At 44.4% G+C, this 67,362-nt stretch overlaps 1 protein-coding gene across 1 annotated transcript; it reads right to left on the bottom strand.

Annotated features, from left to right (window-relative positions):
• Positions 1-24,800: 24,800 nt before the first annotated feature.
• On the bottom strand, positions 24,801-67,105 carry LOC136625648 (leukocyte surface antigen CD53-like). Its single transcript, XM_066600022.1, has 8 exons — positions 66,979-67,105; positions 50,610-50,687; positions 45,264-45,452; positions 38,304-38,378; positions 35,210-35,305; positions 29,966-30,073; positions 28,794-28,877; positions 24,801-26,934 (listed from the first exon to the last, which is right to left on the bottom strand). The coding sequence occupies exons 2-8, from the start codon at positions 50,667-50,669 to the stop codon at positions 26,863-26,865; spliced, it is 684 nt and encodes a 227-aa protein (XP_066456119.1). The 5' UTR covers positions 50,670-50,687; positions 66,979-67,105; the 3' UTR covers positions 24,801-26,862.
• Between the last annotated feature and the right edge of the window lie 257 nt (positions 67,106-67,362).

The raw sequence follows: 67,362 nt of genomic DNA, 5'->3' as shown, positions 1-67,362 counted from the left end.
TGGGGTAATTTATTTGGGCCCTGCTCTAGTCTTAATCCGCCATGATGAGGAGTAGGGGTAAGGGACGCGGACACAGGCCGAGTTCCTGGGCAGGGTGAATCACAGATGGCTGCTGAGGGATTAGAAGAGAGGCAAGTTTCTGGGCTCCCCAGCTTCATGTCACAATTTGCGGGTCCGCATGGTAGACCTTTTATTACAAACAGAGCAGTGCGAGCAGGTCCTGTCGTGGATGGCAGAAAACGCGTCCAGCAATGTATTGACCACCCAGTCTTCTACGCAGTCCACTACTCCCAGCCTAGGGCCTGCAACTCTGAATCCTCTGGCTGCTCCTCCTTCCTTCCAGCCTCCTCACTCCACTCCATGAAAATTTGCGTCAGGGAGGCGCTAACTGTGCTGGCTTGGAGCTTTAAGCTGTCTGTATGCTAACTCTGAAAATGAGTTAGAATACGTGAGAAATAAATCAAAATAGAGCTCACCCGGTGTCTGGCGAGCACCCCTAGAAAGAGGTCTCACCAGCACCTCCACATCCTCGTTGGCTTATAAATCCTCTGGTGTGTCCGTTTGGCTGCTGGGCTTCTGTGTCCTGCTGGCAGGCAGGACCCACTCGAAGTGTATTCGTATATAACAAAAAAGAAATGCCCGCGCTCTTTTTGGACCCAAAAACCAGGGACGGGCTGCAGACACCACTTGCTTCAAACTTTTATTCTTAGTATCCTCTGTGCAACGCGTTTCGTCGTCCTTACACAACGACTTTCTCAAGCACAATAATGACAGCTTAACATATGCACTGTATATATAGTAAACTCACTTTTGGATGGCAGCGTCCCATTTGTTACACGTGTACCAGGTGTCGGCGTCCTCAGCGTCTGTCAGATGCGGGGTGCCATGTCAGGAAGTAGTAACGGCACGATACTTCCGGGTTAGATGACGTGTACCTGATAGAACTATGTGTCCGGAGCGTTCTATCCACGTGCTGATTGGTCCCTGAAGGTGTCAATCAACCTGTTAAGGGTGTATGCGTAATGTGCGTTAGCTACGTTGAAATAGTGTGTAAATGCCGCGTGTCTCTCGTGCCGCTGGCCGTATTATTGTATATAGGCGTATCCTAGGCGACCGGAGAGCATGTCTCCGGCCGTTTGTTTTAAAGCGGCTATTAGATTTGGAGCGTTAATACGCTCTGATTACACCTAGATGGCCCAAGTGGAGCAAAATAATCCGGAGGAAAGGGAATATGTGTATTTTGGAACGGGGTGCTGCCATTTACAAAAAGTGAATAAGTACATCATACATATAACAGGTGAAAATGATAAAATAAAAAAAAACACACTAGCCAGTGGGTAAATAGACAAAACACTAATCATGCATATAGAAAACAATCAAGACAATGGGACAAAAGACAAACAAACAACAGATATGAGAGTGACTCCCGACAACAGAATGTGAATAACTTTAGACAAAGACAAGAAAGAAGAGCAGAGAAATCAAGAGGAAGAAACTGGTGTGGAGACAGAAACGGAACAACGTGGCAAAAGGAGCAACATCAGGGAGAAATGGAAGAACAAAGACCACATCAGATGAGGAGAATAAACATTACAAATAAACCTGATAATATAATACTAACACACACCAGTGGATCTATAAATAAATACAGACATCTAAGGGGTCCACAAACGGAAAACTGGAGAACCCCCCCCCCCCCACAAATTTAGGGGGTGCGAAATATCTAGATGAGAATGCCCATGCTCTCATCACTGTGGATTCTACATTTTGTAGTACAACGGAACACACCCCTAAACGGGTCAGAACCTCTAGTGGGGGAAGGAACAATAACCAAAATCCACCCACTGAGTGTGTTCAGGAACTCATGTCATTCACACCAGAATTAATTTCACAAGAAGTGGAAAATGCATTATTAACATCGCCTATGGCAGATTCACCAACGGACATATTGGATCTCTGTATTTCTAATACAGAGAATAGAAGGAGATCTAACGTAGGAGGACAAACCTCCAAACCAACGGACGAGTACCGGGCTTTTTTAGACAAAGCAACAGACCATATGCCCCCTACGACAGTAAGAAATTCCCTAAAAATGACATCAAAGAACAACACGGTTCCCCACAGATACGGAGCAATTCAGAGATCCAGTGTGAACCCAACAGTAAAATCCAAAATAAACCAGTTTTACCTACCGATGAGACCAACAAACAGGACGGAAAAAGAAAGACTAGGAGGGGGAAAAGGGGAGGTAGAAGGAGGAATAAGAACAAAAGGAACCCCCCAAATGAAGAAATAGTGTCTTTTGAAGACGCCAGGAGCCAGGGTATATTTAATATATCGAGTTACATGTTAAGACGGAAAGAAGTGGATATTTTAGCTAAAGGGCTCTCTTTTAGCCCCACCACTAATTCTAACCTCTTTGACTTATTTGTGGATCTGAATAATTTTATACGTAAATTAACACTTAATAGATATTTCGTGATCCAAGAAATGAATGGGAAGGACAGGCAAACTAAGGGGGGACAAATTGAACAAACATTTAATATTGATGACCCCATAGCCACTGACCTCAAACCCAGGAGTAGATTTTACCCAGTGGAAGCAAAAGGGGAATATATACAGCTCTTTTATAATAAAGTAATGAAAGAGTTCAAACAGATGTGTCAGAGAGAGATGAAAATGCAACAAAGGACAAACAACCTCACGAAGACCCAGAGGGTCACCCTAAATAACTTGATGCAACAAGAAAATATAGTCATCAAAAACGCAGACAAAGGGGGGGGGGGGATAGTTATTCTTGATTATGCACAATATGATCATGAAGCAACTAGGATTCTCCAGGATATAAAATATTACGAAAAACTAAGTAAAGACCCTACAGAAACAACTAAATTGAAATTTCACCAATTACTCCAGGAAGGATATAGGGATAGATGCATCCTGAAACCTGAGTATAAATACTTGGTGGAAACACCTATGGGCATGCCTTATTTTTATTATGTGCCTAAAATACACAAAGATGTGTTTAACCCCCCGGGGCGTCCTATTATTGCCGGCATGCAAGCTATAACGAACCGACTGTCCGAATACATTGATGTGCAATTACAAAAATACGTGAAGAACTTGCCATCATATCTCAAAGACACGGGTCATCTACTGGACATTATTAAACAGATCCCCTGGAAGAATTCCTACAAGTGGTGCACAATGGATGTGGAAGCCCTATATACAAATATTGATCACGAGGTAGGCATTTCAGCCATAAATGAAACACTGAAAGGTGATCCTCTAATGCCAGAAAACCAGAGAGAATTTCTATTACAAGCTATTTCATTTATACTAAATAATAATTTTTTTACGTATAACGGGAGTTTTTATAGGCAGATAAGGGGGACTGCAATGGGCACGATTTGTGCCCCAAGTTACGCAAATTGTGTCATGGGAGTCTTCGAAAAAAGTCGCTTCTTGGATAACAGGATCATTCTTTACAAAAGATACATAGATGACCTACTAATAATCTGGGACGGTGAAGAACAAGAGCTCAAAATATTTATCAAAAATTTAATGGAAAACGAGTTTGGTTTCAGCTTTACATACACTATAGATGCTGAAAAAATTGTATATTTAGATCTGGAGTTATTAGCAAAAGAACAGGATATTGTCACCCGCACTCACTTCAAGGCTGTGGATACCAATAGCTATCTGGATTTCCATAGCTGTCACTACAAACAATGGAAAATTAACGTCCCATATGGACAATTGAAAAGGGTTAGAAGAAACTGTACCAACCAAGAGGATTTTGAAGACCAAGCAAAACTAATTAAAAATAGATTCCGTGATAAAGGATACTCGGTCACCGTAATTGATTCGGCTTATAAGAAAGTGACTGAAGAACATAAGAACAACCACGAACAGAACATGGAAAAATCAAAGAGGAGTACAAAAAGAGAAGACGAATCCAGGAATAGATTTGGAATAACTTTCACAACAAAATACAGTAATCAATTTGGTAATATAAAGAAAATCATGAGAAACAACTGGTCATTATTACAAGAAGATCCGTTCTTACATAAAATAATACCAGAAAGGCCACTATGTACTTTCAGGAGGAATAAAACCCTCAAAAACATACTAGCACCCTCATGTCCAAAAAAGGAAAGGAAAAAGAGACAGAAGCAGGAGAAAATACAGAGGGGACCGAAAGGAGTCCATAAGTGCGGTGACAAAAAATGTAAATGCTGTGATAATATTTCTGATGGAAGAACAGAGGTTGAAGTTAGAGAAGGAGGATCCATAGAGATTAATCAACGACTAACGTGTAAAACCGAAGCAGTAGTGTACATGCTGGAATGTCCCTGTCATCTTAGATACATAGGGAGAACGATTAATATACTAAGAGACCGTATGAGCAAACATCGAAGCAACATCAAAAACGGTTTCCTGAAACACAGCGTCTCGAGACACTTTCTAAATGAACACAACAAAGATCATACCGCTTTGAGAATTACTCCACTAGAACATATAAATTCCAAATCAGTACAAGAACTCAGGCAAAAAGAAATGTACTGGATTTTTAGACTCAATACACTCACACCAAATGGCTTAAACGAGGTACTTGAAAAAATTTGAAACAAATCCGAGACACCACATTGTATTCAATACTTTTATTATTATTTTTGTATCCAATACTTTTATTATTGTTGTTGTCAAAATATCAACAAATTCAAAAAATTAAAAAAATGTAAAAATAATTTAAAAAATTTTAAAAAAATTCAAAAAATTTTTTTTATACATATTCTTATATATATATATATATATCTATATTATATTATATATAACAAATATCTTTTTTATATATCTTTCATATAAGTCATATACATATATACACTAGTAAATCAAATATTTCAAATTAGCATATTTTATATTTTAAGCGTATAAAGTTTCTATAATTGTTCTTATTAGTAATTACGTCTAGACATGTCCATACATGATGTCTTTTGTATATACATATTCATATATATATATATATACACATGGGTGTTATAAATTGAGGATAATACTGTTTAATATTATTAGTTATTTATTTATTTATTGCTTATGGTTATTGTTTTTACCATATATATATTATATATTATCCAAGAGTACAATCTAGTTAGTTATTCTAGTTCTATAATTTTATGTAAGATGTGACATATATATTTTTTTAAAACTGCATTTTTTTTTTTTTATTTTATCATTTTCACCTGTTATATGTATGATGTACTTATTCACTTTTTGTAAATGGCAGCACCCCGTTCCAAAATACACATATTCCCTTTCCTCCGGATTATTTTGCTCCACTTGGGCCATCTAGGTGTAATCAGACCGTATTAACGCTCCAAATCTAATAGCCACTTTAAAACAAACGGCCGGAGACATGCTCTCCGGTCGCCTAGGATACGCCTATATACAATAATACGGCCAGCGGCACGAGAGACACGCGGCATTTACACACTATTTCAACGTAGCTAACGCACATTACGCATACACCCTTAACAGGTTGATTGACACCTTCAGGGACCAATCAGCACGTGGATAGAACGCTCCGGACACATAGTTCTATCAGGTACACGTCATCTAACCCGGAAGTATCGTGCCGTTACTACTTCCTGACATGGCACCCCGCATCTGACAGACGCTGAGGACGCCGACACCTGGTACACGTGTAACAAATGGGACGCTGCCATCCAAAAGTGAGTTTACTATATATACAGTGCATATGTTAAGCTGTCATTATTGTGCTTGAGAAAGTCGTTGTGTAAGGACGACGAAACGCGTTGCACAGAGGATACTAAGAATAAAAGTTTGAAGCAAGTGGTGTCTGCAGCCCGTCCCTGGTTTTTAGGTCCAAAAAGAGCGCGGGCATTTCTTTTCTTTTTTGTTATATACGAATACACTCCATGAAAATGACTGACATATTCTGAGCAGGCAGACTCCCAGGAACTCTTCTTGGGTCCCTGCCCTGAGTGGGAAAAAACGGTTCCTCTCTCACCTGAGGAGTTTGTCGTGACCGATGCCCAACCTTTGGAAAGTTCCCGGAGTCCGGGTGATGAGACTGGGGACTTCCGGCAACTGTCTCAAGAGCTTTTTGTGGATAAGGATGATGAGACACAGTTGTCTGTCAGTGAGGTCGTAGTAGTAAGGGCAGTAAGTCTGAGGGAGTAGCGCACAGAGGATTCGGAGGAAGAGCTGCTGGACGTGCAGGTGACTAACCCGACCTGATTTGCTAAGCCTACTGAGGACACGGCTTCAGAGCGGGAGGCAAGTGCAGCAGCAGGACAGGTTGGAAGAGGCAGTGGAGTGGCCAGGGGTAGAGCAAAGAATCCCCCAACTGTTTCCCAAAGCGCCGCCTTGCGGCAAGCCTCCGTGCAGAGGGCTAGGCGTTCAAAGGTGTGGATGTTTTTTAGTGAGAGCGCAGACGACCTACGAACTGTGGTGTGTAACCTGTGTCGCACCATTTTAGCTGGGGAGCCACCACTACCAGCCTCACCAGCATGCATAGGCATATGATGGCCAAGCACCCCACAAGGTGGGACGAAGGCCATTCACCGCCTCCGAGTCACACCACTTCCTCTTCCCCTGTGCCTCCCGGCTTGCACCCACACCCTCACCTCCACGGTCCTCCACTCCATCCAGCAATGTCTCTCAGCGCAGCGTTCAGCTGTCACTAACACAAGTGTTGGAGCAATAGTGGAAAAGGCCGCCACCCACCCGCATGCACAAGCTTTAGACGTGCACATTGCCAAATTAATCAGCCTGGAGATGCTGCTGTACAGGCTTTTGGAAACTGAGGCTTTCCAAAACATGATGGCTGAGGCGGTCCCACGCTACTCTGTCCCCAGTCGCCACTATTTTTCCGGGTGTACCGTCCCCGCCCTACACCAGCACGTCTCCCGCAACATAAATTGTGCCCTCACCAACGCGGTTACTGGGAAAGTCCACTTAACCACGGACACCTGGACAAGTACTGGCGGGCAGGGCCACTATATCTCCCTGACGGCACATTGGGTGAACTTGGTGGAGGCTGGGACTGAGTCAGAGCCTAGGACCGCTCATGTCCTACCCACACCCAGAATAGCGGGTCCTACCTCGGGGCTGGTATTTGCGGCGTTTTATGCCACCTCCTCCAAACCCTCCCCCTCCACAGCTACCTCTACCTCTCAAGAAGTGTGAGCATGTCGCCAGCAGTCGGTAGCGTGGCGGAGCAGCACAGCGGTGGGCAAGTGTCAGCAAGCTTAGGTGACGAGGCACACTGTCCTCGAACTGTTGCAGGGTCTGACAGAGTAGACCGACCACCGGTTTTCGCTGCTGAGCCTTTAACCGGGCAGGGTCGGGTGTGACAACGGCCATAACCTGGTGGCGGCTCTGCAGCTCGGCAGCCGCACACACATGCCATGCCTGGCCCACGTTTTCAATCTGGTGGTTCAGCAGTTTCTGAAAAACTACCCCCACTTGTCTGACCTGCTCGGCAAGGTGCGCTGTGTCTACGCACATTTCCACAAGTCCACCAAGGATGCTGCCAGCCTGAGGACCCTGCAACATCGGTTTCAGCTGTCAGAGCACCGACTGCTGTGCGACGTGCCCACACGCTGGGCACATGTTGGCCAGGCTGTACAAGCAGCGTAGAGCAATAGTTCAATACCAGCTGCATTCTTTACTGAGGAGTGGGCATGGATGGCAGACCTCTGTCAGGTCCTCGGAAACTTTGAGGAGTCTACCCAAATGGTGAGCGGCGATGCAGCCATCATTAGCGTTACCATCCAGCTGCTTTGCCTGCTGAGAAGTTTGCTGCTAAGCATAAAGGCCGACACCTTGCGGATGGAACAGGAGATGGGGGATGAGAGTATGTCGCTTGATAGCCAGACCACCCTCATGTCTATATCTCAGCGCGTTTTGGAGGAAGGGGAGGGGGAGAAGGGGGAAGAGACTGCTGGCCACACTGCAGAGGGTACCCATGCTGCTTGCCTCTCATCTGTTCAGTGTGTATGGGCTGTGGACGAGGAGGAAGATCCTGAAGGTCATCCTCCTAGTGAGGACAGCGATGTGTTGCATACTGGGACCCTGGCACGCGTGGCTGACTTCATGTTAGGCTGCCTTTCTCGTGACCTTCACGTTAGACGCATTCTGGCCAACACGGAGTACCTTTCCACTCTCATTCCTGAAGAGGAAAGGGGTACGAGAGTGATGCAATACCACAGGGCCCTGGTGGAAAAAGTGATGCCAAAGTTCCCATCTGACAGCGCTAGTGGCAGAAGATGCAATTCGGGGGCCGAGTAGTAGGGGAAGCAGCCTGTCCAGCGCAGGCAGGGGAACACTCTCCAAGGCCTTTTCCAGTTTTATTGCTCCCCAGCAAGACTGTGTCACCAATCCCCAGTCAAGGCTAAGTCAGATATAGAACTGTAAAAAGATGGTGAGGGAGTACGTAGCCGATCGTACCACCGTCCTCCCTGATGCCTCTGCTCCATACAACTATTGGGTGTCAAAGCTGCACGCGTGGAACGAACTTGCGCTGTACGCCCTGGAGGTTCTGGCCTGCTCTGCCGCTAGCGTCTTGTCAGAGATGGTGTTTAGTGCAGCTGGGGGAATCATCACGGTTAAGCGTACCGCCCTGTCAACTGCCAGCGCCGACATACTTACCCTCATAAAGATGAACAAAGGCTGGATTTCCCCAGACTTCTCTTCTCCACCGGTGGAAAGCAGCGGAAACTAATGATTCTTTTTTTTCACTGCAACAGGAGAAAAATGCATCCTCTATCACCACAAAAAAGGGGGGAATTAGCTTCATCAATCACTCTCGGATATTATTACTCGTCCTCCTAAACCAGCATGTCATCACGCTGAACTGCCAAATTTTCTGCGGCCCAAAAGGCTTTGTTTAAAAATTTTTTACAATTTTTTAAAGTTTCAAAAGTATTTATTAGAGATGAGCGAACGTACTCGAATATTAGGGTGTTCGGGATGCTCGTTACTCTTAACGAGCACCATGCGGTGTTCGGGTTACTTTCACTTTCATCTCTGAGACGTTAGCGCGCTTTTCTGGCCAATTGAAAGACAGGGAAGGCATTACAACTTCCCCCTGTGACGTTCAAGCCCTATACCACCCCCCTGCTGTGAGTGGCTGGCGAGATCAGATGTCACCCGAGTATAAAAATCGGCCCCTCCCGCGGCTCGCCTCAGATGCGTTGTGAGTTAACTGAGGGAAAGTGCTGTTGTGTTGGAGCTGCTGTAGGGAGAGTGTTAGGAGTGAGTGTAGGCTTCAAGAACCCCAACGGTCCTTCTTAGGGCCACATCTATCCGTGTGCAGTACTGTGGAGGCTGCTGTTAGCAGTGTTGCACAATTTTTTTTTTTCAAAATCGGCTGTGCAGAGCATTGCGCCCTGCAGTAATACTACAGGGACAGAAGTGGTGGTTAGGCAGGGAGAGTGTTAGGAGTGAGTGTAGGCTTCAAGAACCCCAACGGTCCTTCTTAGGGCCACATTTAACCGTGTGCAGTACTGTGCAGGCTGCTGTTAGCAGTGTTGCATATTTTTTTTTCAAAATCGGCTGTGCAGAGCATTGCGCCCTGCAGTAATACTACAGGGACAGAATTGTGTAGGCAGGGCCAGAAGACATATATTATTGATGGAATATAGTCAGTGGGCCTTTTCTTTAAAAAAAAAAGGGAAACATTCTATTTGGCCTGCCTCTGACAGTCCTCAGCGTTCTGGGTACGTGTGTGGTGGGTGGAGAACGTAAAGAAATCATACGCAGCCAGCTACGTTTAACAGCAGGCTTGCGCCAATTTATTTCCTGGCTGGGAAAAATCACCGCTCTGCTGCACTTCATATAACACTGCAGGTCTGTGGAACACATTTCTTATCTGATTGAATATAGTCAGTGGGCCTTCCCTTTAAAAAAAAAAAGGGAAACATTCTATTTGGCCTGCCTCTGACAGTCCTCAGCGTTCTGGGTACGTGTGTGGTGGGTGGAGAACGTAAAGAAATCATACGCAGCCAGCTACGTTTAACAGCAGGCTTGCGCCAATTTATTTCCTGGCTGGGAAAAATCACCGCTCTGCTGCACTTCATATAACACTGCAGTTCTGTGGAACACATTTCTTATCTGATTGAATATAGTCAGTGGGCCTTCCCTTTAAAAAAAAAAAGGGAAACATTCTATTTGGCCTGCAGGCTTGCGACAATTTATTTCCTGGCTGGGAAATCACTGGTAATACAGCATGCTGAGGGGTAGGGGTAGGCCTAGAGGACGTGGACGTGGCCGAGGACACGTAGGCCCAAGTGAGGGTGTGGGCACAGGCCGAGCTCCTGATCAAGGTGTATCGCAGCCGACTGCTGCGCGATTAGGAGAGAGGCACGTTTCTGGCGTCCCCACATTCATCGCCCAATTAATGGGTCCACGCGGGAGACCTTTATTAGAAAATGAGCAGTGTGAGTAGGTCCTGTCGTGGATGGCAGAAAGTGCTTCGAGCAAGCTATCATCCACCCACAGTTCTGCGCCGTCCAGTGCTGCAAATCCGAATCCTCTGTCTGCTGCTCCTCCTTCCTCCCAGCCTCCTCACTCCACTACAATGACACATGCTCAGGAGCGGGAAGACTCCCAGGAACTGTTCTCGGGCCCCTGCTCATTTTGGGCAGCAGTGGTTCCTCTCCCACCAGAGGAGTTTATCGTCAGTGATGACCAACCATTGGAAAGTTCCCGGGGTCCGGGGGATGAGGCTGGGGACTTCCGGCAACTGTCTCAAGACCTTTCAGTGGGTGAGGAGGACGATGACGATGAGACACAGTTGTCTTGCAGTGAGGTAGTAGTAAGGGCAGTAAGTGCGAGGGAGGAGCGCACAGAGGATTCGGAGGAAGAGCAGCAGGACGATGAGGTGACTGACCCCACCTGGTGTGCAACGCCTACTCAGGACAGGTCTTCAGAGGGGGAGGCAAGGGCAGCAGCAGGGCAGGTTGCAAGAGGCAGTGCGGTGTCCAGGGGTAGAGGCAGGGCCAGACCGAATAATCCATCAACTGTTTCCCAAAGCGCACCCTCGCGCCATGCCACCCTGCAGAGGCCGAGGTGCTCTAAGGTCTGGCAGTTTTTCACAGAGACGCCTAATGACCGACGAACAGTGGTGTGCAACCGTTGTCGCGCCAAGATCAGCCGGGGAGCCACCACCAACAGCCTCACCACCACCAGCATGCGCAGACATATGATGGCCAAGCACCCCACAAGGTGGGACGAAGGCCGTTCACCGCCTCCGGTTTGCACCGCTGCCTCTCCCCCTGTGCCCCAACCTGCCACTGAGATCCAACCCCCCTCTCAGGACACAGGCACTACCGTCTCCTGGCCTGCACCCACACCCTCACCTCCGCTGTCCTCGGCCCCATCCACCAATGTCTCGCACCGCACCGTCCAGCCGTCGCTAGCGCAAGTGTTTGAGCGCAAGCGCAAGTACGCCGCCACGCACCCGCACGCTCAAGCGTTAACCGTCCACATAGCCAAATTTATCAGCCTGGAGATGCTGCCGTATAGGGTTGTGGAAACGGAGTCCTTCAAAAGTATGATGGCGGCGGCGGCCCCGCGCTACTCAGTTCCCAGTCGCCACTACTTTTCCCGATGTGCCATCCCAGCCCTGCACGACCACGTCTCCCGTAACATTGTACGCGCCCTCACCAATGCGGTTAGTGCCAAGGTCCACTTAACAACGGACACGTGGACAAGCACAGGCGGGCAGGGCCACTACATCTCCCTGACGGCACATTGGGTGAATTTAGTGGAGGCTGGGACAGAGTCAGAGCCTGGGACCGCTCACGTCCTACCCACCCCCAGAATTGCGCGCCCCAGCTCGGTGGTGGTATCTGCGGCGGTGTATGCTTCCTCCACTAAAGCACCCCCCTCCTCCTCCTCCTCCTCCTCAACCTCTGCCTCGCAATCAAGATGTGTCAGCAGCAGCAGGACGTCGCCAGCAGTCGGTGTCGCGCGGTGTAGCAGCACAGCGGTGGGCAAGCGTCAGCAGGCCGTGCTGAAACTACTCAGCTTAGGAGATAAGAGGCACACGGCCCATGAACTGCTGCGGGGTCTAACAGAGCAGACCGACCGTTGCCTTGCGCCGCTGAGCCTCCAACCGGGCATGGTCGTGTGTGACAACGGCCGTAACCTGGTGGCGGCTCTGCAGCTCGGCAGCCTCACGCACGTGCCATGCCTGGCCCACGTCTTTAATTTGGTGGTTCAGCGCTTTCTGAAAAGCTACCCACGCTTGTCAGACCTGCTCGTAAAGGTGTGCCGGCTCTGCGCACATTTCCGCAAGTCCCACACGGACGCTGCCACCCTGCGCACCCTGCAACATCGGTTTAATCTGCCAGTGCACCGACTGCTGTGCGACGTGCCCACACGGTGGAACTCTACGCTCCACATGTTGGCCAGGCTCTATGAGCAGCGTAGAGCTATAGTGGAATACCAACTCCAACATGGGTGGCGCAGTGGGAGTCAGCCTCCTCAATTATTTTCAGAAGAGTGGGCCTGGTTGGCAGACATCTGCCAGGTCCTTGGAAAGTTTGAGGAGTCTACCCAGGTGGTGAGCGGCGATGCTGCAATCATTAGCGTCACCATTCCTCTGCTATACCTCTTGAGAAGTTCCTTGCAAAGCATAAAGGCAAATGCTTTGCGCTCGGAAACGGAGGCGGGGGAAGACAGTATGTCGCTGGATAGTCCGAGCACCCTCCTGTCTATATCTCAGCACGTTGAGGAGGAGGATGAGGAGGAGGGGGAAGAGACAGCTTGGCCCACTGCTGACGGTACCCATGCTGCTTGCCTGTCATCCTTTCAGCGTGTATGGCCTGAGGAGGAGGAGGTGGAGTAGGAGGATCCTTAATGTGATCTTCCTAGTGAAGACAGCCATGTGTTGCGTACAGGTACCCTGGCACACATGGCTGACTTCATGTTAGGATGCCTTTCTCGTGACCCTCGCGTTGCACGCATTCTGGCCACTACGGATTACTGGGTGTACACACTGCTCGACCCACGGTATAAGGAGAACCTTTCAACTCTCATTCCCGAAGAGGAAAGGGGTTCGAGAGTGTTGCTATACCACAGGACCCTGGCGGACAAGCTGATGGTCAAATTCCCATCCGACAGCGCTAGTGGCAGAAGGCGCAGTTCCGAGGGCCAGGTAGCAGGGGAGGTGCGGAGATCGAGCAGCATGTTCAGCACAGGCAGTGCAACACTCTTTAAGGCCCTGGACAGCTTTATGGCTCCCCACCAAGACTGTGTCACCGCTCCCCAGTCAAGGCTGAGTCGGCGGGAGCACTGTAAAAGGATGGTGAGGGAGTACGTAGCCGATTGCACGACCGTCCTCCGTGACGCCTCTGCCCCCTACAACTACTGGGTGTCGAAGCTGGACACGTGCCCTGAACTCGCGCTGTATGCCCTGGAGGTGCTTGCTTGTCCTGCAGCTAGCATCTTGTCAGAGAGGGTGTTTAGTGCGGCTGGGGGAATCATCACAGATAAGCGTACACGCCTGTCAACCGACAGTGCCGACAGGCTTACGCTCATCAAGATGAACAAAGCCTGGATTTCCCCAGACTTCTCTTCTCCACCAGCGGACAGCAGCGATACCTAAGCAATACGTAGGCTGCACCCGCGGATGGAAGCATCGTTCTCTCTCACCATCCAAAACGGGGACATTTCTGCTTCATCAATCTGTGTATAATATTCCTCCTCCTCCTCCTGCTCCTCCTCCTGAAACCTCACGTGATCACGCCGAACGGGCAATTTTTCTTAGGGCCACAAGGCTCACTCATATAATTTTTCTAAACAATTTTTATACGTTTCAATGCTCTTAAAAGCGTTGAAACTTTAACTTGAACCAATTTTTCGTTAAACTGGGCTGCCTCCAGGCCTAGTTACCACTTAAGCCACATTAACCAAAGCGATTAATGGGTTTCACCTGCCATCTTGGTTGGGCATGGCCAATTTTTTCTGAGGTACATTAGTACTGTTGCTACACCAATTTTTTTGGGCCCTCACCTACAGTGTAATCATTGTAATTTCTATGTTCTTCGCCTGCACTCATGGTACAGAAAGGTGTGTGGGGTTGGCCTACACTTTTGCTACATAAATGTAACTGGGGCCTTGTCTATACTGCAGCTACTGAAATGTGAAAGAGACTGTTATCTCCCTAAACTGCTGCAATGGGAATTGTTACTGGGGCTTGTCTTGAGTACTACTATTACTGAAATGGAACTAAGACTGCGCTCCTCCTATACTGCTGCTTCAGAATTGTTACTGGGGCCTGTCTTGAGTGCTACTATTACTGAAATGGAACTAAGACTGCGCTCCCCCTATACTGCTGCTAGTGATATGTTAGTGGGGCCTGTCCCTAATACTACCGCTGAAATGTTAATAATTCTGGGCTCTGCCTATACCGCAGCTAATGGTATGTCACTGGGGTGTGGAAACAGAGGCTTCACAAAGACATGATGGCGGCGAGGCCATTTCCCACCAACGCTGTTACTGTTAAGGTGCATATAACCACGGACACGTGGAGAGGACACATAGTGCCTCCAAAACATCCCCCTCCTCCTCCAACAATGAAAACATTCTTGGCAAATACCTTTGCATTGGTCCATCTGGTGGCAGTCCAAGAATTTCACCTTTAACGACACAACAAGAGAGCACCACCACCATCCCCCCGCCACGGACCACTTAATCATGGCCACATTCCGAAAACTACATAAAACCGCGCTACTAGGTCCGCAGTCACCACCACATTACCACCAACGAGGTTACTGTTAAGGTACATATTACCAGTCTGACTGGGGCATGAAGTGTGGGCCAAAGCCCACCTGTATTGTATCTGACGTTAGCTCTGCTGAGTAGGGCACTGCAATGGGATATATTTATGTACCACCGGTGGGTTCCAGGGAGCCACCCATGCTGTAGGTGCACACGGAGTTTAACCTACATCTGTCCACTTCTAAAGAACCCCAGTCAGACTGGGGCATGCAGTGTGGGCCGAAGCCCACCTGCATTAAGCACGACATTACCTCAGCTGTGTTGGACAATGCAATGGGATATATTTATGTACCGCCGGTGGCTTCCTGGCACCCACCCATGCTGTAGGTGCACACGGAGTTTAACCTACATCTGTCCACTTGTAAAGAACCCCAGTCTGACTGGGGAATGCAGTGTGGGCCGAAGCACACCTGCATTAAGCACGACATTACTACCTCAGCTGTGTTGGGCAATGCAATGGGATATATTTATGTACCGCCGGTGGCTTCCTGGCACCCACCCATGCTGTAGGTGCACACGGAGTTTAACCTACATCTGTCCACTTGTAAAGAACCCCAGTCTGACTGGGGCATGCAGTGTGGGCCGAAGCCCACCTGCATTAAGCACGACATTACCTCAGCTGTGTTGGGCAATGCAATGGGATATATTTATGTACCGCCGGTGGCTTCCTGGCACCCACCCATGCTGTAGGTGCACACGGAGTTTAACCTACATCTGTCCAATTGTAAAGAACCACAGTCTGACTGGGGCATGCAGTGTGGGCTGAAGCCCACCTGTATTGTATCTGACGTTAGCTCTGCTTAGTAGGGCACTGCAATGGGATATATTTATGTACTGCCGGTGGCTTCCTGGCACCCACCCATGCTGTAGGTGCACACGGAGTTTAACCTACATCTGTCCACTTGTAAAGAACCCCAGTCAGACTGGGGCATGCAGTGTGGGCCGAAGCCCACCTGCATTAAGCACGACATTACTACCTCAGCTGTGATGGGCAATGCAATGGGATACATTTATGTACAGCGGGTGGGTTCCAGGGAGCCACCCATGCTGTGGGTGCACACGGAATTCCCATTGCGGAGTTGTACCTGCCTGTGACTATTTATAAAAAACCGCGGTCTGACTGGGGCGTGCAGACACCTTGACAGAATGAATAGTGTGTGGCACATAGGTTCCCCATTGCTATGCCCACGTGTGCAGCTCCAGATGGAGGTGGCACAGGATTGGATTTCTCATTGCTTCTGTACAGCATTGTGGGTTATCGCCCCGCCCCTTTTAAAGAGGGTCGCTGCCTAGCCGTGCCAACCCTCTGCAGTGTGTGCCTGCTTTTCCTGTGGCAGACGCACTTATAAATACACATGAGGGTGGCGTGGCATAAGGGCAGCTGAAGGCTGGGCAGGGACAGTTTGGTGTGCGCTGTGGACACTGGGTCTTGGGGGATGGGGGGGTGAGCAGCATGTAACCCAGGAGAAGTGGCAGCGGGGTGTCATGCAGGCAGTTATTGTGCTTTGTTGGAGGTAGTGTGGTGCTTAGCTAAGGTATGCCATGCTAATGAGGGCTTTTCAGAAGTAAAAGTTGTTGGGGGGGGGGCCCCACTCTTGCCGGTATTGTGGCTTAATAGTGGGACCTGTGAACTTGAGATGCAGCCCAACATGTAGCCCCTCGCCTGCCCTATCCGTTGCTGTGTCGTTCCCATCACTTTCTTGAATTGCCCAGATTTTCACACATGAAAACCTTAGCGAGCATCGGCGAAATACAAAAATGCTCCGGTCGCCCATTGACTTCAATGGGGTTCGTTACTCGAAATGAACCCTCGAGCATCGCGAAAAGTTCGTCCCGAGTAACGAGCACCCGAGCATTTCGGTGCTCGCTCATCTCTAGTATTTATACTTTAACAGAAACCTACTTTTTCGGAGGGCTGCCTTCAGGCTCCGTTACAAATTAAGCAACAGTGAGCAATTTTTCAGGGGTCCACTTGTACTCTTGGTACACCAATTTTTCAGGCCCTTGCCTATACTGTTATCTAACTAATTTTTCTGGCTTTCTCCTACTCTCTTGGTAACCAAATTTTTTCAGGCGTTCGCCTATACTCTTCGTACACTAATGTTACAGGGGTTCGCCTATACTCTTGCTACAGAAATGGTACAGGGGTCCACCTATACTCTTGCTACAGAAATGATACAGGGGTCCGCCTATACACTTGGTACTAAATGGTTTGAGGGGTTCACCTATACTCTTGCTACAGAAATGTTTCAAGGGTCCGCCTATACTCTTGCTACAGAAACGTTACAGAGGTCCGCCTATACTCTTGCTACAGAAATGTTACAGAGGTCCGCCTATACTCTTGCTACAGAAATGTTACAGGGGTCCACCTATACACTTGGTACTGAAAGGTCTGAGGGGTTCACCTATACTTTTGCTACAGAAATGTTACTGGGGTCCGCCTATACTATGGGTGCACAAAGGTTTCCCATTGCGGTGTTCAGCTGCCTGTGGTGGCTCCTTTTGCAACACCTCCTGCTTCAAACCAATCTTTGGTGTTAGTATGTGCTGCTGCATTGTGGAGATGTGTAGAAGTGTTGACACGAGTTCCCTTTATGCCCACGTTTTCAGCTCCTGACAATTTTGTAACGGAGGTGGCACGGGATTGGAATGATGATTGTACGTTAATTTATTATCAATTGTCATCAGCATTGTGAGCTATTGCCCACACTTTCAAAGAGGATCGCTGCCTGGCCCTGCCAACCCTCTGCAGTGTGTTTCTCCGGCTCCTCCTCATCACAGACGCGCTTATAAATCGACATGAGGGTGGTGTGGCTATGAAGCGAGCGTGTGGCATGAGGGCAGCTGAACGCTGCGCAGATAAAATTTTGGGTGCACTGTGGACGCAGGGTCATGTGGGGCGGTTGGACAGCAATGCTAGCATGTAACCCGGGAGAAGAGGCAGCGGTGTCACCCGCAGGTGGTGATTGTCCTTGGTTGCAGGTAGTGTGGTGCTTGGATAAGATGTGCCAGCACATGTGTCTTGCTAATGAGGGTTTGTTCCAAGTAAATTGTTAGGGGGGTGACCACCAGGCTCTTGCCCCAATTTTGGCTTAACCCCTTGAGTGGCACGCCCGGAAATTTTCCGGGACGAGCTCCACTGCCGATAGTGATATAGCCCGGAAGATTTCCAGGCTATGTATCACTATGGGAGCTGCAGAGCCCAATGCCACAAGCTGTGACAGTGTGCTCTGCCTGCACAGACACACACAGAGCAGGTAAGCATTTTGAAATAAGAAGCTGAGAGATACTGCCGATCTGCCGGCAATCTCCCGCTTTTAATTTTAAACTCCTGCACTGCTTAGTTTACAGTTGCCATAGAGACCATTGGCTTGTCAGAAGCAAGCCGATGATCTCTGTGGCAGGGAGAGCTGGTGCTTGGCTGTTAGAGGACAGCGAGGCACCAGCTCTTACAGCAGAGATCAGAGAAAACCTCCGATCTCTGCTGTTAACCCTTTACATGCTGAAGTCTATGTGACTGCAGCATATAAAGGGCTGACAGAGGGAGGGAACTTTCTCTGTCAGAGGACAGCCAGGCGCTTATAGCAGAGATCAGAGAAAACCTCTGATCTCTGCTGTGTTAACTCTTTACATGCTGCAGTCTATGTGACTGCAGTGTGTAAAGAGCTGTCACCATCGAACCCCCTGAATGTGATCAGGGGGTCCTGATGTGTCTCTGTGGAAGTCCCCTAAAGGAACAAAAAAAAAAGTTAGTTTTTTTTAAAAGTTAAAAAATTATTTAAAAAATAAAAAACAAAAACACTTGTCTCAATTTGCTTTGTAAAAAATGAAAAATAAAATTACACATGTGATATCCCTGCGTCATAATGACAGAGAAGGAAGTTAGTACATTATTTAACCCCTTAATGACACTGCCCCTTTTTTTTCTTTTTTCCCAATTTCTTTTTTTCCTCCTCCTGTTTAAAAAATTATAACTCCTTTATTTATCAATCGACATCGCTGTATGATGGCTTGTTTTTTGCGGGACGAGTTGGATTTTTCAATGGTGCTATTTAAAGTACCATATAATGTACTGAAAAACGTTTACAAAATTTTAAGTGGAGTAAAATGAAAAAAAAAGTGACATTCCGCCATCTTTCAGTGCGTTTTGTTTCTACGGCACACAAACTGCAACATAAACGACATGATAACTTTATTCTATGGGTCAGTATGATTACTACGATACCAAACTTGTATAGTTTTTTTTTTTTTTTTTTTGCTGTAGTACTTGTATTTTTTTTCAAAGACATTTAATTTTTTTAAATTATTTTCTGCTGCATCTTCTGCGCGCAATAACTTTTTTATTTTTCCATCGACGTACTTGAGCGAGGGCTCATTTTTTGCAGGATGTCCTGTAGATTACGTTCGTACTAACTTAGAATACATGAGACTTTTGATCGCTTTTTATTGCATTTTTCTGGGAGTCAGCGTGATTTGAAAAAGTGCATTTGTGGAGTTCTTTATTATTATTTTTTTGAACTACGTTCACTATACGGGGTAAATAATGCACTACTTTGATAGATCGGACATTTATGGACACAGTGATACCAAATATGTATTTTTCTTTTATGATTTAGATTTTTTTATTATAGATATGGCAAAAGGAGGGTGATTTTAACTTTCATTAGTTTTGTTGTTTTTTTTAAGTGTGAAAAAGTCGTGAAAAAGAAAAAAAAAATACTATTTGGTATTGGCATAATCGTACTGGCCTGTAGAATCACTTCAATACATTATTTATACTGCTCAGAGAATGCAGTGGAAAATAAAAGTAAAAAACATGCCAGAATTACAGATTTTGTTAATCTTGCCACTAGAAAAAAATGGAATAAAAAGCGAACACAATTTTACATGTTCCAAAAAATTAGATAAATGAAGACGAGTTTATCCTGCAAAAAACAAGGCCTTCTAGAGCTCTAGTAATGGGAAAATAACATTAATACGGCTCTTGGAATGTGGTGACACAAAAGCAAACCTTTTAAGAAAAAAAAATGTTTTAAAATGTACAAAAATAGCAAAACCTAAAAAAACTATAAACTTGGTATCGCCGGAATCGTGTTGACTCAGAGAATAATGTTATCATGTTATTTATTCTGCACACTGATTGCCGTAAAAATGAAATCAAAAAACCAAATGGCAGAATTAATTTTTTTTACAAAAGTTATGCAATACATTATATATACCAAAAATGATGGCATCAAAAAGTACAACTTGTCCTGCAAAAAACAAGCCCTCATATGGCTGTTTCAATGGAAAAATGAAGAAGTTATGGCTCTTGGAACGCGACTGGAAAATGAGTTGGAATTAAACGATTAGACCATTTAAAAAAACTGCCCTGGTGGGTCTGACAGGGTGGTAAGAAACCCGCCACTCAAGGGGTTAATAGAGGGACCTGGGAGCCTGAGATGCAGCCATGCATGCTGCCCCTGCCCTTCCCTATCCGTTTCTGTGGTGTTTATATAACTTTCTGATGTTTTCTGGTGTTTCACAAGTCATCACCTATGTGGAGCATCAGTCCCATACAAAAATGCTCGAGTCCCCCATTGACTTCAATGGGGTTCCTTACTCGAAATGAGTTCTCAAGCATTACGAAAAGTTCGACTCGAACAACAAGCACCCGAGCATTTTAGTGCTCGCTCATCTCTATACAATACCAAATTACATAGTGGGTTTTTTTCCATACTATTAAAATATCTTTGAAAAAAATACTATTATTTTCTGCTGCCGTGACTTTTATTTTTCTATTGACATACTTATGCGAGGGCTAATTTTTTGCAGGATGTCCTGTATTTTCTATTGGTACTATTTTGGAGTACATATGACTTTTTGATTTTTATTACACTTTTCCTTGGAGATGGGGGGACCAAAAAAAGCACAATTCTGGCATCCATGTTTTTTTAATGACAACATTCACCATGCGGGATAAACAATGCATTACTTTGATAGGTCGGACTTTTAGGAACGCTGTGATATCAAATATGCTTTTTTTTCTTTTGTTAGAACTATGGGAAAAGGTTTTGTTTTTTTATTTTTAACAAAACTTCATTGTATGGAGCAGGAACAATCCCTGATCTCCCTCCATGTAAACCCTGAACCTCCATGACTTAAATGTACATCCTAGATCATTAAGGGGTTAATAAACACCCATACAACTCTGAATTCTGATTATATAGAAGAACAAGGCTTGTAGGCCATAATGGCTGTTGATTTTTATATGTGTATTTTATTTATGGTACGTTTTTCTGTTTTAGGAACTCTTTTTCTACCTATTATTTAACCCCTTGAGTGGCACGCCCGGAAATTTTCCGGGACCAGCTCCACTGCTCATAGCAACATAGCCCGGAAGATTTCCGGGCTCTGTATCACTATGGGAGCTGCAGAGCACAATGCCACAAGCTGTGACAGTGTGCTCTGCCTGCACAGACCCACAGAGAACAAAGCAAGGGCTTTGAAAAACCAGCAGAAGATATTGCCGACATGCCGGCAATCTACTGCACTGGTTTGTTTACAGGTTGCCATAGAGACCATCGGCTTGTCAGAAGCAAGCCGATGGTCTCTGTGGCAGGGAGAGCTGGTTGTTAGCTGTCAGAGGACAGCTAGGTACTAGCTCTTACAGCAGAGATCAGATAAAACCTCCGATCTCTGCTGTGTTAACCCTTTACATGCTGCAGTCTATGTGACTGCAGCATGTAAAGGGCTGTCACCATCGGACCCCCGGAATGTGATCAGGGGTCCTGATGGGTCCCTGTGGAAGTCCCCTAAAGGGACAAAAAAATAAATAAAAAGCAAAAAAAAAAGTAAAAAAATAATAAAAAAAATAATAAAAACACTTGTCTCCCTTTACTTTGTAAAAAATCAAAAATATAATCACACATGTGGTATCCATGCGTCGTAATGACCCAGAGAAGGAAGTTAATACATTATTTAACCCCTTAATGACATGGCCCCTTTTTTTCTTTTTTCCCCATTTCTTTTTTTCCTCCCCCCTGTTTAAAAAATCACAACTTGTCCCGCAAAAAACAAGCCCTTATATGGCCATGTCAATAGAAAAATGAAAAAGTTATGGCTCTTGAGACGCAACTGCAAAATTAGTTGAAATTCAATGGTTAGACCATTTTAAAAAAACTGCCCTGGTGGGCACGACAGGGTGGTAGGAAACCTGCCACTCAAAGGGTTAAAGGGGTTGTACACTATTAGTGGCCCATCCATACGATAATCCATCAATAGCATATAGGCAGGTGTCTATACCCCAGGACCCCTGCTGATCATTTATTTAACAGATAACTGTGCTCGTGCACTGAGCTGATTTCTGCAGGAAGTACAGCTTTGTTTCCACTGCAGCCGCCAGACTTGGTATTACAGGCAAAGTTCCCTTTACGTCAATGGTAACTTTGCGTGTAATGCCAAGCCTGGCCTCTGTAGTGGGAACGAAGCTGTCTACTTCTTTCAGGAATTAGGTAAGTGCATAAACGTATTGGTCCAGAGAACAGCTGAGTGGCGGAAGTCCTGTGCATAGACCATCATTAGTGCACAACCCCCTTTAACACAAAACCTATAAGAAATCTAGAGCTCTCCACAATACCATAAGACATGTCTATATAAAGCAAAATTATTTATACTGGTGTTGGTTTGTTTCTAGGGGCTCCCACACACTTGCGTTTTTTTAACGCGATTGTCAATAGGACTTTTTAATGTTAAAAACACAATGCAACTTGCGTTTGTGGTGCGTTGCGTTTTTAACATTAGAAAGTCCCATTGACAATCTCGTTAAAAAAACGCATGTGTGTGGGAGCCCTAACTCTGCTGAAGCCCTAGCGAAACAAGCGTCAGGGTGTGATCATAACATGGTTTGTATGCCATTTCCTTATCTGTTCATTTGTTTGCGAGTTGTGACAATGGGGGATCAGTCATGTCTCAGGACCGCCATCTTTCCTCCAAAAGATAGATGGCGACACATCTGATATCACATCCAGGCTGTGGCTTTGGTATGTAGAATAAAAGGGTATATCAGCCTCTTATTGCATGAATTCAGCAGTATTCACATTGTTGTAACAGGTATCACAGTGCACATGCCAAAACAATACCTAGCCGTCTGCCAATTAATTAATGACCCTCCTACATGGGCTTCTAGTTTGCCCATGTGATGCCACCAGCTCGCTCCCACTCCAGCAGCATGTTTAGATTGCATGATTCTTGCTGAAAATCGTGAAGTTCTCGCTCACTTGTAGCGTGCATTTATTTTGGTTCCACAGTGTAATAAATAGGAATGTTTGCACCCTCCCAGATTCATGTTCAGAGATTGTGCACACAATGGAAGAGATCACACAGACAGACTGTCAGTGTAGAAAGTCTTCCTGGACTCTGTTTATTAGTAGGCGTAAAGGCATCTTATATAGCATGATGAGTTAATAGCCCTTTATGGTCCGTCAGGTAGCAATACGTGGTTGGAAATCAAAGCATGGGATTGGGTGGTCCAAATATGGTCCTTCTACATCCGATCCTGCGTGAGTTGCTGTCGACATGGACGTCCGACATCACGTGGTTTCAGGTGCAAAATCAGCGCCATCTTTCTGTGTTCGATGGAGGGGACGGGAATGAGTAATGTGTCGTCAAATGACGCCTGAGGGTTATGTGCGGGTAAAAAGTGTGCCCTGAGGTTATGAGCGTGTGTTTTTTTCTATCAAGCTGCATATTCTGACATTGCATTATGGTCGTGGGATCCACATCATTGCCTAGCAACGGTGCAGGAAAATCTGTACTGCCCATGTCCGACAGCTCGCCGACCAGACCATCCGCAGTACAGAAGAAAATGACAGGTACACGGGGTCACTTAGACCCATAGCTCAGGAGCTTTTTCTGTGCTGGAGACATGCCCAGTCAGGTGTGTCCTGATAAATGGGCAGAAAACACCCTTTTCCTGCCAAACCTTACTTTAGGTTACCCGCCATTGAGCCCCGTATACGAATTGTTCACGTCTTTTATGGATTATGATGCACATACACTTTATTCCTTGATTATTTCTATGTAATTATGAATTACGTTGAGTTTCCTCATATGTAGTTGATATTGGTATGATCTATTTTTACTGTACGGTGTCTTAGTTTTATATTTTATTGAATTAATAAAATCTTTGATCTATATATATTCATCTGTTCAGTCGGGGTCCACTCTCAAGCACTTTATATTTCCATTCTCCGTACACGGTTCTGCTTTGTACAGCTTTGATGGTATCAACCAGCACGTTCTTTGGCAGCTGGGTCTTCCTTTGCCGCTGACCACTCTAACCATTATCGATGTTTCTAAGGAATTGGCTCGCATAAAGTGGCCGAAGCATGTGAGTCTCTGTTTTATAATTTTGCCCTCCAATGAAAACTTTGGTTTGATGCGGTCTAGGACTCTTTTGTTTGTGACCTTGATGGTCCAAGGAATTTGATGGAGTGTTTCCTCCAGCATCAAAGTTCGAAAGCATCAGTCTTCCTCCAGTCTATTTTCTTCAGTGTCCAACTTTCGCAGCCGTAACTTATGATTGGGAAGATGATTGTGTTGACTATCCGGCATTTTGTTACATTGTTTATGTCTCTGTGCCTATTATTTATTAATCCTATGGATAGATTTAAAGATGTGGTCCGACTTTGCAGCCTTTTTTTTTATTGCTCCAATGTATCTAAAATAAGACCCAACTTACCAAATGCATTGATTTAAGAATATGCTATAGTTATATCTATAGCGCCTATGCAGACCTATGTGTCTCCATGGTATGCTACAAATCCTGAGAATTTAATTTAACACTGTTTCCAAAGTTGTTTCATTTTATGTAAACTGAGCCAATAAAAAAATTGGTTGCAAAGGTGTGCATAGCCTTTATCTATTTACACACACACACTTCATGCATATAGCGGCACAACAGTTCTCCTTGTGGTTGCCTGGGAGTGAATAGACTCGCTATGACATGAGTGAATTAACACTTTTATTAATACAGTGTTATCTCCCCAGGAATGAAACTCTTCAAAATATTTGACAAATTTTGTTAAAAAATTAAGCGCAGTTCAATAAATATTATGCAAGTAAAACAGTAAATTATAGAGAAAGGCAGAATCCTACAGTAGTTGCTATGTTAGCTTACTCTACCTACAAGACACACGGGTCCTGTTCACACTACCAGTTTACGCTCCCTCGAGTTTTTTGCTGCTTTTTGAAGGCAATACCAGTGTAGTTTGCACCATCGTTGTTGCTGTGGAATTAATATAAAAACGGAAACCCGATGCGAGGGCCGTGCCTGTATTGTAGGATCATCGGGATTCTTAAGCATCCCTTTCAGCTGATCCATTAAAGCTAGTGTGAACAGACCATGAAATGAGTTACCAGATAAAACACAGAGTAGCAAAGGCTTAGTCCGGTGACAGCATATTTGTGCAGCTAAGCGCTGTGTATTTGTGGAATGAACAATGCGTTTTTGTGTGCATATCAGCATATTTTACTGTACTTTTTGCGCCTGCAAAGCACACTTAATCGCACCGGTTGAAATGGCTAATTAGTTCCAGATGTGTTCTTTTTCCAGCGGAATTATACAGTGTATCACACATCTCCTTACATTTTGCATGCACATTTGTGCACCCCCTACAGTTGGGCGTAAAATCGCTACTTCTGTGAAGTGATGCTAGATGCTAGCGCGATATCTGGCGCAATATCACACTCGCTTGTGTAAAATTAGCCTTACTATGGCAGCAGAGTCCTGCAAATTCTGCTAAAATTGCAATAAGCGTTATATCTTAAATTTCTTTTTTGGAGTTTACAAAATACTCTGCAGTGACAGCCGGCATTGTGTTGACTTACGATTCATGCAGTAGAAAAAAAACATACTGAAATACTTTCAGCCATTGAGATGGAGAATTATTTTAATGAGTTTCAGATGTGTTCTTTTCCTGTGCATTTGCATTAGAAAATAGTGCCTGCTGTGTTTTGTTTTCCTGCGTGACGCAAGCGCACAGGCAAAATATGCGCTTGTGAAGGCATCCTTTGAAATCAATGGGTTCTATTTTCTGCGTATAGCATGTGCAAAATTTCCGTTTGCAAATACGCCTATGTGAAACAGGCTTTAGCGTGCATTCAGACGACCGTATATTGCCTGGGTTTTCACGCCCAGCCGATATACGGCTTCTCTCTCTGCAGGGGCAGGAGGCTGGAAGATCCGGGAGCAGTGCTCTGAGCTCCCGCCCCTCTCTGCCACCTCTCCGCCCCTCTGCACTATTTGCAATTAGAGGAGGCGGAACAGGGGTGGGGCTAAATTCCAGGAATTAGCTCCGCCCCATCCCCCCTCTCCTCATTGAAAATAGTGCAGGGGGGCGGAGAGGAGGCAGAGAGGGGGCGGGAGCTCAGAGCCCTGCTCCCGGCTCTTCCAGCGTCCTCCCCCTGCAGAGAGAGGAGCCGTATATCAACCGGGCGTGAAAACCCAGCCGATATACGGTCGTCTGAATGCACCCTTAGTGTAATCTGAGAGTGGTTTCACATGCAGGGTTTACTTTCTTTTTTTACTCTTTGAGGACCAAGGGACATTTTTGTCCCATAGTTTTAAAAACTGTTAAGAATAGGGTCAAAATTGCAGCAACCAGAGGGTAGCTGAATGTCAATAGGGAGTTATGATATGCACTACAGTGTTGTTGTTTTTTTCTTTCTTTTTCTGGCATTTTACCCCTTACGCATACATTTATTTAGTTTGTTGTGTGTGTGGCTTTTCATATCGTAAAATGCTTTTTTCCCCAGGTGTTGTCCGTAGACTTTTCTATAAAAGCAAAACAAAAAAGCCTGCAAAAATGCGTGACATTCATGGTGTTTTTAGAAGCATTAAAAAAAAGCTGCAAAAAACGGCATGAATGAAGCCTAATAACGTGAATGTCAACACTATGCAAGAAGAGCATTAAAGTAAGGAATATTTTCACATACGTTATGGTTTAGCCAGAATACAACCAGACAGTGTTAATGTGACAATCAAATACAGCTTGGTCTTCCTTCTCTCTACTTCATAAACGCCCCGCTGCTTCGGGAAATGTGGCAGTATAATGTCAATGCAAAAGACATTCCCAGAACCTGCAAAGAAAGCAGACATCAATAGTTCACTTTAATAGATATTCAATAAAGTTCTGTTCACACTGGTGTCATGGCTGCATTTCAGCAAGAAAAGTACTGTCAAAAGTGATAGACCAACTCCTTCCCCTCCCCCCACTACCACCAGCCGCTCCCCTGATGGAGGTTTACTACAACTGTGATCAGAGTAAGCTGACATGTTAACGATGACAAGATTGTTACCATAATCCTAATGATTCAGGTGTCGCATATGTGACTGATGCTGTAGATGTGGAAACCATCAGCAGGATGACAATGACACACCTGTCGATTTTGGCTGTATATGCTGTAACCCTGAGTGTATTGAACCTGTCTGGTAAAATACAGGTCGCTTGGCCTCCGAAATGATACCTGGAACCCAGTGCTTCCATTTGCCTGGCAGGAGTCAAATGCACTTTTCAGCTAATGCAGCAATGAGGAGGCTATTTTTGTCAAATATCCAATTAGCTGGGACTCTGAATTCTAGTTTTTTGGAATGTAAGTGTTATAATTTATTCCATTCCCCTTTGGTTTAAACCACATGCCATACTGATGAGGGTGCTGCACCGCACTTCCCGACAAATACACTCATTGTCCAAAAAATCCTAACTTTGCTGTGGAGTGGCACACTGCCCCCTGCTGGTGTGATGGTCTGGGGGACCATTGCATACAACAGTCAGTCAACCCTAGTAGTGGTACGAGGGACATTGACCGCTCAGTGATATGTTCAGGACATCCTGCAGCCACATGTGTTTCTGTAATGGCGTCCTCCAAGAGGCAGTAGGATAATGCTTGGCTGCACGCACAAGGGGGTCACAGGAATGTCTCCACAACATTGTCACACTTCCATGGCTGCCTGATCACGAGCTTTATCGCCAATAGGCCATGTATGGGACCATCTTGGGCACCAACTACGAGAGTCTACGAGTTTGCATGATCTAGTGGTTCAGTTACAGCAAATGTCGAGCGACATACCGCAGGCTATCATACGGAACCTGTATGCCACTATGTCCGCCCGTATCACATCTTACATCCAAGCTAGAGGTGGTACAACTGGATATTAGAGCCTCCATGCCCACCCGTATCACATCTTTTATCCAAGCTAGAGGTGATACGGGCAGACATGGGGACTAGAGCCTCCATGTCTGCCCGTATCACATCTTGCATCCAAGCTAGAGACGATACATTAGGGTACTAGAGCCTCCGTGCCTGCTTGTATCACATCTTGTATCCAAGCTAGAGGCAGTACAACAGGGTACTAGAGCCTCCATGCCCACCATATCACATTTTACATCCATGCTAGAGGCGGTACAGCAGGGTGCTAGAGCCTCCATGCTCACCTGTATCACATCTTACATCCACGCTAGAGGCGGTACAACAGGGTACTGGAGCCACCCTTTAAGGGGTCAGTTTTCAGCAATGAATTATCCTCTTCCTCTAATATTGTAATCACTGTTGTATATCAATGTTACAATCACACAGAGAACGTTTCATTCGATTCCGACAACTTCTAGGGGAGGGATGTTATTTGACCATGAGTGTATGTCGGTGAGCAAGGCTTAAGATTTATGTGAAACACGACTCAATCTGGAGTTGTTTTAAGACAATGGGATATTTATTAACACATCCTCTTGATTAGTATTGCGTATATTGCAATGGGGGGTGAGACTGGTGCACCATATGTACACTACTCTATTGAGAATGCCCCACAGTTTGTTTGAGGCTACATTTTCTGGATATGGTTTTCTGTTCACCCAAACTGACTAAAGAGACATATAAAAAAAAGCAAGCAGCACTATGTGAACTCGCCCCAACACACACTGCTGATATTGACGATGACTTACCTCTATAATAGAAGTACAGATGGTAGCTATTCCGATATAAAGAAAATTGTTTTCAAACCATGATTTGAAGTACGTATAGCAACCCTGTTGAAAAAAAGGAAGTTTCTCATTGTTGGAGGAATGATATCATCCTGTCCTCAGCTTGACCACTGACGGCTTTGCTTGGCTTCTTTCCGAAGGCCATATAGTTGTTTGTTGACTACAACATTTAAGCAGTTAACGGCTGCAATTAGAGGGAAATTCTATTGTGGCTGTTGGCAGTGGTTAAAAACTGCCAGCTTTGGGACTCGGGCCCACTGCATGACTATACATACGTTAAGTGGTGAGGAAGGGGTAAACAGATCAGATATTGGTGGCATATTTTCATGTTATACTATCAATATTTTAAGTGAGAAAGCCGCTTTAAATCAGAACCTGTACTGTACATAGTTTAAACAATTACATTTACTAAATAAGTTAAAGGGGTTTTCAGACTATTTTTATGGATGACGAATAGAAGTCTATGGGAGCTTCCAGCGTATTTCTGCCAAAGATAGGGAAAGACCTATCTTTTGACGCGGCATATAAAATCGGAGACCGAAAAAGATCGCCAATGTGTTATTTTTCTCGGAGCGTTCATCTGAATGAATACATTGGAATCCAAAGCTTCGGGTGGTCGCTATTTTCAGACAATTTTTTGATGTGGCTAAATAGCTGCTTATATATGGTCGTGTGAATAAGGCCTAAGGGTGGTTTCACATCTGTGCTCAGGGTTCCTCTTTTCTGCTCCGTTCGTCTCTGGACTGAACTGAACTGCGCTGGATGGAGCCCCTCAACTATAATGGGGTCCGTCTGCTTTCCGCCCAGCTGCCTGGCTTTTGGACAGAAGAAAAAGCGCTACTTTTTCCTTCCGGTATTTTGAACCAGATCTGTGACGGAACCTCCAACCAGTGGTTCCAACGCAGATGAGAAACTGGCCCATTAATTGACTCTAAAATATAGAACTCAGGATGCAAATTTTAATCTGAGTAGGTCCATAGCATGTTCACTCTAGCACTACTCTTCACTGCCCATTTTGGATTCCCTTTTCCCTCTGTGTTTACTGGTATAGCCTTATTACAGATATATTGTCTTTTAGACTCTTGTTCTTGTAAGCCAAATATTTGAACCTCCTTTTTGCGCATATTTCTTACATCTTTAAATGCAGTTTCTTTTTTGCAATTCACTTTTTCTTCCTTGCAACATGATGGAGGAATGTTCTCATCCCAGTCTGATGATCCATTGATTCCACAGCATTGGAACTAGGAAAAGTATTGCATAGAGTTATACAAGTTCTTGTAGGTTTTAGTCACATTAATATGTCAGCACAAACTATAAGGCCGCCTGTACACGGGCGGGGCAGATTCTTGCGAGGAGATTTCTACCGCGGGAGATCATTTAAAGTCACCACGATAGGTTCATCGTGAAAAATCACAGCATGCCGCCATTTTTAGACGCGTGGATTTTCCACTTGTCTACGTCAGGCTGCGCTTTCCATAATTATCCTATGAAAAGCGTTTCAAGCTTGATCCTCGTGTGCTTTATCACCGTGGATCACGCTATAAACGATCGCCCGTGGACAGCCAGCCTAAATATAGTTGAAGTTATACTAAAATTCTATACAGTCTAAATGCAATGGAAGAATATTATCAGAAAGGACCTGTAGATGGCAGTATTGTAAAATGTTTATCTTAATATCTTAAATCCACTTCCTTTATTCCTATACGTCAGATATACACAGTACTGGCAAAAGTAAGTAGACGTACTCCAATACTACTGTCACGAATATGGAATGCATCCTCCATGAGTTGGATCCCAGCTGAATCGGACATTTATGTCATATGTACTAGAGATGTCTGTAGTCAGAATAGGGTACTCAATAGGAGAATATTGAAAAAAGTGTCTTCCGCAAACTGTGCCAATCTTGTCCATGGACTATGTCTGTAGTATAAGGGACCTTTCACACAGGATGGAATTGTCCACAGGACACAGCGCAGATGCAGATTTTGTCAGTTAAACCAGCTTCACATAGGCGCAGTTGCGAGCATATTTGCACACACAAAATTTGTGCACGCAATACGCAGTGAATAGAACCTATTGATTTAAATGGCTTTGTTCACATGCGTGTATTATTCCTGCGCATTTCAATTACACAAAAACATACAGCATCCTTTCTTTTCCTGCGCATTTGTGTATCAAAGTCCCCATAGATGTCAATGGTAACGCTGACATGAATGCGCACGCGCAACTGTGTAGTTGTGCAGGAGAAGAACACATCTTGGACTCAGACTAATTAGCCATTTCAATGGCTTTTGCGCACACAAATACACATGCCTTCCATGTGCAAAAAACATATGCCTATGTTCACACAAAAAAAAAAAAACGATGTTCGTTGCAAATGCAATGCTGCAATGTTCGTTACAAATACATAGTGTGATATTGCTGCTGGACCCATTGAGAACAATAGGCAATGCGAGGGCACGCGTAAAGATAGGATGTGCCATGATTTGCTTCTCGCATTGCAATGCGATGTGGGGGAAAAGTTGCTCATGTGTATGACCCCATTCATATTCGTGCGAAATTTGTGCATCTCACAATGCACGAATCTCATGCAATTTTCTCAACCATGTAAAAATGGCCTGAGGGCTCCTTCACACAAGGGAATTTGTGCAGCTAAGTTATAAAGACAAAAAAACATGACTATTAGAACCAATGGCTTCCAATGGAAACATTTAGACAAAGGAATATTAGCCGTGCAAAATTGCACATAAAAAGATACATCAGCTACTGAAATTCCCTGGTGTGTGAAAATATAGGTCCTGACCTATCTTTGGTACGCAAAGCGCAGCAGCCTTCATAGACTCCTATGTGAGACTATACGAGCCAACTGGCAAAGGGAGATGAAGGAATTCCCCAGCAGTGCAGCTGAAGAGGTTCCCCTGCAGTGCAGCTATTTTCCCCGCTGCAGGGGAATCCCTCCATCTCCTCTGCAGAGGAACCTCTCCAGCGACACTGTGGGGGAATCTCTCCAGCTGCGCTGAAATCAAGGGAGTCTCCGATGATGGAGAGAGAGAGATGATGGGAAGCCCTGGGGGAACCCCTTCATCTCCCTAGGGGTTCCCTTCATCACAGGGATGAGGAAACCCCCGGGAAAATAAAGAGAATCACCGGCAGGGATGAAGGGAGTCCCCAGAAGGGGTTCCCTTCATCACTGCCGGGGACTAACAAGAGCTTACAGCGGGACATTTAAAAAGTAAAAACTTGCCGTTCCAAGGGACTTCAGTGCTCATCAGCATTGTTTTAACACTGATACAGATTGGGACTTCATCGCAGAAAAATCGTCCATTCATGCATTCTTTTGCGCAGTTAGCCACAATTTGTTTGCGTGCAGAATTTTTGCGCAATTAGGTCCCTCATGTGAACAAGCTCTTAGTGTGAATTATATTGCATTTTTAACTTTGGAATGTGTTCGGCAGAACGTCTTATGAATTTCTTATGTTTTTTCTGCAGAATAAAATTGTAAAATTGCATAAAGAAAGAAGTGTTAGAAATTCGCACCAACAATTCTGCAAGATCTCCTTAATTCCACAGAGGAAAGCTTTTCTGCAGCGGAGTTTAATCTTGTGGTTTTGAAGTAAAGGCGCACAGATTTACAGGTGCAGAATTCAAGCACTATAGGGATAACATTGTGATGCTGAAAGGTCCATGCAGACTAATTCTTTCCTGTGTGAATGGTCTCCTCAAGTGAAATGTGCTGCGCTCCAATACCAAACAGCTAGAGATGAGCGAGCATACTCGTCCGAGCTTGATACTCGTTCGAGTATTAGGGTGTTCGAGATGCTCGTTACTCAAGACGAGCACCACGCGATGTTCGAGTCACTTTCATTTTCTTCCCTGAGAAATTTGTGCGCTTTTCTGGCCAATAGAAAGACAGGGAAGGCATTACAACTTCCCCCTGCGACGTTTAAGCCCTATACCACCCCCCTGCAGTGAGTGGCTGGCGAGATTAGGTGTCACCCGAGTATTAAAATCTGCCCGCCCGCGGCTCGCCACAGATGCATTCTGACATAGTTCAGGGAAAGTGCTGTTGGTGCCGGAGCTGCTATAGGGAGAACGTTAGGAGTTATTTTAGGCTTCAAGAACCCCAACGGTCCTTCTTAGGCCATAGAAATCGCAGATCGCACCTATGTGCGATCTGCGATTCCTGTTCTCTTCTCTATATGCGCTCAATGGGGCCGGCGGCAGCAGCGCCGACCCCATTGAGAACATATAGAAGACAAATCATTCTTCTCTGCCACAGCTGTAACAGCTGTGGCAGAGAAGAACGATGTTTGCCCATTGAATTCAATGGAGCCGGCAATACAGCAGGTTCCACTGAAAGCAATGGGCTGCCGGAGTGCGCGGGATGAATTGTCGGGAAGGGCTTAAATATATAAGCCCTTCCCTGCAATTCATCCAGAAATGTGTTAAAATAAAAATATATACCGTATATACCGGCGTATAAGGCGACGGGGCGTATAAGACGACCCCCCAACTGTCACCTTATACGCCGGGAATACAGCGGAGCAAAGAATAAAAATCATTACTCACTTCCCCTGGCGTTCTGCGGCGCTGCTGCAGGCTGTCGCTCCCTCCTGGTCCCCGGCAGAGCATTGCTTTCTGGACGCAGGGCTTTAAATCCCCGCCTCCAGAAAACACACGTGCCTTCAGCCAATCACAGCCAATGACAACACACGTGCCTTCAGCCAATCACAGCCAATGACAATGATGTCATTGAATGGCTGTGATTGGCTGAAGGCAGGTGTGTTTTCTGGAGGCGGGGATTTAAAGCCCTGCGTCCAGAAAGCAATGCTCTGCTGGGGACCAGGAGGGAGCGACAGCCTGCAGCAGCACCGCAGAACGCCGGGGGAAGTGAGTAATGATTTTTATTCTTTGCTCCGCTGTATTCCCGGCGTATAAGGTGACAGTTGGGGGGTCGTCTTATACGCCGGTATACACGGTATATATTTTTATTTTTACACATTTCTGGATGAATTGCAGGGAAGGGCTTCTATATTTAAGCCCTTCCCAACAATTCATCCCACGCACGCCGGCATCCCATTGCTTTCAGTGGAACCTGCTGTATTGCCGGCTCCATTGAATTCAGAGCAGTTAGACTATGGAACTCTCTACCGGAGGAAGTGGTGATGGCAAAATCGATAGAGGAGTTTAAAAGGGGACTTGATGTCTTTCTGGAGAAGAAGTATATTACAGGATATAAATATTAGGTTAAGTGTCAATCCTGGTATACAGGCAAGTAGGAACTATTAGGGGTTGATCCAGAGAACAGTCTGATTGCCATTAGGGAGTCGGGAAGGAATTTTTCCCCCAAAAGGGCTAATTGGCTTCTGGCCTTGGGGTTTTTTGCCTTCCTCTGGATCAACACAGTAGGATAGACAGGCTGGACTAGATGGACAATGTCTTCATTCGGCCTTACATACTATGTTACTATGTTACTATGTTAACATCGTTCTTCTCTGCCACAGCTGTTACAGCTGTGACAGAGGAGAATGATCTTTATGCTGACAGTGCGGGGGGGGCACTCTTGCTGCTATTGTGGCTTAATAGTGGGACCTGGGAACTTGAGATGCAGCCCAACATGTAGCCCCTCGCCTGCCCTATCCGTTTATGTGTCGTTCCCATCACTTTCTTGAATTGCCCCGATTTTCACAAATGAAAACCTTAGCGAGCATCGGCGATATACAAAAATGCTCGGGTCGCCCATTGACTTCAATGGGGTTCGTTACTCGAAACGAACCCTCGAGCACCGCGAAAATTTCGTCCCGAGTAACGAGCACCCGAGCATTTTGGTGCTCGCTCATCTCTACAAACAGCCCATGGACAAGTGTAGTTTGTGGGGGTAAAAAAAAAAAGATTTTTTTTCTAATCCCTGACAACCTATTTAAAGTAATTTCCTTTGAAATTGAGAGCAATAAAGCACATGAATGATTTTGAAATGTTCTTTCTGTGTGGATGAATGAGCGGACTACATGTTCATATATTTGGTTTTCTCATAGTGTTGCTACAAGGAAGGACAAGTGGGACCTGAGCATGATTAAGACATGACCCTAGTGAATGCTGTGGTTTTAATAAGCCGCAGTATGCGTTATAACAGAGGTCTCCAACTTGAGGCGCTTCAGCTATTGCACAACTTCAAACTCAGCTCAGCATGTTGAGAGTTCTAGTTTTGCAAGAGCTGGAACGACAGATTGAAGACAATGGCTTTAAAAATAGAGCAGTCATCTTACTTCAGCCATTGACTAGGCTTTTAACAAAAGTCACGGCCTATTATTTCCACCTCATACATGAATCAGACTGTAACTTTATATATATTTGTACATGTAATAATGCATACTCACTCTCCGCTGTAAATCATCCCACACGGTGGAATTATCTCTTTTTTGTTTATGATCTTCAAAACTGATTGTTAGCTGTTCTGTTATGTAAGGATCTATCTAGAATAGAAAAACATGGTTAGTAACATTTGAGGACCTAGATGGATGGCTGGTGGAAGAAAAGGGAATTCAAGAAAAATAGCATGTGCATAACAATAAGGGAGTAAATGTAGTAGTTGTGCCCAGACCTTGGTGTCTGTGGCTTTTCTGCTATATAGGAGGTTATTCATGTTGAGCTTCATGGCTGATACGTTGCATACACTTTTTTTCAGTGCAATAACATGCAGCCTTACACTATTGCCTCACCTGAAAAAAATGTATTCTTGACATATTCCAAATTGTAGCATATATTTTGTCATTAAAAAGAATAGAATATTTTAAAGATATGTTCCAATGTATTTTAGAGACCTGATTTTAATGCATAACTCAGTATAAGGCTATGTGCAGCCTACCTATTTAGCTCCTAAACAAACGACCATGATTTTGTCCCGTTTTTCTGGCATGAAAATCACGCTGTAAATCTGGATGAAACAAAACCATTGATTTCAATGGCTTCATTTTGACTAGTGGGATTCTTGCTCGTTAATACTACATATGAGAAAAGATAGAAACACTAGATAGGGCAACACCTATCCTTCTGCTTTCTTTTACCTGTGCACAATAGCGTGAAATTTTAACGGTTAAAAAAATAAAAGAATTTTACCTTGTTCATGTGCAAATAGCAGCGAGCGTATTTGCGCATGTGCTAATCTGTTTTAGCCCTTCTGCTGTGAATTTTTATTCCGTAATTGTTATCTGCAAAAGTGGAAGAGAAATCTACACCAAAATTCCCTTGTTAGGGTTCCTTCACATGGGCATATACTCAAATGCGCAATAAGGTCCAGATGTGTTCTTTTCCCCGAGGTTTTACGCTGCACAAAATAGAGTGTTCTATTTTTTTTTTCACACGCTCAAAATAAAGGAAATATAAATGAACCAATTGAAATCAATGGGTTATATTTTCTGCTTATTGCGCACACAATTTTTGCATGTACAAATACACTTATGTGAGATAGCCCTTACATGTGGATTTTGGTGCAGATTTCCTGCTGCTGAGACATATGAACAAAGTCTAAAGAGGTATATCTATTTTATAGACTGCAATAGAGCATAGTAAAAAGGGACCTAACTGAAGTTGCTCAACCTTACATACATAAGTGCGCACCCATGTACGTGCAAAAACACGCGTGAATGCAGGTCCGTGCATTGTTTTCAATAGAGCCACGGCTGCTGGTCTGCCGGCACCCCTGCATTCTTTTTCAGGGAAGGGCTGAATTCCCTGCTGCTACACCTGCCACATCTTTAATTACCTACCTCAGCTGTCACACATGACAGCTGCTGTAGAGGATCCTGCTGCTGGCATCCCCGTCATTATATTTCAGTGAAGGGCTTTAAATATAAGCCCTTCCCTGAAAAACTAGTAAAAGTTGTGTAAAAAAATGAATACTCACCTTCCTTCAGTTGCCGGGGCTCAGCCGCGTCCTTTCTGCGCTGTCCCCGACTCTGTGGTCTGGTCCTTTGAGCAGCCGGGGATTTAAAATCCCCACCTGCTGAAAGAGCTGATTGTGATTGGCTGAGGCATTCAGCCAATCACAGGCAGCTCTCTCCCGTCACTCATTTTTTTACACTAAAACTTTAGTTTTTCAGGAAAGGGCTTATATGTAAAGCCCTTCCCTGAAAAACAATGCAGGGGTGCCGGCAGACCATTATATTCAATGGTGCCACCGGCAGCAGCCGCAGCTTTATTGGAAACAATGCGTGCATTCACTATGTTGCACGCATATCCTATCTTTGCAGGCACACGCCTGTAAAGCACAGACATGTGCACACACCATAGGAAATGCATTGGGGCTAATAGACGAGTGTTTTGCACAAAATACACACTCGTCTGCAGCCACCCTTAACGTTTACCCTTTGGATGATATAAACTTGCCCTTGGCTCTAGCGCTGCAATATTAGAGGAAAAAGGGATAAGAGGATGAGAAGAAAGTTCACTAGTAATGAATTCAGTTCACTGTGTAGCGGTGAGTGTGTGAAAGAGCAGAGTCACCTCTGGTCATTCTCATGTACGGATGCAGAAAAGTTTAACATAAGTGTTAAGCTGGGTTCACATCTGCGTTATAACCTCTGTTTAGAGGTTCCGTCGCAGATCTGGAACAAAATATCGGAAGAAATAGTGCTACGTGCAGAGCTTTTCTTTCCAGTAAAATGCCAGGCAGCTGAGCGGAAACTGAACAGACCCCATTATAGTCAATGGGGTCCGTTCGGCGCTGTGCGGTTCTTTCATAAGATGGATCCATTCAGCCAGGGGATTCCCTTTCCTGGTCCCCGAAATCAGCAGGAAAACAGAGCCCCCACCGCAGATGTGAAGGCAGCATTTTCATTTACTTTATAAAGACTTTTGCTGTATTAGGATAAGAGAACATGATAGGTAAGCAATAGTTGGGGTCCACTGCTCGGGACCCCAGACAATCAGCTATTCTGGCATCCCCTGTCTGGAAGTAAATAGCTCCAACCTCTGTGTAGTGTTCATTGCTGGTAATTGCTGGTGCAGTTCTCATTACCAATGGGAGCTATGCGTGCAATTACCAAAACTGGCCACTACACTGGGGTTTCCACTCTGAACGCTGTGTTGTGGTACTAACAGTGGGCGCATGAACAGCTATTTGGTCGGGATTCCAAATAATGGACTTCAGATGATTTACTATCCGGAGGATAGATAATCAATAGAAAATGCCTGGAAGTTTCCTTTAAACTCTGCTACATCTATATAATGGCACTTCACTTTATCATGGAGTGAGCTTGGTGTATAGTGGCAAGTACGCACAAAGTTGTTAGGAGACCATTACATTCAGAGAGCATTCTTGTTCAATCCTTCATTCTCATTTTCGGAGGAGGGTAAACCTATTACCAATAGAAGAATTCACCTGTATGACATTTAGAAGACACCACAGATAATGATATAACTCTACAAGTTGGTAGTTGTATGTAACATGATCTTCTAAATCCTATAGCTTACCTCCTTTTCATAGACAAAGAGAACGATTGCCAGTATAACTTCTATCAATAGAATCAGCAGGAGCAAAATAAAGAACTGAGATACAAAGAAACAAAAAGTTATTCTTCAACAGAAAAATTAGTAGATTAAAAAGAATCTGTCACAGGTTCATGCTGCCCAAACCACGTGAACCCCGGAGAGGTGTGCCGGTGCCCCCATGTAAGTGTTATTTTGAAAGAGTGCAGCATTTCAGAATAAACACACTTGGATGTTTGAATCAGAACGGAGCTCTTGAGTCAAAGAGGCGGGCCACAGTAACCGCTCCCTGCCCCAGTCATGTAGTCTGACTGCTCTCTCCCTATACACTAAAGGGGACAGACCTGTCAATCTATATGACCAGGGCGGGGCGAGGCCATTGCGGCCCACCTCTTTGATTCAAGAGCTCTGTTCTAATTCAAACATCCAAGTGCGTTTATTCTGAAATGTCGCAGTGTATCAGAATCAGGGACCTCTCACACAGGACGGAATATTTAGCAACAGCACTTCTGTAGAATTTTCAGCCACAAAATTGAAAATAGTAAAATCCTGCTGGCAATTCTGCATCTACGGGCTCTTTCACACAGGTTTGGTTTTAGCGCAGAATAGGCGCGTTAAAAAATTGCAGCTAAACTGCATTAAAAATCATGTGAACGGGCGATTTTTAAATTTCTTTATATTTTTCCCTGCTCTGAAGACCCGAGCTTCATGTGCGCGAAAAACATGCATTCACTGGAGCAGCATGTTGCTTATAAAAAGTGCAGCTGCTCCGGCAGGAGGGAAAGATGAAGCCCTGTGAGGTTTCAGGATTTTCCCATAGCAGGGAGAGAGAGAACGGGGCTATGAGGATCCCTGAAGGATATCCCCATAGCGCAGAGACAGAGGGGACGTGGCTACAGGGGATCCCCAAGGGATATCCCCATAGTGCAGAGAGAGGGCGGGGCTAGAGAGAGGGGGTGAGGCTTGAGGGCATCTCCCAGGGATTCCCCCATAGCAAGTAGGGTGGGGCAATGCTAAAGTGGTGGGGCTAGACGGTGGGTTTCCTCTAGCTCCATTCTCTCCCACCCGCGCTCTTGGGGGAAGCCCTCTGACCCCACCCCCCTCTTACAGGTAAGTCCAGTGCATATCTTCTCCGAGGTCCATGCTGCCTGTGGTTTTCTTTACAATTAAACAGAATCATCTTGGGGCCCATGTACGAGCATGCATCCTGTGCATACAGCACATTACTATCAGATTTACTTCTAGATTAACTTTTATTTCATTATTCACATGTAAGAGGAGCAGTCCCCGCTGTCACTGAACAGCATAAGGCCTCATTCACACGAGCGATGCGTTTTCATGATGAACGCATCGCAGATGAAAATCGCATGAATGAAGAATAGCCAAGATCAAGTTGCAGTCAAAATTCACGTTTTCTCAACCATTCACATGAGCAGCTGCACATCAGAAAACCCTCGGTTGGCATAAACCTGCGGAATTACTTCTAATTGTTAAATAGTGACAGTTGTCATGTTTTTGCAGCGTTGGATGCTAGACTCCCTCCCTCTCACTTTTTCGGCAGCTCCAATAGAAGTCTATGGGAAGCCCAAGCATATATTGGCCAAAAGATAGGGCAAGACGTATCTTTTCCAGCTGCGTCTAAAATTGTCTGCCGTATTCAGTCGCTGATGTTCTATTTTTCCCGGTGCAACGTTTTTACGTAGCTAAAAATAGGTTATCTGGATGAATGCATTGGAAACCAATGCTTAAGATGGTCGCAATTTTTTTATCGAGGCTAAAGTAGCCGCTTAAAAACGCTTGTGCACATTAAGCTTAAAGGGGTTGTCCCACGAAAGCAAGTGGGGTTCAGCACTTCTGTATGGCCATATTAATGCACTTTGTAATGTACATTGTGCATTAATTATGAGCCATACAGAAGTTATTCACTTACCTGTTCCGTTGCTAGCGTCCCCGTCGCCATGGTGCCGTCTAATTTCAGCGTCTAATCGCCCGATTAGACGCGCTTGCGCATTCCGGTCTTTTCCCTGGTGAATGGGGCCGCTCGTGCTGGAGAGCTGGTCCTCGTAGCTCCGCCCCGTCACGTGTGCCGATTCCAGCCAATCAGGAGGCTGGAATCGGCAATGGACCGCCCAGAGCCCACGGTGCACCATGGGAGAAGACCCGCTGTGCATCGTGGGTGAAGATCCCGGCGGCCATCTTAGTAAGGTAAGGAAGAAGTCGCCGCAGCGCGGGGATTTGGGTAAGTACTAAACGTTGTTTTTTTTAACACATGCATTGGGTTTGTCTCGCGCCGAACGGGGGGCCTATTGAAAAAAAAAAAACCCGTTTCGGCGCGGGACAACCCCTTTAAGGCTCAAATACAATCTGAACAGATGGCAACCCTTAGATTTCACTGGCCAGAATAAAATAATTTATACCGCAAGAAAGCCAAACAGTTTTTGGAAGGACCAACGCGCGAAAAAAAAACAGCTATTAAAACCAATGGTTTCCTATGGAAACGTTCAGATGAAGGAATTTTAGATGCCCAAAAAACATCTGAACGTTCCCGTAGGAAACCATTGCTTCTAATAGCTGCAAATTTTTTTATTCATGCGTGATTTTTGCGACCATAGGTCCCAGTGTGAACAGGCCTGGCAGCACAAAAAAGTACAGTAAGCTGCATTGAAACGCCCACAAAAACACGTGATAGTGCTCCAATCAGAATGCAATTACGTCATGGACCCACGAGCATAAATACGCCACGTTCATGTGCAGGAGCCCATAGGCTGCTTTCACATGGGACAAAATAGATGCGGATTTTGTCAATAAGTGCAGATTTTTTTTTTAAACAATCTTATTTTATTAAGTATATTACAGAATGAAAATGCAGGTTATGTTAACCCCTGAGTGCCGGCCCCATTGCCTTTTTATGTCCTAGCTAAGTGGGCTTTAATCCTTGGGGGCCGTAAAAACATGCTTTCCCTGAGGATTAAAACAACGTGGGCTGAGGACGCGACAGCTCCATGCTGACAGCTGACAGAGGTAGCCGACAACCTGGAGCTGTCATAGGGGGCTGGGAAATCCGACTACGGTCATGCGATTGGTGCTATCCACTAGATAGCGCTGATCGCATGAAAGTTAAAAAAAATGAAAAAAATTAGGGCTCCTGTCCACGGGCGTTGCAAAATCCCGCAATGAATCTCCGCCATGGGAGCCGCCGCCCGAGAGCAGGAGCCGGCAGGCGGATCTCCGCGGTCAGCCTGTCAGATTAGCTGCATGTTACGAATTGCCAGCTGCGAGCAGAGAATTGCAATGATTCTCCGCTCGTGCACGGGGGGAGTGGCACTTTCCATAGCAACACTAAGGAAAGCGTGCATTGCGTTCCCCGTGGCCGGATTATCACCGTGGGGAACACAATTCAATAATGCCAATGGACAGGCAGCCTTAGAGTTTTAGCTCCTCTCACAGATTAGAAGCATAAGTGTAGCTGAAACTACTCACCCACATCCTCTGCGATGTCCCGCGATGATCTGGTCCGAAAACGACCTTCGGACGTATTCTGCACATGTGCGCCTAAGTAAAAATGGCGACACGTGCACAGAAGACCAGATCGGCATGGGGATTTGAAATCTCCTGGCTCCCGGCTACTGAAGGGGAGGTGATAATACTCATCCCCGTCCTCTGCGATGTCCCGTGACGTTCTGGTATTCCATGACCTGAGTCATTCTCTGCGCATGTGCACCAGACGTCATACATATGTTGCCGGGAGCAGAGAGATATCACCGGGGTCTGCTGTATGCGGTTCCTGGTCCAATGGATAACAGTGATCATTTAACCCCTTAGGGACCAAGCTGTTTTGTACCTTAAGGACCAGACACTTTTTACGAATTTTACCCATGTGGTGGTTTTACTGTCCTATTTTATTTCCTTCAGCTACCAAAATTATTTTTACTTCATTTTTTTTTTCATGACATATAGGGCTATTTTTAAAATATCTATTTCACTGACTTTTTTCCCCGTTTTTTAGTTTTATTGGGGGTAAAATGCTAAAAAAATGATTTTTTTAACATTTATAGTTATTTTTTTTAATTTTGTATATTTATGCTAAAATAAAGTATGGGAATGGGTTCCTCTATTTATTTCAGACATTTTGATATATAGTATGTATGGTTTTGGTTTATAGGGCGCATATGGCGACGGTTTTGGTTGGCGTCGGCTTTGTGTTATTTTCCTTCTTTTGTATATATTGTTGTTTTCTTCTGTAATTTTTCTATTAACTGATGTATGTAATAATGTTTTTTTTTTACTATCTATGTCCTCCATGACGTCATATAAGACCTCTGGGGGACATTTGTTTTTTTTTAATTTGACACTTTTCCACTGTAGCTGGGGCATCCATACGAGCCCCAGTTACAGGGGAAAATGACCCCTGTAGTAATATTAGTCACTGGCAGAGCTGGCCAGGGTCTAGTATGACCCTCCAGCTCTGTTGTAGCAGGGAACCCCGGGGCTCCCGTAGTGAAAGTTACACCGTACTTTCACTTTCTAGTACACAGTGCTCATTGTGTACTCGTGGAAGGAAAAAGGCAGGAAGGGTTAAAAACCCCTCCTGCCTTCTCCTCCGAGTTATCAGCTGTCACTAACAGCTGATAACCCGTCCTGCCTCTAATTGATTGCAGAGCCAGGAGGCTTAAAGCGCCGCCGTAATTTTACTATCGGCAGTGCTTTCAGCCCAGGACCAGGCGCCATATATTTACCGCACCTGGTCCTTAATGGGTTAAGGTAAAAAAAAAAAAATTTAAAAGTTTAAGTTTCATCTCCCGTCACGGACCATATCTGTAATGGGAGATGAAATTCCGTACCTAAGGCCCCCAAACGTAGCCAAGAGCCTGGAGACTTCATGGGGGCCGGGGTCCGCCATGTCTGGTCATGTGATCACCGCTATCCAATGGATAACAGTGATTACGTAGAAGTAAAAAAATGTTAAAATCTCACCTCCCGTCATGGATCCGATCTGTGAGGGGAGGTGAAGTTACTTACCTAAGGCCTCCGGCGATGTCCCTTGATGGGATCTTTATCCACGTACCTTTCCCCAACTTCGGCGCATGTGTCCATCAGCAAAATGTGGAACGTAAGCGCAGAAGCTGGGGAGGGCCCGGAAAAATTTAAAATCTCCTTGCTTCTGACTACTAAAGGTAACAAGAGCCTGGAGCAATAATCAAGGGCCGCGGGGAGCGGTCCCCGGTTACGCGATCGCCATTATCGAATGGATAATGGCAATCATGAAAAAGTTAAAAACACAGTTGAAGTGTAATGCTCCTTTCGGTTTGGGCCCAGTTGTGCATAAGGACAAAGGATTAGGACCACAATTGGTATGTCTCTGAACACAGGACAAACAGGGATGTCCATTTTGGGGTGAAAGTCTTCATTCATATGTGTGTTGTACAAAATAACTGTTTTTAAAATGACACAATTGCCAAAAAATGAAAATTGTAATTTTTTCCTTCAGCTGTGCTTAGATGCATTCAAAAACTGTGGGGTCAAAATATGCAGTACACCCCTTGATAAATTCATTAAGGGGTCTAGTTTTCAAAATGAGGTCATTTGTGGGGGCTCTCAATTGTTTTGGCCGCTCGAGGGCTTTACAAGTGAGCAATGGGGTCTAAATCACCTTCAAGCAAAATAACTGTTCTGAAAGCCACCGGCTGCTCCTTTCGGTTTGGGCCCCGTTGTGCATACAGACATATGATTAGGGCCACAATGGGTATGTTTGTTAACACAGGACAAACAGGGATATACATTTTAGGGTGTAAAATCCTCATTTTAATGTGCACTATAGAAGAAAAATATGTCTTCAAAATGATATATTTGCAAAAATTTGAAATTTTATTTTTTCTCCTCTAAATTCCATTAACTCCTGAAAAAAACTGTGGGGTCAAAATACTCATGACCCCCTCAGTGAATATATCAAGGGGTGTAGTTTCTAAAATGGGGTCATTTGTGGGGGTATCTATCATTCTGACACCTATGAGCCTTTACAATATTGGCTCGGTGTAGGAAAACAAGGTGTTACTCAAAATGTTGATAAGTAATGGTACATTTGTACGTCTCCTAAATGGTTAAAAAAAGTTTTTTAAATGTGCGTCCAGAATAAAGTAAACAGATGGAAATATATATCTCATAAAAAAATTTGTACAGTATGTTAGAATATATTTGAGATATTACAGTTGAAAATGTGAAAAAAATAACAATTTTCCCAATTTTGGCGCTTTTAATAAATATACACAAATTCTATCAGCCTATTTTTACCACCTATATGAAGTACAACATGTGGCGAAAAAAAAAATGTCAGAATCACTGGAATATGCAAAACCTTTACAGAGTTATTCTATGTTAAAGTGACACATGTCAGATTTCCAAAATTTGGCTCCGTCACTAAGGCGCAAACAGGCTACGTCACTAAGGGGTTAATATTAATTCAGGGGTTTTGTTGTGTTTTTAATTGAGGAATGTGTTCTGTGGAATTTATTATAATTTCGCAATTAAAATCTACAGAATAAATACATCTCCTGTATGTTACAAATCTGCAACAACGATTCCGTAAGACGTCATAACTGAATCTTGCGGTTTTGAAGTCAAGCCTTGCGAATTATAAAAAGGTGGGGAATTCAAGCCCCATAGGGATAACATTGTAATGCAGAAATGTCAGCGCGAGCTAGTTCCGTTCCGTGTGAAAGCACCCTTAGTGGGCTCCTAGCACAAGACCGCAGGCACTGCTGATGATTATGAGTCTGGGTTTGCTTACATATTTTTTTTGCATATAGTGATTTATTTCTATGCTTTTTGCATTGCTAGCTGCATAAACGGACATAAATATGTAGTCAAAAGCAATTGTGTATGTAGAAACAGTGCAAAAATTGTTGGCATTTCCATATCATGAGTGTAATGAGTAGCGCCAGTACTTACGGTCAGAAGTAAGCATTTGTTCTCTTTAATGGCTCCCATACATCCAATAAATCCAAAAACCATTATAACACAGCCGAATAAAATCAGGACATTGCCGATTGTTAAAGAGGGGATATCGGGCAGCAGGGCCCCATAAACATTGTTAACCACCAAGTAGATCCCGATGGCTATGGTGGCACATCCAGCTGCCTGCAGAAATAATGGAACAGTATCAAGATGTGTTCAGACTACAGGAATGACTCCAGAGGTCAGAGAATAAGCTGTATTGTACCCTAGACTGTGGCTCCTCCCATCACATTATGGACTCATACAGACACTTTCCCTACAGGGTTCCCATGACTAGATCTAGTTTATCCCTGATGTCACCCAAACGTTAGCCAAATGTAGGTGGCCGCATTCCTATCTTATACGAAATGCTAAATCTGTTTGTTTGTGTCATATACAAATCCACAGTTCTGGTTCGATTTGAGTGAAATTTTGCATGAGCGTTCTTCAGCACCAGGCGACGAATATTGGCAAAATTAAAAACCGAAAACTCAGTGACTTCCCCTGTAATTTTTGTTGCCAATAGCAACCAATAATAGCTCAGCTTTCATTGCTTACACAGCTGAGGTAAAATAAAAGCTGCGCTGTGATTGGTTGCTATTTCTTATACTGTTGAGGTAAAATGAAAGCTGCGCTGTGATTGGTTAGTATTTCTTACACTTTTGAGGTAAAATGAAAGCTGCGTTGTGATTAGCTGCTATGGACAACACTGACTTTCTTTTGGGCAGCTTACTTTAACAGTTGTGGCCCACTTTGTATATTCCAGGACTGTTGGTCATAAAATTGCCGAATTGCCGTGCAACGCAGGGTATATCACCTTATAGCTATATATATTGTGAGAAAGTGACTGGCAAAGTGGTGGAGGGCAGATATGTTTCTCCTACGATGCTCTCGTATGTGGTGTTAGGGAGTACTTGGGCAGATACGTGCCACCGAGCAGCCTGGGCTCGGTGGAGGAAGCCAGCATTTGTGTGTCAGTAACACTAAGTTACTGACACGTTGTAGTTAATGTAGTGGCTCCAAGCCGCATAGTCCGGGACGGCTTTTCCTGGAGTGGTCAAAGTGAAGAGTGGGATGACCACTCCCACGTACCAGGTGTGGCTGGTATCAGGCCTTATAAAAAACTGGGCCTGCAGGTCTGGGGAGAAAGTCTGGTGAGACCTCTGCAGGTCTGAGGACCAGACTGGCTGTGCGCAACAAGCAGTGTTTTGACAGTGAGTAGTCAGGACCGATCTATGTATAGTGAGTGCTCAGACGAGCAGGTGTTAAGTTCTGTTGGCCTGAAGTTAAGGCCTGTTTGCTTTATTTTTGCTGAAATAAACCCAGGTGAAGCCTGGACTAAAGAGCTTTATTTACTTGTGTATCTGTCTCTGGCCGTGGACGCCCAGGCTGCTACCTTATCCTGACGATAATCCCTCACATATGGTGATTGGATGCGGGCAGAGGTCTTAAAGAGACATACACCAGTTAATGGACATTTTGCTGCAGCAACTGGAGAACCATTGCTAAGGGCAACCGCCCAAGAAAGATTGACTGGAGAGTGCTGTAACCCCCATGTCCAGGGTGAAAGCTCCAACAGCGCAGCAATCAGACACGGCCAAGATGGAGGAACTACTGAAGCAGTTAATTCAGGCGAACTCCAGCCTCCAGCTGATGACGGCGACCCAGCAAAAGTTCCATGAGGAGGCCATGAGAGCTCAGGCCAAAACTAATGCTCTCCTGGTGGAAGCCAACCATTTAGCCTTGCAGGAGCAACAATGTATCAATCAGCAGCTGCAAGAGCAAGTCCTGGCAGTGGCACAAAGTGTGCAGAGGTCGTCGGGTTCGCTTACCACCGCCCGTACCGTGGTACAGGCGTCCTTGCAGAAAGTGACACCCACAGACGACGTCGAGGCCTGTCTCGCTGTCTTTGAAAGAGTGGCGGAGAGCAAGAAGTTACCAGTGCCTCAGTGGGCTGAGGTAGTGTCGCCGTTCCTGATGGGGGGACCTCAAAAAGCCACTGAGGACTTATTACAAGCCGGGCCTCCTGGACGTTCCAACCCAGGGAACAGCAAGTCGGCCGGAGCATCTGGTAAGACTGTTTTTTATTTAAGGAGTGTCAAAAGCGTCCCAAAGGGAGGCGGCTCTGAGGGGGATCATTTGGGACAGAAGAGGAGTCCCAAATGGACAGTCCGGTCCGGGTAGGACCTCAAGGAGACCGGCGCCCCATGCTGTGTTGGTGCTGTCATGAGCCCGAGCATATTGCCGCAAACTGTCCACTTACAGTGGAGCCAATGGACTGTGACTCAGCCAGGCGGAGGTCAATGTTCGCAAGGCCAGTATGCTCTGCAGAGACTGTGTCAGAGACTGATCAACAATTATGTCGCATAAAGGTGAATGACTTTTCGGTAACAGCTCTATTGGACTCGGGGAATTTGGTAACTCTGGTGCACTCCAGCTTGGTCGATCCCACAACAGTCACCGGCCGTCTCATAGGGGTTGTGTGTATGTGCATGGGGACACCAAGGAGTATCCTACTGTCCTTGTAAGACTTGAGACTCTGTGTGGACTTGCCACTCATGAGGTGGGCGTCGTAAGATCCTTAATGCACCCCGTGATTCATGGGAGAGACTTTTCGCTATTTTGGTACTTGTGGCAAAGCCAAGTGTCATCTACAAGTAATGTTCACGATGATGTAAATGTGTATCATGTGTGTCCAGAACCGTTTGACCCTGATGGTACGGTTCTGGCAGTAGGGGTGACCCAAGAGAATGGGGATAATTTTCCCTTAACAGTACTGGCAGGTGAGATGGAGGTACAGGACGAAGTGGTTCTTATGCCTGACTTAGAGGTCTCACGTGCTAATTTCGAAACTGAGCAGCTCTGAGACCCCACCCTGGTAAAAGCCAGGGAAAATATTAAAGTGGTGAATGGGGAACCTCAATACCCAGGGGCTGATACAGTGGTTCCACACCTGGCAGTTAACCAAGAACAGTTGTACCATGTAAATCTAATTAAGCCATGGAAGGACAGAGAGACCCTGACTGCGGTGAGCACCCCCCGTAGTGTGGTCCCAGAGGTGTGTGTATCAGAGTTCCTGTCTAAATCCCAAACGCAAGAGTCAAGGGAATTTATACAACGTAATTCGGATGTGTTCGATATATCAGGGCGTACTGGTGTCATAAAACACGACATTGTGACTGAACCAGGAATTGTAGGATACTATCGGCGGTTTGTGCCAAACTTTGCTAGCATAGCAGCACCCCTAACAGACTTGACGAAGAACAGTAAGTCGGTTATGGTCAAGTGGAACCCTGACGCAGAAAAGGCGTTCCAAGAGTTAAAACAGGCACTCTGTAGACGTCCAGTGTTGGTCACACCCAATTTTCAAAGGGAATTTATTGTCCAAACAGACTCGTCCGTTGTGGGACTGGGGGCAGTTCTGTCCCAAGAAGTAGAGGGAGAGGAACATCCCGTAATATATCTGAGCAGGAAGCTCACACCACCAGAAAAAAATTACAGTATAGTTGAGCAGGAGTGCTTAGCCATCAAATGGGCCCTTGAATCCCTAAAGTACTACCTTTTAGGTCGGCACTTCAGGCTAATCACAGACCACTCTCCCTTAACTTGGATGTCACAGGCAAAAGAGAGAAAAGATAGAGTCACTAGGTGATTCCTGACACTACAAAACTTTAGTTTCTCTGTAGAACACAGGGCAGGAAAGCTACAGGGCAATGCCGATGCCTTGTCAGCTAAAAGTGTCCGACCCCACAGGCTCGATCAGAGGGTGAGGGTATATGAGACAGTGACTGGCAAAGTGGTGGAGGGCAGATATGTTTCTCCTACGATGCTCTCGTATGTGGTGTTAGGGAGTACTTGGGGAGATACGTGTCACCGAGCAGCCTGGGCTCGGTGGAGGAAGCCAGCATTTGTGTGTCAGTAACACTAAGTTACTGACACGTTGTAGTTAATGTAGTGGCTCCAAGCCGCATAGTCTGGGACGGCTTTTCCTGGAGTGGTCAAAGTGAAGGGTGGGATGGCCACTCCCACGTACCAGGTGAGGCTGGTATCAGGCCTTAGATAAAACCTGGGCCTGCAGGTCTGGGAGAGAGTATGGTGAGACCTCTGCAGGGCCTGTTTGCTTTATTTTTGCTGAAATAAACCAAGGCAAAACCTGGACTAAAGAGCTTTATTTACTTGTGTCACTGTCTCTGGCCGTGGACGCCCAGGCTGCTACCTTATCCTGACGCTAATCCCTCACAATATATATCTATATATATCGATTGATAGATACACACACAGGTATATCACCTAGTTAGAAATGTATTGGGATGTAGAGCCGGATTCACAAGAACGAATGTGTATTTCTGTGCACATTTCCCCATGTTTTTGCACATTGGGCGTTGCGTTCTTTACTATACTTTTTGTGCATGCAAGTTATATGCAATTGCGCAACCAAAAAATATGCAACACTACTCTAACCCATTGAAATGCCCAGTTAGTTTAATGAGTCCACAAGGTGTTTTTTTTTTTTTTTCTTGAGAGCCTGCTGGGTATTTTTTTGCACAATGGAATTGTGCACGCCAAATACACGCATGTGAGCGCAAATATGTCCATGTGGATCAGCCATTAGGCCTATGTCACATGGGCGTATTTGCGTGCACAAAATTTGCATGTGCAATACGCCGAAAATAGAACCCATTGAAATATTTTGTCTGTGCAAAAAAAATGCAAACTAATTAGGTTTATCAAACTAATTGGCCATTTCAATGGCCGTGAGCATTGTTGCTTTTTTTTTTTTTTTGTGCGCTCATTGCGAACAATTTGAACCCAAAAGGTACAGTTAAAACCGCAACACACAGCACCTATTCAGCAAGAACATAGCACAGATGTGCTCTGAAATGACGCAGGCCTCAGGCCTCTTTCACACAGGGTGTTTGCAAAAACGCTGCATTTTTCAACGCTTTGTTTACAACGTTTGCAATGCTTTCAAAACGCAGCGTTTTCAGCCTTGTGTGAGCAGCCCCATTGAAATGAATGGGTGCCTTGTACAGCGTTTAGCACAGCGCTGAAAACGCAGTGCTAAACGCTGTACAAAAACGCCTGTGTGAGGGAGGCCTTAGGCGTTTAGAACATTAGCGTTGTATGTTCTATTCTTGGGCGTTTTCAGCTGTATGTCTCCCATTGAAATCAATGGGCAGCGTTTTCAGCTGTGCTGAAAACGCTGTAAACGCAGCATTGAAAAACACAGCGTTTTGCAATCGCCATGTGTGAGAGAGGCCTTAGAGTGGTGTTGTGTGTGTATATAGCAGTTACACTTACCCAAAATAATAAGTTGAAGGCAAACAGTATATACTTCATTATTTTGATGCATTTACCCATCTTGATCGCGGTGTATAACTGGGAAACAGGAAAAAGAGAGAACAGATGACACATAGTAACCGAGTATGTGAGGCTGAAAGTAGACGTGTCCATCCAGGTCAGCCTATTAACCCCCAATATTGACCCAGAGGAAGAAAAAACAAACAAACAAGGAGGTAGAAGCCAATTTTCCCCAATTAAGGGCTTATTCATATGGCCGTGGGCGTTTTTACGCTTATTCACACGGCCCTGGTCCGGCGCATATACACCAAGACTGCAATGCCATTGGGCTGTGGAAGACAGTTTAGCTAAGCTGTCTCCCCCTACCCTCCTCCTCGCAGTCTTTCAGCAATAGAAGGGGGTTTGGTGGGGTGGAGCTACTGCACTAAGCTCCCTCCCCCTCTCCACCCTTTGTCGGCAGCCAGCAATGGGACGGGGCGGGAGCTTACCAACTAGGTCCGCCCCCTTCCATTGCAAACAGCCAGCAAAGGGTGAGAGGAGGAGAGAAGAGGGAGAGTGTTTAGCAGATGCTATATTGGCCGGCTGGGCGCTTTTACACTGTGGGAATACGCCCATCTGATCTGATGCATTGGAATCCAATGTATCAGATGGTAACGTATAACTACCGGCCGTTAAAACAGCGGCCAATATATGCTCGTATGAATAGGCCCTAAGGGGAAAATTTCCTTCCCAACTCCAATCTGGCAATTGGGATAATTCCCGGATCACCGACCCTTCTGAAGTTATTAGTGATTATAACATGTAGTATTGTATCACTCAAAGTAGGCGTCCATGCCCCTCTTTTCTCGAATTCGCCATCACGACGTCCTCAGGCCCCATATGACATGAATTATAAATAGTGTTAGCAGCCTTGTTATATGACATGAATTGCATTAATATTATAAATTGCGCCATGCAGTCGGTGTATTACCAAACCTACAGCATTGGCATAAACATATGTAACATATCATGTGTGACACATTTACATCAGTGAAGGGAAATAAGATGCTCTAAGATAAGATAAATGTACTAATGATCTTTTTTCTTAGTCTTTGTAATTATGCACTTAAGTTGTGCACATGGGTGTAACTACTGATGGAGCAGCAATAGGTGTCATTGTGTGGAAGAGAATATAGATGTTTATTTGTCTATGAATATCTATCCAAGAAAGATGTCAATAGAATATATACTAATCAACCAAAACACCCACAACCATCATGTAGACAGTCCTCTGGTATATGGGCACTCAAGTATGTGACTATACCTACTACTTTCAATGGATAGTCTCAAAAAACATATGGGGAAATGGATAGAATATTCTTAACCACTCTATCTGTGCCGCTTGTATGCCATAATGTGTCCGATAACATAAGAAACATGCTCTACTTTTGGATACGTTTGTGCGCCAAAGGTCCCTGCAGAAGCCTATGGGGGTGCGCAAATGCTACACAATATGCAAGGAGATGCGCCATGTGTTGTGCAATTCCAATAGAAAAAACACATCCAGAACCCATTAAGCTAAATGTTCAATTAAATCGGGGTGTGGTTGTGTCCCGCCAACAAAAAAACAGGCCTGGTGCGTGGAAAAAGGACAGCAAAATGTGCATACAAGCACACAAAAGGTCATAATTCATAGCACAAGTATGGTGCACTAAGGCAGTGTTCCCCAACTCCAGTCCTCAGGGACCCCCAATAGGTCATGTTTTCAGGATTTCCCCAGTGTTGCACAGGTGAGGTAATTATTGTCGGTGCCTCACACATTGCCACAGGTGTTCTTACCATAGGATACACTGAAAACATGACCTGTTGGTGGTCCCTGAGGACTGGAGTTGGGGACCCCTGCGCTAAGGCATGTGCAATTGGGTATAAATTCATGTCAAGCCGCCGATAGGCCGCTTTCACATGGTCATGAAAATGAAGTGAGTTTTGTGCATTGCGAGGCGCACAAATCCCGCATGAATATGAACCCCATTCTTTTGAATGGAGTCATGGGGGTCATATACAAAAAAATCACAGCATATTCTATCTTTGGGTGTTCCCTCAGAATGCGTCATCCATTGTTTTCAATGGGACAGGAAAACACATTGCATGGCGTGCAATATGCATGCCAGTGTGATGCAAGATTGCTCATTGAAAACAATGGGCACCACTTTTTGATCCTCCAGGATGACTGAAATAAGGGATTCATATAAAAGCCATATATTTAAGATATAAAAAGAAATCCACAGTTGTAGGAACACAATTATAGGGTTGTCATTTCAAACTGTGTGAAAAATCAGTATGCTACTACCGCTTCCCCTGTGTGATTGTACTCTGGATCGAAGGGTATGAAATAAAGGCTTTTTATTACTTCCTTCCCATCACTGTTTAATATCTCATTCCTTGTTTGTTCTTCTTTTATAGTGAACCCTGTACTATACTGTTATGTCCTGACCTACTTTATTTTATGACACGGTGACCTTACGTACTTGTTTATTTGTTTTATGAAAGCTTTAACAAAAGTTTGAATATTTACAACAGAAATGGAGGCACGCCCCAAACCACTACACACGTTGTGATAGGAAGTACACAAACATTTGCATCGCTATTTCTCTCTTCACTGATGTTTTGCCTTTCCACTTTTGGTAGTACCAATGTACATTTTATACAATATGCAGTAACGCAATAAAGTGAAACACATAATCAGAATCACAATTTAGACCATTCTTGGCAGATTTGTTGCAACAATTTCTGTGACTGTCTCCTGCATCGTAATAGGGGCTGTAGCAAGCACATGTAGCACACCAACGTGTTGATAGCAAGCAAATAGCATTCTGAAAACATGGCCAATTGGTCAATAAGAAAATCTGACCTTCCTGCCAAACCAAAAGTCTGGCTGATCAGCCAATGAGAAGGCATGGTCAACAGCCTAAGCGGGGGCCGGGCTGGTGTGACCAATGGAAGAACAGGGCTTGCTATATAAACCTGTTCCGCTCTCAAACTTTACCTATACTTTCAAGTCTTTCTGGGGTTTGTGTTCCACATCCTGGTCTTCTGTTAGTCTGATTACCTGACTCCTATTATGAAACTGTATGTCTATTTAGTTTTCCTGCCTGTTCTGTTTATTATGTACCTGACCTTATTCCCCTGCTGTATTCCCTTCTATGTTCACACCTAGATTTTAGCCTGAGTTTGTTTGATTCAGGGGTGCCCCAAGCCTTTATGCTACCTTAGGCAAAGTGTGAAATGGTGCCTCATACATAGTAACATATTAGTTTAGGCTGAAAAAAAACCATGTCCATACAGTTCAGCCTGTTATCCTCCCAATGTTGATCCAGAGAAAGGCAAATAAACTCCAATGAGATAGAAGCCAATTCTCCTCATTTGACTAAAAAAGATTCCTTCCCGACTCCAATCTGGCAATCAGAATAATCCCCGGATCACTGCCCCTTCTAATGTAATCAGTGACTATAACATGTAATATTGTATCGCTCAAGAAAGGCGTCCAAGTCCCTCTTGTACTCTTTTATCGAGTTTACCATCACCACATCCTAAGGCAGAAATGTTCGACAGTCTCACTGCTCTTACAGTAAAGAACCCCCTTCTATGTTGGTGTAGAAACCTTCTCTCTTTTAAATGTAGAGGGTGCCCCCTTGTTACAGTCACAGTCCTGGGTATAAATAGATGATTGGAGAGATCTCTGTATTGTCCCCTGATATATTTATGCATTTTTATTAGGTCGCCCCTCAGACGTCTTTTTTTTTTTTTTTAAACTAAATAACCCCAATTTTGATAAACTCCTTTTATTACTTTAGTTGCCCGCCTTTGTATCCAGTCACGCCCTGACATCTACTTCCTGAGTACTGGTGCCCGAAACCGTCCACAATATTCTGCATGTGGTCTGACCAGTGACTTGTAAAAGGGGAAGAACAGAGTAGTCAGCGCAAAGACTGACTGTGGATGTGCTGTTGCTGGACAGTCAATTAACAGAAATGTTGCAGCACATTCATATGTATGGAACAGATTTTCAGCTGCATAACTTTCTAGACATTCTTCTATGCGTGAACATACCCATGCAGGTGGCTAGGAAGACCTGCATAATAAGCAGGATTACAATGAAAGGTGATACCTATATAGACAACATCCCTTCACGATACATAGTCAAGGTGAAAAATTGATTTTGAAGTGCTCGGCACCACCGGAAAAGACCCTGACGAATTATGGGAGGAAATCAAATCTATCACACTGAATACAGCTGAACAAATCACTCTTTCAAAAAATCAGCAAAACGATCACAACGTCCATTGGATGAATCCATCAGAATTGCCACCAAGTGCCAAGCAGCTAAAGCAGTGGGCACCATTGTTGAATTCAGACAGCTAAATGCGGAATTTCAAAGAAAAGTCAGACGAGACAAGGAGTGCTACTGGAACGACCAATGCGCGAAACTGGAAGAAGCAAACCAGCAAGGCCACACCCGAGCTCTCTTTGCCCAGGTGAAGCAGACACAGGCACTGTCCATAGCATGCAAGGCAGCAACTATCAAAGACTGGGATGGCAAATTATTACAAGAAGAAGATCTGATCAAGCGTAGGTAGCAAGAGCTCTATGCAGGCAATCAAAAAGACAACCCGTTGGATCATGTACATAAAGTAGAACAAGAAGCGGGCATTCTGGAGGAAGAAGTCACAAGGGCCCTGAAAAAACTACCAAACAGGAAAGCTGCAGGCGCTGATCACATACCAGCTGAACTGCTAAAACCAGTGTCAGATAACATCCTAACCGACCTATGTCAAAAGATCTGCAGCTCCAAATCGTGGCCCAAAGACTGAACAAAATCTGTCTTCATCAGACTTCCAAAAAAAGGTGATGCTCAAGAATGTTCCAATTATCGCACCATCGCCCTCATACCTCATGCGAGCAAAATTCTTTTAAAAATTGTTGAACAGGAACAGCCTGACGTTCAAGCTGTCTTCTGCAAAAGATGTGGCACCAGAGACCAAATCGTGAACCTGCGCTGGGTCATGGAGAAGACCCGGGAGTATCAGAAGGACGTGTACATGTGTTTCATCGACTACAGCAAGGCATTGGATTGTGTTGAACATGAAAGGGTTTGGAATTGTCTGAAGCAAATGGGCATCCCAGAACATATTGCACAGCTTATAAGGTCGCTTTACAACAACCAAGAAGCAAGTCAGGACAGTTTATGGTAGCATGGATTAGTTTGGAATCGAAAAAGGCGTAGGGCAAGGCTGCATTCTATCACCAGTCCTTTTCAATCTGTACACAAAAACAATCATGAGGTGATGCAATTTGGATGAATTAGAAATCGGAGTCAAAATCGATGGCAGAAATGTCAACAACCCTTAATATGCAGATGACACGACCCTGTTTGTAGAAAGTGAAAGGGTACTGAAATACATTATCCAATGAGTGCAAAAGGAAAGCGAACGCATGGGACTGTAGCTCAACAACAAGAAAATGAAAGTCATGACCGTGGTAAGCAACGGTACAGTGAACATAAAAATGAACAACAAAGAAGTCGAGTCAGTCCAAGATTTCATCTTCCTTGGATCCAAAATCGATTGCGACAGACAATCTGGACCTGAGATCAAGAGAAGGATTACACTTAGTAGGAATGCATGCAAGGAATAGAAAAGATCTGGAAAAGCAAGGATATTAGCATTGCAACAAAAACCAGACTGGTCAATGCAATCATCTTTCCCTTAACTACGTATGGTTGTGAAAGTTTGACGCTCAGGAAAATAGACAAAAGGAAAATTGATGCATTTGAACCATGGTGCTGGAGGAGAATGCTACAGATACCTTGGACTGCCATGACAAAGAACAAGGTAGTGTTAGATTGTGTCAAACCGAAAATATCACTAAAGGGCAAAATCATCAAACTGCAGCTCTCTTTTTTTGGACTTGTGATTCCCACTAACTCACTGGTAACAGTACTGATGCTTGGCAAGGTCAGTGGAAAGAGAGAATAAGGATGACAAAGAACAAGATGGCTAGATACAATCAAGGCCACCACAAATATGTCAATCACCGAACTGAAAGAAGCAGTGAAAGACCGAAATGCGTTGAGAACATTAATCCATAGAGTGACCGAAGGTCGGATGGGACTAAATGAATAATCATCAGCATAAGATAGGATCCTCAATTCACAATAGATGATGGTGACAGCTTACCTCCTCCTCCTCCCTGCACAATGACCTCTGCACAGGTCACAGAGTATGGCTTCAGCACTCTTCCATAGACGTTAAAGAGTCATCACCAGACTACAGGTTCTTAAGTCTGTGGCTACTGTATCTGTGATCTGTTGTTAACAGCAACTCTGGCAAGATGGCTGCCCTCATAACCATGTATACAAAAAAGAATTTTAAAAAACTATCTGAAAATAAAAACAAATCAGGAAAACTGATATGCACCAGTATCTGGTTAAGGCTGACTGTCCAGGGCGAGTTGTCATTGCGAGATCTGCGGCGATGAATCGCCTGTGGACCTTGCATGACACACTTTCCATAGGCTAACTATGGAAAGCGCAGCCCGACGTCCACGAGTGGAGAATCATAGCGATAGGCTCATCACGGAGACCTGTCAGTGCTCCTCCCTCCTCTGCCGTGGCGAAATATCGCTAGCGATATTCCGTCACGGCCGTGGACAGGCAGCCTCATGTCCACGGACGTGACGGGTTCTGCATGTGGGAGCCCGCAGCGGAACCCGACCCTGCCCATGACCAATGACCCTGCTTACCTGTCTTCTTTTTTTCTGTACTGCGGATGTGTGCAGAAATGCCAGCCGTAGATTTCTTTTTTCAAACTCCTGCTTTGCCGCGGATCGGACAGCTTCCATTGACTTCAGTGGAAGCTGTCCGCACGGAATCCGCACCAAAATAGAGCATGCTGCGATTTGTTTTCCGTGTGCAGAATGTAGAAAACAAATCCACATGTGTAAATTCAAGTGCAGGCGTCCATGCTTCCCTATGGGTGGCTTGAACTGTGGATCTTCTGCACAGGTGTCCCGCGCGGATTCCGCAATTTAAGTCACCCGTGGACATTGGGCCTTAATTAGTATAAAATACAGGTAATACATTCCTTTTAAGCTTCACTTACAGAGAGGAAGTGAAGTGGCTTGCAGCAATGTTTTAACTTAATGGAACAACATGAGGTAAAAGGGAGAATGTACATTCATCTGAAAAGTAATACTTTTAACATCATGATCGATATCATACCTCCCAACTATCTCAGATCAAGCGGGACAGTCCCAGTTTTTGAGTGCTGTTCCTCTCTTAGAATGGTCTTCATGTGTCACATTATTATCTGACCCTTCTTATTACTGCCATGACAACAGCCGTAGCTTAGTGGTTGGGGCTATGCTGCTAATCTCTACACCCTATGAATGACTGTATGCTTTGATTCTTAAGTAATGAAGCTGCTAATTTTAAGCACTCTCTGACAGGCCTCTCCAGGCAACGATGGTGCAGTAGTTACCTGACTAACCTTAGGTAGACGAACTTCAGACTTTGTCACGGGTGACGCCACTGTTTCTTACTCCGCAGTGCATCCAATGTTAAAGAATAAAGTCCACACACACAGGTTAACTTGAAAAAACTCAGTTGCCGGGAACGGTCAGCAACCGAAACTTTACTTGTAGAGGACACTGGAACACGTAATTACAGTCCGTAGCAAATATACACACACTAGTGCAGGAAAATAATCAAGGTGGAAACACAGGATGACACCAGGCCTACCGGTCCAAGTTGAGGCAGCTCCTGGACACACACACTCCGTAGGGGGACGAGAACACTCCACTGGACACTCACTTGCTGCTGTAGACTCTGAACACTTCACGGCGGACTCTCTCTCCTTCTCTCCACTCTCTTCAGGCTAGGGGTCCTGCGCATAGACTTCCAGGGCACCTCTCTTCAGCTTCCATACTTCACCACATAAAGGTCGAAGGTACTTCCATGTAGCTCGCACTGTCACTCCAAACTCTTTGGAAGACTCTCTACTCCATCACCACTACTACTACCCATTACTATAACTATACCTATTACTATTGCTATAGCTATTGCTATTGCTATCTCTATTGCTCTCACTCCGCAAACATATAGATCAAGCATTGACATGTGATCACAAACTTCCAACACAAAACTGTTACATTTTCCAGACATAACCCAGACATTCATAAACATTAAGCTCTTCCGTGCTGCAGCTGTGCAATACACATAACTACTGACAAGAGAATTTGCACAGTACATCCACAATTAAGACATGACATATGGGACAACTATAGACATTTATGGAGGAGCAAGATATATGTATTTCGGGCCACTACACCCTGACAGTTGTAGAACTTGAGGGCATGCTGGGCATTGTTGTTTTTTCAAAATCTTGTGAACCTTCTGGCAACAGGGCTAAGCTAAGGAACTATTAACATGGCTGTTTTGGGGGCTGTTTGCTGTCCATGGATAAAACATGGCCCCATTGTACCTTTGGTACTATTGTATCTTGTCTTCACTACGATTATGGGTGGAGACGGCCTGAGGTAAAGGGAACGCCCAAAGGTTCTCATTTTCATCCAAATACACACCCTCACCGATCTGCCCATAGCTCGGTGGAAGCTTCTGATTGGCTGCCATATACACGCCTTCAGTGAGCTTCCGAGAACAGCAGCTTGGTGGAGACCTGGAAAGGCTTCACAGAGGAAGGGAACTCCCTCTGTTGTGTAGTCGCCGGGTTGTCGTGGCAACAGGACGCCAGCTATGGGCGTCCTGCTTGCCAATCAGGAGCTCCAGCGGCTATCTCAGCGGGGGTTAATAGCGGGAACCGGCAGGTTGTCTTGTTCACCCCTGCTGAGATAGCCACCGGAGCTCCTGAATGGCAAGCAGGACACCTGTAGCTGGTGTCCTGTTGCTATGATGTCCCGCTGTTCACCCCTGCTGAGATAGCCACTGGAGCTTCTGAATGGCAAGCAGGACACCTGTAGCTGGTGTCCTGTTGCCATGACCTCCCACTGTTCACTCCTGCTGAGATAGCCACCGGAACTTCTGAATGGCAAGCAGGATGCCTGTAGCTAGTGTCCTGTTGCCATGACAACCTGGCGACTACACAACAGAGGGAGCTCCCTCCCTCTGTGAAGACAGTGAGGTTATGTATTTGGCTGCCAATGAGAACCTTTAGGCATTCCCTTTATCTCAGGCCATCTCCACCCATAATCCTGGTGGAGACAAGATGCAATAGTACCTGTACCTTTTTCACAGACAAAAATAGGAAATACTCATACAATGAGCAGGGTTCGTGAAGATCGTCTGATGTAAATATGACACACGATTTTCTTATGATATCTTCCCCTTTTCATTCTGTACAACAAGCTGGAAGATATACTTTGTATGGGAAGGAGCTGAACTTTTAATCTCCTGAAGTTGTAATCTTGGAGGTTCTGCTTTTGGCTTAACATGTTGCACCACTTTCAGTGCAGTAATTACAACCAAATGTCCTCTGTTATTTGATGTCATCGCTGCTAAGAATTTGCTAATTGTAATAACTGCAAAGTTCAGACGCATTGATACATTTGGAAGAATTATAGAGTCGCTCCAGCAAAAACACATTTTTCCATCCCTGCACCCCTCTCTTGGTTGTCTGTCACACTCTGAACATCTATGTATATTGCACTCACTTTCACAGATCTGGTAACATTTTGATTTCTAGATTTCCCTCTGCTTTCTCTTCATCTATATTGTTCTAGTAATCCCATGATGCTTCAGTACAACATTACAGGATCATTTAGAGCCAGTACCATCTCTGCCTGCTGGAACAACACTGTAATTATTATTACCTTCTTTATTTATCCAAAAATGTTAAAGACCATAAGTATACAGTCATAGAGGATGAACGATCATTTTCTCTATTACAAATGTGTGACAGGAGCCTTTAACCCGTTTAGGACCAGCCACCGTAAATTTACGGTGGCTGGTCCTGGGCTCAGAGCACCGCCGATAGTAAAATTACGGCGTGCTCTAAGTCTCCTGCTCTGCAATCAGTCAGAGGGAGGAACGGGTTATCAGCTGTTAGTGACAGCTGATAAGTCGGAGCAGAAGGCAGGAGGGGTTTTTAACCCTTCCTGCCTTCTGCTTCCCCGATATACAGTGCTCAATGAGCACTGTATGGGGAAAGTGAAAGTAGGATGTTCTTTCACTACGGGAGCCTCGGGGGGGTCATGTGACCTTCGGGATTCCCTGCTACTGCAGAGCTGGAGGGTCAGACTAGACCCTGGCAGCTCTGCAAGTGACTAATGTCACTAGAGGGGTTGCTTTCCCCTGTAACTAGGGCTCCTATGGACGCCCTAGCTACAGTGGGAAAGTGTCAAATAAAGGGGAAAAAATGTGAATGTCCCCCAGAGGTCTTATATGACATCATGGGGGACATAGATAGTAAAAAAAAAATTACATACATAAGTAAAACAAAACAGAATAAAACAACAATACATAGAAAAGAAAGAGAATAACACAAAGCAGACGCCAACAAAAACTGTCGCCGTATGCGCCCTATAAGCCAAAACCATACATACTATATATCAAAACGTCCAAAACAGATAAAGGAACCCATTCCCATACTTTATTTTAGTGTAAATATAAAAATAATTTTAAAAAAATTATAAATGTTTAAAAACCAAATTTTTTAGCTTTTTACCCCCAATAAAACTAAAAAAACGGGGAAAAAAGTCAGTGAAAAAGATATAAATAATAGTCCTATATGTCACAGGGAAAAAACGCAGCAAAAATTATTTTGGTAGCTAAAGAAAAAAAAATAGAACAGTAAAACCACCACATGGGTAAAATCCCTAAAAAGTGTCTGGTCCTTAAGGTACAAAACAGCTTGGTCCCGAAGGGGTTAATCATAGTATCTGTGATAAGAGCTTCTGCTTACCCTTCCCCCATGTGATTTCTTGAGAGAGCACAAAGCCAAGTTAATCCTAGATGGTCAGGAAGTTTCAACTAGAAAGTAATAACTGGTCAAGGTAATACTAGCCAACTTAAGGCCCATTTACACGTAATGATTATCGCTCAAATTTCGTTCAAACGACTGAAAATGAGTGATAATTGTTACATGTAAATGCGCACCTTGTGCGCTTTAGTTTGAACGATGATTTTAAGGTGAACCTAAAATCCATCACTCACACACTTAGAGATAAAGTGTCTCTCAATAAACCGCATGCTGTTATCTCCACGGGAGCCAGCAGTTAACATTGTAATTTGCTGGCAAATGCGAGCAGAACAATACAGCTCTGTTCACAGCTGGGAGTGTGATTAATCACACACTGGGCTCTGCAAACAGCTCTTGGAGGCCGTTTTACATGCAAATGAAGATGATTAAGTGTTAATAGCCATTAAAGCCACTAACACTTTATGCAAATAAATTCCAAAATCTTTCAATCCTTTAGATTTTTTGAAGATTATCTTTGTGTGTACATGGGCCTTTATATATATATATATATATATGGAGAGATTAAGTTTATAATGAATGAGACAAAATTTTACCAAAGTGGTCTTTTACTTACTTGCTTCAAGTCAATAAGTTATAGAGAAAAATAGGAAGAAGATCATATCACTCAAACATGGTGATGCTAATGTGACAATAACAAACAGCCCAGTACTTGGGAATTGTGACTATTGAAGAGTCCATGACAAAAAATAAGAAAAAACAACACAATATATGAGAAGCACACACCCAAAAGGAAAAAAAAAACCAAATTCATATTTTATCAACAAATACACAGAAAAACAAAAATAAAAACAAAAAGCTAATACTGCCCTCACAATAAGGAGCAAGTGAACCTGTGCAACCAACAATGGTATATCAAGCAATCAACAAACATAAGGGCTAAACTCCCAATTATCAATCAACATGCATTCCATAAAATGCATACAAAATATCTATAATGTAAACCAAAAATAAAGACTAACTCACAATTGACAATAAAGAATCAATATATATCCAATAAATGATGCAAAGGGTGTCTATTAGAGATGAGCGAGCATGCTCGGTAAGGTGAGTTACTTGAGCAAGCCTTGCTCATCTCGAGTAACTACATTCTCCTCCGAGCGTGCTCGGGGAGGGGGGGGAGGTGTCAGAGGGGGAGGGGGGGGGGGAGAGAGAGATCTTTCTTACTCTCCCCTCAGCTCCCCTCCGCTCTCCCCCGCTGCCCTCCCGAGAAGGCTCGGAGGAGAAGGCAGTTACTCGAGATGAGCGAGGCTCACTTGAGTAACTCACCTTACCGAGCGTACTCACTCATCACTAGTGTCTATGGTATAGAGCAAAAAAGGTTACTGTAAAGCATAAATGCCTATAAAGAAGTAAAGTGCAAGTGCAACTGTCAGGTCCGGCAGCTCTCGAGGTCTCCGTGCCCGCACCATCAGTCCTAGTTTCCGAGCTGGGGGTGCAGCACAGGGAAGCCCCGGCTTTAGTGACATCCCCTGTCTGTAATAAGGTCCTACAGAATGTATGAGAAAAAAAATCACCTCTATATAAAAGTCAACTCATATAGAGTTCCCAATTACAAATCCATACCCTGGAGCTCCGTAATACAATCATGTGAAGAAGATCCTACTTTTATCTAATAGTTCCATATATACCTCCGTCAATTTTATACAAAGAAGCAAACGAATTCTGGTACTGTGAGAAAAGTGGTCGAGGCAGAAGGTCAGGTTCACACGATTGTACTTGCTGCATGCCGCCAATCCCCATGCACTATCTTGGCATGTATGTGCTTGTAAGCAAGATTTCTTGATTTTTTTTTTCTCATGAGTAATACACACTTAAAAAAACCGCTGGTGCCAGTGATGCAATACAAATCAATGGGCTATTTGCATTTTGTGTCACGCGGAAAGATTGCATGCTTTACAACAATCCACCCCTGTGAGAGCGGCCTAATTATCAGTTTAAAGTTTTCATTGTCAATTTTTTAGTGAGAAATATAAAATCTGCAACATCAGAGTTAACCCCTCAGTGGCGGCCAATGTGCATTTTTACTGACCACACTAATGGGTTTGTAACCTGTACAGTCATCATTTTAAGGCAATGGATTGACTGGCTACTGACAGCCAGGCTCCTACTGTAACTGGCAGATGAGGAGAAACCTCAGATACTGGCAATTTAACTCTTAACATGCCACAATCTATAGCAATTTCAGTACGTAAGCAGATGACTGAGGGAGGGGGCTTCTCCTGTCACACATCAGCACCCTGCAGTATAATTGCAAGTCACCAATTGGTTCCCATGGCAGCGGAAGCCTGACAAAGGCCTCCATGTCTGCCATGTAACTCAGCCTATTAGCACCCGCCTCCAGCAGAGTCTAACAGGCTGCTTTAACCCCTTACCGCCGTATGACGTAAGGTTTCATCATAGCAGCAACATGGCGTAACCTTGCATCATGTGGATAGCACAGGATCAGAAGAGATCCCATGCCATCCAGCAGTGGGAGCCGAGTGTGAGTGATAGCCGGCCTCCCGCTATTACAGTGGGGGTGCATAAGGACAGCGCCCCCCACTGTTAACCCCTTACATGCCACGATCTATGAAGATCGCAGCTTGTAAAGGGCTCACAGAGGGAGAATGCTCCCTCTGTGATCTAATCAGACCCCAGCGATGTAATTGCGAAGGGATGACAAGTGGCCATGGCAGCAGGGTGCCAGCTACAGGCGTCCTGCTTTGCCATTGCCTATGATCATAGCAATCTTACCCTTCCCCCAAAAAAATAAGACCTACCCTGAAAATAAGCCCTGCCTTGATTTGGGGGGGTTTTCGGGAAGCCTTACCCCAAAAATAAGCCCTAGCTCCATTACATAAAAAAAAAAATACATTACCTAGCAGGCTTAGTCCAGGTCCCTTCCGCTGCTCTCCGAAGCTCCTACGCGCTTCTTGCGGTCCTCGGGCGCCCACAGAAGATCACTTTCTAGTTATGGGATTCATAAATCCCACCTCCAGGAAGTGATTGGCTCTGATTGGTACGTGAGCGCTGCTCAGCCAGTCAATGCAGCGCTCGAGAAACCAATGTGATGGCTGTGATTGGTTCATTGAGTGCTGCATTGATTGGCTGAGCAGCGGGCGAAGAACCAATCACAGTCGTCGCATTGTGGAGATGTGATTTATGAATTGGCCAATCCGGAGAGCAGCGGGAGGGCCCTAGACCATATAGGTAATTATAATAAGACATCCACCAAAAATAATACCTAGCGCCTCTTTTGGGGCACAAATTAATAAAAGACAGGGTCTTATTTTCGGGGAAATGTGGCAGCAGTTATTGCTCTGGTCCCTTAGAGGGATGTTAATGTTAGTGTAAAAAGAAAGTGTGCTATTTGGTATCGTCATATCCGTAATGACTCATACAACAAATTGAACACATATTTTATCCTGCATGACAAAAAGGGTAAGAAAAAAACCCCTAAAAGCTGAGGCAAATGCTTACTTTGTTTGTTTTACCAGCCAAAAAACGCAATAAAAGTGATTTTAAAAAGCCATATGTACCCCAAAATGGTACCAATAAAAACTACAGTTCGCCATGCAAAACACAACTCCTCACAGATCTCTGTCCATGTAAAAATAAAAAAGTTATAGTGGAAAAACCTTTAAAGAAAAAAGAATTTTGGTATCGGTGTAATCGTACTGACCTGTAGAAAAAATATATTGTCATTTATGCTGCATGATTAACGCGGTAAAAAAAAATGCAATGCCAGAATTGATACGTTTTCTCTCCCTGCTATCGTGTCAACGGAAAAATAAAAAAAGTTATGGCTTTTGAAAAGTGGAGACGTCCCCTAAAAAGTTGGGTAAAAAAAAGTTCAATAAGGTTTAATTCAAAGAAAAAAAATCCGGTTTAAAAAAATGCACATTTTTTTCCACAAAAAACCTTTTTATATTGCTAAAATGCCCACCCCAAAATTTTAAAAAGCAACACACAATAGGTATTCCCATGTTTGTAACAACCCAGAGAATGAAACTATTTTATTTTTTATTTCACATGGTGAACGCCTTAAAAATAATTGAAAAAACTAATACTAGAATTGCTGTTTTTCTTTTGTTCGCTCCCAAAAAAATGTAATAAAAAGTACTTCAAAAGTCACATGTACTTTAAAATAGTAGCAGTAAAAAGTACAACTCTTCTTGTCCTAACAAAGCTGGAAAAAGATAAATGCTATCAATCTTAAAATGTGGCAATGCAGATACAATTAATTTTCTTTAAAAATGTGTTTTTATTGTGCAAAGGTAGTAAAAAATGAAACAACCTGTACAAACTTGGTACTGCAGTAATCATACCGGCCCAGATAAGAAAGTTATCATGTTTTTTTACCGACTAGTGAAGGTTGTAAACACAAAACCCCAAAACAATGGCGAAATTTCTAAGGGGTTTTACCACCCCTCCCCCCCCCCTAAAAAAAAATAAATGTAATCATAGTTATACAATATATGTACCCCAAAATGGTGCAGTTAAAATATACAACTTGCCCCCCAAAACACGCCCTCATAGAGCTACCATAAGTCACCAAGTTATGGCTCTTGCAATGCGACAATGACAATCGTTTTGTCCTTAAATCAAAAAATAGGTTTGTCACTAGGGGGTTAAAATGGCTGATCGGAAACAAAGATTGCACACGGTCAAAAAGTTACAAGGAGTTGCTGAACTCAGTGCAAAATGTGTAGCTCGTTGATGGTGATGATTGTGTTTTGCAGTATTATATTTGACGCTACTTGTTACAAAGAAATGAAAATCAATTTCCAAAGGTGGCGCTTTATTTTTATCACCGTTAGTATTTTAAGGTCAGACTGATTTCATAAGATTAGGTTTGAGTTGACTTTCACCATCCCACATACAGGGCATAGGCAACCTTCAACAGAAACTGTTCTCTTCATACCATTGCCCAATCTGTTAATCACATTACAACTCAATGCTTCAATATCTTTTTCCAGATGTCTTCTATATTGTTTCTTAATATTCCAAGGCCAAGTGCCCCCTACACAAACCAATTACTTCAACGTAATGTCTGATCACCACTGCCTATTAAAAGCACAGAGCAAGTTCCCCTGTGAGGCACGTACTCCCCGTATTGCACATACTAAGGGTTGAGGAGCTAAGTTCTACATCATTTCCAACAGTCTTCATAAATAATAATGAACTACAATAATGAATTCCTGTTATACAAGTATTACTTGTCTATTTTCTAGAACTGTATATTTGTTGCAACATATTTTAATGAAATTTGCCATTTTAGAAACTGACCCATCAACTCCCCGACCCGAACCCGATAAATCCAGTCTTTGCATTAGATTTTGATTAAGTCGTCTTACCGGTCAGTCTTCAGAAGAGAATTTAGGTAAGTCCTATAAGCTGCTGCTTTCTTTCCTGGTACAAGATCTTGTCTGTTTCATAACTGTAAAAAATAGCTTAAAGGTTTTCCTGTGTTAAGAGGAAGTAGATAAGTGACAGTATGATTGCGATTGTGACATATTGTGCATCCCAGTCCAAACCGAAAAACAAAAATGTATGCAGTTTTCATTGTTGTGCTCTGAAGAGTCAGACCTAAGCATTCAGAAACCACCTAGAAGTACAAGTCCCGTCAGTAGAAAAGGGCTACTTGTTTAAAGGGTTTTTCTCAGCCTTAAAATATACAGTAGATATAAAAAGCCTACACCCCCCCCCCTCCCCCTGTTAAAATGTTATATTTTTGTCAT

The sequence above is a fragment of the Eleutherodactylus coqui genome, chromosome 4 (assembly GCF_035609145.1).
Source record: "Eleutherodactylus coqui strain aEleCoq1 chromosome 4, aEleCoq1.hap1, whole genome shotgun sequence".
NCBI classification, from domain to species: domain Eukaryota; kingdom Metazoa; phylum Chordata; class Amphibia; order Anura; family Eleutherodactylidae; genus Eleutherodactylus; species Eleutherodactylus coqui.
Note: the sequence above shows the minus strand (reverse complement) of the source record. Positions and strands in the feature narration are given on the sequence as shown.

What these genes read in the sequence shown, in the direction of transcription:
- LOC136625648 (XM_066600022.1), bottom strand. Translation starts at nt 50,669, where the DNA reads ATGGGTAAATGCATCAAAATAATGAAGTATATACTGTTTGCCTTCAAC. An exon ending in CCTTCAACTTATTATTTTGG is followed by an intron (nt 45,453 to 50,609) that starts GTAAGTGTAACT and finishes TTATTTCTGCAG; the next exon opens with GCAGCTGGATGTGCCACCAT. An exon ending in TCTGTACTTCTATTATAGAG is followed by an intron (nt 26,935 to 28,793) that starts GTAAGTCATCGT and finishes CTTTCTTTGCAG; the next exon opens with GTTCTGGGAATGTCTTTTGC.